General features: G+C 40.1%; 1 protein-coding gene across 1 annotated transcript; it reads left to right on the top strand.

The window, feature by feature from the left end:
- The first annotated feature begins 22,908 nt into the window (after nucleotides 1-22,908).
- LOC114241207 (uncharacterized) lies at nucleotides 22,909-24,237 on the top strand. The gene has a single exon (XM_028171991.2). It carries the CDS (start codon nucleotides 22,959-22,961, stop codon nucleotides 23,160-23,162), a length of 204 nt encoding a protein of 67 aa, XP_028027792.2. The 5' UTR covers nucleotides 22,909-22,958; the 3' UTR covers nucleotides 23,163-24,237.
- The last annotated feature ends 47,852 nt before the right edge of the window (nucleotides 24,238-72,089 follow it).

A 72,089-nucleotide genomic window follows, 5' to 3' on the forward strand; every position in this document is an offset into this window, starting at 1 on the left:
CGTGGTACATCTGCCGACCAAGTGTTTTTCCTGGAAGTTTTTATTTGTTTTGTTTCCTTTATTTATTTCTGTGTTCGTGGTACATCTGCCGACAAACTGTCTTCCTGGAAGTGTTTAATTGTTTTGTTTCTTTTTGTTATTTCCGTTTTTTTTTTCTTTGTCCTGTAGTAATCGTGCCGCATCGCCACCTGTGTTCAATAGAACCGCTCAGGTCCGAGAAGTTGGGGCCTCGCCGCAAGGCGAGTGTTTTCTAAGACCCAGGGTAGCCCCACCTGGGCACGTAGCCATCATGGACGCTGTATTTGCGGAATTTCTCCGGCTTCGCTACCCAAAGCTCACTTCCGAGTTTCAAGCCTTCACACCGCGAGCCCTCTCGTGGACTCCGCCGGGCTCGCTGCTCCTGCGTCGCCTGTACCTGCGTGCAAAGCTTCTGCATCGAGCACCGCAGCCTCCGTCGTGCCTGCCGTTCCCGCGTCGCCTATACTGGCGAGTAAAACTGCTGCGTCGTCCGCCGTGGTCACCGTTCCAGCAGCGCGATCATCCGCGGTCTCCATCGCGCCCACCAAAACACCTACTCGTAGGTCACCTGCGCCCGCCTCCTCGTCCTCCGACTCTGACTCGGAGATGGAGGTCGACCTCGCCCCCGCCTCATCGACGGATGGATTCACCCTGGTGCAAAAGGATAAGAAGCGTGCCGCGGAGTCTCGAGCTCCCGTGGCCGCTAAAATTAGCAAAGCCGCGAACGCGTCGCGCCCCCGCCCTCAGACTCCCGTTGCGCCTCCAGCCCGTGCCACTCCGTCGCTGCGTCCGGTGGCACAAAATAAAACCCAGACCCCTCCCCCGGTAATCCTTCAAGAGAAGGCAGCTTGGGAACGAGTTTCCCTGGCCCTTAAGGCCAAAAATATCAATTTCACGAATGCCCGTAACCTCGCGAACGGCATTCAAATTAAGGTTCGAACACCCGACGACCATAGGGCCCTCTCTTCTTACCTCCGTAAGGAGCGTATAAGTTTCCACACGTATACGCTCCAGGAGGAGCGCGAACTCCGTGCCGTTATACGTGGCATCCCTAAAGAGTTGGATGCCGAGCTCGTTAAGGCCGACCTTCTCGAACAAGGCCTACCGGTTAACTCCGTACACCGCATGCATACAGGCCGCGGAAGGGAGCCATATAATATGGTTCTCGTCGCCCTCTAGCCTACCCCCGAGGGTAAGCAAATATTCAACATCCGAACGGTCTGTAGCCTTTCCGGAATCGCAGTCGAAACCCCACACAAGAAAGGCACACCTAGCCAGTGCCATAACTGCCAATTATACGGGCATTCTTCCCGTAACTGTCACGCGCGCCCCCGATGCGTCAAGTGCTTAGGCGATCACGCCACGGCCCTATGAACTCGCGATCAAAAAACCGCGACGGAACCGCCTAGCTGCGTCCTGTGTCGAACACAGGGTCACCCCGCAAATTACCGCGGATGCCCCCGAGCCCCTAAAATAAATCGACGCGTCGCTCGGCAAAACCGCCTCCGAGCTTCCGGCCCAGACATCAAAGCCTCGGCACCCTCTGTGTCGCAGGCTAAGCGTTCGTTCCGGCGCCGGTGCCCAGTGTCTCGGCCTGGGCGAAACCGCTGCCGTACACGAACACGGCTACAACTCCCTCCTCCGCGATTCGTCCCGCCCCCGCGACTCGTCCCTCTCCCGCGACTTGCCCTCCGACCGCGTCCGACAATCTCGCTTTAGCGATCGACTTCTTTCAGTCGATCAACTTTGAGCGCGTTAACGCTTTTGGCGACGCCATTCGCGCTGCCTCCACTGCACAACACTTTATCGCCGTTGTGCAAGAATACGCCGACGTATACGCGTCATTAAATACGTACGTCCTCCCCTCACTCCGCCGGTAATCAATGGCGTATATAAGTAGAATAAAGCCCCTATCCGTAACGATAGGATTTTTTAACGCTTACGGTCTCGCAAATCAACGTGACAGGTTTCTGACTTTTTGCGTGACCATCAAATTGATATATTTTTAGTGCAGGAGACCCTACTTAAGCCCGCGCGCCGTGACACTAAAATCGCGAACTATAACATGGTCAGGAACGACAGGCTCTCTGCTCGTGGTGGTGGCACCGTCATTTACTATAGAAGAGCCCTGCATTGCGTCCCGCTCGATACTCCCGCGCTCGCTAATATCGAAGCATCAGTGTGCCGAATCTCACTGACGGGACACGCGCCGATCGTTATCGCGTCCGTTTATCTTCCACCGGATAAGATCGTTCTAAGCAGTGATATCGAGGCGCTGCTCGGCATGGGAAGCTCTGTCATTCTGGCGGGCGACCTAAATTCTAAACACATCAGGTGAAACTCACACACCACAACCCCGAATGGCAGGCGGCTTGATGCGTTAGTTGATGATCTCGCCTTCGATATCGTCGCTCCGCTAACCCCGACTCACTACCCGCTCAATATCGCGCATCGCCCGGATATACTCGACATAGCGTTATTAAAAAACGTAACTCTGCGCTTACACTCGATCGAAGTAGTTTCAGAGTTAGATTCAGACCACCGTCCCGTCGTTATGAAGCTCGGTCGCGCTCCCGATTCCGTTCCCGTCACGAGGACTGTGGTGGATTGGCAAACGCTGGGTGTCAGCCTGGCTGAATCTGATCCACCATCGCTCCCGTTTAGCCCGGACTCTACCCCGTCTCCTCAGGATACCGCTGAAGCCATAGACATCTTAACGTCACACATCACCTCGACATTAGATAGGTCATCGAAACAAGTTGTAGCGGAGGACTTCCTTCACCGCTTCAAATTGTCCGACGATATTAGGGAGCTCCTAAGAGCTAAGAACGCCTCAATACGCGCCTACGACAGGTATCCTACCGCGGAAAATCGTATTCGAATGCGTGCCCTACAACGCGGCGTAAAGTCTCGCATCGCCGAAGTCCGAGATGCCAGATGGTCTGATTTCTTAGAAGGACTCGCGCCCTCCCAAAGGTCTTACTACCGCTTAGCTCGTACTCTCAAATCGGATACGGTAGTAACTATGCCCGCCCTCGTAGGTCCCTCAGGCCGACTCGCGGCGTTCGATGATGACGAAAAAGCAGAGCTGCTGGCCGATACATTGCAAACCCAGTGTACGCCCAGCACTCAATCCGTGGACCCTGTTCATGTAGAATTAGTAGACAGTGAGATAGAACGCAGAGCCTCCTTGCCACCCTCGGATGCGTTACCACCCGTCACCCCGATGGAAGTTAAAGACTTGATCAAAGACCTACGTCCTCGCAAGGCTCCCGGTTCCGACGGTATATCCAACCGCGTTATTAAACTTCTACCCGTCCAACTCATCGTGATGTTGGCATCTATTTTCAATGCCGCTATGGCGAACTGTATCTTTCCCGCGGTGTGGAAAGAAGCGGACGTTATCGGCATACATAAACCCGGTAAACAAAAAAATCATCCGACGAGCTACCGCCCGATTAGCCTCCTCATGTCTCTAGGCAAACTGTATGAGCGTCTGCTCTACAAACGCCTCAGAGACTTCGTCTCATCCAAGGGCATTCTCATCGATGAACAATTCGGATTCCGTACACATCACTCATGCGTTCAACAGGTGCACCGCCTCACGGAGCACATTCTTGTGGGGCTTAATCGACCAAAACCGTTATACACGGGAGCTCTCTTCTTCGACGTCGCAAAAGCGTTCGACAAAGTCTGGCACAACGGTTTGATTTTCAAACTTTTCAACATGGGTGTGCCGGATAGTCTCGTGCTCATCATACGGGACTTCTTGTCGAACCGCTCCTTTCGATATCGAGTCGAGGGAACCCGCTCCCCCCCACGACCTCTCACAGCTGGAGTCCCGCAAGGCTCTGTCCTTTCACCCCTCCTATTTAGCTTATTCGTTAACGATATTCCCCGGTCGCCGCCGACCCATTTAGCTTTATTCGCCGACGACACGACTGTTTACTATTCCAGTAGAAACAAGTCCCTAATCGCGAAGAAGCTTCAGAGCGCAGCCCTAGCCCTAGGACGGTGGTTCCGAAAATGGCGCATAGACATCAACCCAGCGAAAAGTACTGCGGTGCTATTTCAGAGGGGAAGCTCCACACGGATTTCCTCCCGTATTAGGAGGAGGAATCTCACACCCCCGATTACTCTCTTTAGTCAATCCAGACCCTGGGCCAGGAAGGTCAAGTACCTGGGCGTTACCCTGGATGCATCGATGACATTCCGCCCGCATATAAAATCAGTCCGTGACCGTGCCGCGTTTATTCTCGGTAGACTCTACCCCATGATCTGTAAGCGGAGTAAAATGTCCCTTCGGAACAAGGTGACACTTTACAAAACTTGCATAAGGCCCGTCATGACTTACGCGAGTGTGGTGTTCGCTCACGCGGCCCGCACACACATAGACACCCTTCAATCTCTACAATCCCGCTTTTGCAGGTTAGCCGTCGGAGCTCCGTGGTTCGTGAGGAACGTTGACCTACACGACGACCTGGGCCTCGAATCTATACAGAAATACATGAAGTCAGCGTCGGAACGGTACTTCGATAAGGCTATGCGTCATGATAATCGCCTTATCGTAGCCGCCGCTGACTACTCCCCGAATCCTGATCATGCAGGAGCCAGTCACCGTCGACGCCCTAGACACGTCCTTACGGATCCCTCAGATCCAATAACCTTTGCACTAGACGCCTTCAGCTCTAGGAGCAGGCTTAGGGACCTCGGTAACCGTACTCGTCGAACTCGACAAAGAGTTCGCCGTGCAACCTAACCCATGAATCAGCTCGCTGAGTTTCTCGCCGGATCTTCTCAGCGGGTCGCGATTCCGATCCGGTAGTAGATTCATTCGCGAAGCAGCTACTCTTGAGTTGTTAGGTCTCCTTCGGAGGCGCTCGGGTAGCTGTTAGCAAATCCCACCCCTCCTGGCTGAGCCTTTGCTCGCCCACCTGTCCTGGTGAAACTGGAAAGGCCTCCGGGCCACCAGTAATCCTTCAATCATAAAAAAAAAAAAAAGCCCCTCAAGGTTACTGGCAGTTGGTAATAATAATATCCGCGATACCTGCCCAGATCAGGTCTCGATTATATATAACTATATAACATATGACGGTGGCACTTGCGACCTTGCACGCATGCGAACCCTCCTTCCCAGTCCTCGCAGGGAGCCCATGTCCAGGCAGTAGGGTTCGCGCTGAGGGCCACTCCGTGCCTCGTTAGGGATTACGACGACCCCCCAACATAGGTACTAATAGATATAGTCTACATAAAGATAGGTTACTCTATAGGATGGTTACTAAGGTTTGATGGATTCATTTCAGTACAAAATTAAGTAAGGCCATACATATTGATCTATATCTAGGTCAGGAGCACTCGAGATCTACTAAACAATTCTTTGAAGGGCTCTCCGGCAGTACAAAGGCCCGATCGTCCGTACCAAGTACAAGTTTCATCGATTTTTGCGAACGTTTCCTATTTGTGTATGTATGTGTGTAGGAGGTTTATTTGGTACTGTGAAACTTGGGTACATTTGCTGTTAGTGTTACAACATGTTATGTGAGATCCACTCATTTGATTGAGATACTTTTTTAATTAATTATTTATTTTTGCCTTTATGGGCAGACGAGCATACGGCCCACCTGGTGGTAAGTCATAAGGTCACCGTCGCTCATGGACGTCAGCAATGCCAGGGGCAGAGCCATGCCACTGCCTACCGCTAAATACTCTCCACAAGCCTCGTTTGAAGAAGGACATGTCATAGCGCTCGGGAAACACCGTGGAGGGGAGCTCATTCCAAAGCCGGATGGTACGTGGCAAAAAATATCTTTGGAAACGCACTGTCGATGAACGCAGCGGTTCCAGATAATACGGATGAACTCTGCTCCGATGGCGGGAGGTGCAATGATAAAAAGGAGATGAGGGGATCATCTCGAATAGTTCCTCAGAGCTTTCCCCATGGAACATACAAAATATTACTTGCGCGCCTTGTCCTGCTTTGATAAATATATAATGAATATACGAATGTCTTATCGTCTATAGTTCTTCTGTTTAAGTTATCCTGTCTATATCTGCCGTGAAACCACGCATTGCGGTTTGACAGGTCGGACAACCAATTAAAATGTTGCTACACCACAATTTGACCGTCTCTACAAGTATCATCCACATTGTTGACCATGGACTCCGTTAACCACTTCACACTAGGCGGCCCGTGAGCCGGTTTATTAATCTATTCAATAATAATAAAAATATCGAATTAATAGAAACGTCACGCCGTGGTATTTATACTTGAAAAAACAAAACCTAAAAATATTGAATTAAAATATTCGTATTTAGATTACAGGAAAAATAATATTAAAAATGACTTGACAAACGCGCGAATAGGGTAATGTTACTAGGATAATGTTCGACACGTGTCTGTCTCGTGTTTTGTGCATGCTCATTACATGATTCCATATTGACTGTCAGTATAATTATACGCTTCATAAGTTCCTTTATTTACTAGTATACTTTTTATTAATGCAAACGAGTGTAAAGATCACATCGTACTTTGTATCGGCCGGTAAACAGAACGAGGCGGAAGTTTTGGCTGAATAGAAAAATGTTCGACCAATTTCTTACAATGAGATTGAATTCCTAATATGTATATTATACTTACGTGGCTTATCGACCTACTAAAATACTTATGTAAGAAATGACTCTTGTGTCGAAGTAGTATTCTATTGAATAATTAAAACCTAATCACATATACATTAAAGTTGCTTAAACACTTTTTTTCCTACCTATTCTAGTTCGTTGTTCTAGATACATCGAGCTAGTAGGTGAGCTCACGGGGCTCAAACCTGGCGTCTTTGCTAACACTGGGCCTAGCAAGAGCAGTGCTTCGCAGAATCTACCACCGGATCGGAAACGAGACCCACTGAGAAGATCCGGCGAGAAACTCAGTGGGCTGTGTCTATGGGTTAATTTACTCGTCGAGCCCTTAGTCGCAAACGACGTGACCAGTTTAAAAGCTTCTATTAGATTAAATTACGTTAGTCTCTCTTTTGATCACTTTACTGGTGGTAGAACGTCTGATTTGATTCCACACGGGTAGGTACCACCAGTCTGCCTATTTAATTGCCGTGAAGCAGTAATGCGTTTCGGTTTGAAGGGTGGGGTAGCCGTTTTACTGTAAAAACTGAGACCTTAGAACTCATGTCTCGAGGTGAGTGGCGGCATTTAGGTTGTAGATGTCTATGGGATTCGATAACCGTTTAACACCAGGTGGGCCGCGAGTTCTTCCAGTTATCTAAGCAATAATAATAAAAAATGTGTACAACGGTATTACTAAACGTAATCCACGATTATAATTAAAAATTTGGACACGTATCAAGGACCAATGCAAACGGAATAATATTTATTACCTATTCCGACCACGATTATTAAAATGAAATGCTTAAAAAATCATTATCATAAAATATTAGTTCGGCTCGCTATTATAGAAAGCGTTTTAATTTTTTTAACTACATTTAGTGATCTACTCATTCGTTAATGTTGACTCAATTACATTAAAGTAATTCGCTGAAAATCACATTCTCATTATGTGTGACATTATGAAGATAAGCACAAATAAACGGTTACAAACATTATAATTTTTTTGGTCAGAAGGAAATCGCCGGACTTCCGCCCTCCATTGGGGACGGCGGGCTGAGCATGTCGGAGTCGAACTGACTAAAACCTCCTGTCGCTCAACAACCAACGTCCAAACCTCACATGAGACAGAACTCATGAAAAGGCAAAGGGGGGAAAGTGAAGTGTTTAGTGCGGAGCACATCTCTCCCTTGGAGAGACGCCGGACGCCGGACTGGCGGTCGTCGGCGCCACGACCACCAGCCCTCTCGGTCGACAGGCTATCCGGAGCCCGCCTAGATGGCGCCGGTTAGAGTGACTTATCCTACGGAATACCCTGCTGGGTCAGAACCAGCGTGGGTCGAAGATAGCCGGCCTTCCATCACCCGGATGCTCTTGCGTAAAACGCGTGCAGAGCAGCTTGCACGTCGACTTCTTAGGTCCCCCTCGCCGGTCCTCAGACCGACATGTGAGGGGGACCCGAAACACTTAGAGGGCCAGGGCTTGGGCGACATCCGCCTCCCTGGCCCCCGCTCGACGGCGGCGGGCTTTCGCGTCTCTAACGCGCCCTGCCGCCTCCTTCTGCGAGATGGGGTTACAGGCATATAATTCTTTATTAAATCAACAACAAGAAATTACTTTATTTAAGTAAAATCTAGTTGCGGTTGGTAGACCGAATTGAGATCTTAGGTAATATCTTGATTAAATGTGTCGCAAAATAGCCGTAGAATTAAAACTTCGACCTCTGATGTTTAAAGGTGGGTGGTTACATTCACGTTGTGATATCTATAGGTCCATCCATTTATTCCAAGGTGAACTGTGAGCTCGATTGCATGCGCTTAAAGCGAAAAATATCTAATGCCTACATCAAATTTTTAATTTTTTAATACCTGCGAAGACTAAAACTTATAGAATTGCGCTCCTCCCTCCGTGCGTCGTATTCCTCAGTTCTGAGGGTCGTGACCTTTACTGAGCACTTTTGTCAGGACTATGTTCTTCCATTCACTTCTGTCCTCCGCGCAGTGGATAGCGACATTGATGCTGGATTCCAAAGTCGTCTTAATCTGATCGGACCAGCGCATGGGACTACGCCCCCTAGGCCTCTTTCCTTCCACTTTGCCGGTGATGAGAAGTTTTTCGAGATTGTCACCCTTTTTCCTCACAACGTTTGGAACGCAGAATTGCGCTCAGAATATCTTAATTGTAAAAGCAGTTATAGCTGATTCAATTCAAATACAAATTACACCATTATTACGTTGTATAATTAAACATCGATATATACGTGTCGATCAGCTGTCCCGAAATATTAGCCTATTTTAGGATTGCGATGCGAATTAAATAATTAATTTACCCGGTTTCATTATTTTTTTTCGTCTTTTACATATCTATCTGTAGGCTGTAAAGTTTTGTTGTCACAGATTGTAAATGTAACAGTCTCAAAAGAGAATTTATAGGTATGTAACTTTTTGAAATAGTTCTAACTAGGTCCAAATTAAAATCCAATAGATTTTTTAAAATTTATTATAACCGCATTTATGGTCATATTTTATATTTCTATATTATAGTTAATTCGATTGTAATTTAAAATGTTAAATTGGAAAAGTCGGCCTACTGAATCAAATTAAATCAATTTAAAATTATATTTCAAGCAAACAATATTAAAACCGTGCTAATTTTATTATCAACAAAGAGTCTAAATTTAAAATGTTGTTACTATTTACGTTTGCTATATAAACTAACTTTACAGGAAAAGGACAGAATTTCCCCAAACGCATGTTTGGCTCATATTTCATTCCTATACTAGTAGATTTTAGCGATTTCCTCAATATACTATTTCCACAAAAATACAATTAATATATTCTTAAGTAATTTTATTGGTTTTTATTATACTGTTTGTATATCAATCAACTACTGAAACAAAACAGTTCTCGCAGGTACCATCATCATCATCTCGTTATTACCATCGCACCGCCCGCCACCGGAGTAGAGTTCATCCATACTACCTGGAGTCACTGCGGGCAACCACAGTGCGTTTCCAGAGATATTTTTTGCCACGTACCATCCGGCTATGGAATGAGCTCCCCTCCACGGTGTTTCCCGAGCGCTATGACATGTCCTTCTCCAAACGAGGCTTGTGCAGAGTATTAAACCGTAGGCAGCGGCTTGGCTCTGCCCCTGGCATTGCTGATGTCCATAAGCGACGGTAAACACTTACCATCAGGTGGGCCGTATGCTCGTCTGCCTGCTCGAGAAATAAAAATAAAAAAGGTACCAAAACGTGCAGTTTCGTCACGTGTCTTGATCATGCACCATCATCAATACACTTTAACATCTGACCTGAATAAATTATCTCAACAAATGGAAAACTTGGCTCTTTATTGTTTTTAATTGTTTCAATTTTTTTTTCTTCATGAAGAGTAATTCGTTGTGACTTTGATGTAGGATTGCGATTCCACAGTTTATATATCACAGAAAAGCAACTCGTATTACAGATCAATTAAAATTTATCTATTTTTGTTTTCTAATTTTATCACGACAAGTTTAATTTTAATGTGTTTATATTTTATTAATAGTATAAAATATAGTTCAAATTTAATATATGTATATATAACAATATATTTTGTTCTTCTTTTTTTTTCCTACCTACGCTGATAGCTTTGAGAGGCTATTTCAGCTTCACCCTAACGTGTGTAGGTGAGCTCACGGGGCTCAAACCTTAGTGTTGCTAACACTGACCTTAGCAAGAGTAGTGCTTCGCAGAATCTACCACCGGATCGGAAATGCGACCCACTGAGAAGATCCGGCAAGAAATTCACTGGGCTGTGTATATGGGTTAATTCGCTCGTCGAGCCCTTCGTCGCAAGCGACGGGTTCGACGAGGACGGTGACCGGTGCTTGTGATGCCTAAAAGCACCGTTAATGGATCGGGAGGATCCGTAATGACGTGCTTTGGGCGACGTCGACGGTTTACCATTCGGTCTACAGGATCGGGTATGTAGTTTCCAGCGGCCACGACAAGAGGTTTCTCATGTCGTGCCGCCTTCTCGAAATGGCGCAATGATGCCGACTGTAGATACTTACTGACAGAGTCGAGCTCCAGGTCACCGTGGAGATCCACGTTCCTCAGGAACCATGGTGCTCCGACGGCAATCCTGCAGAATCGGGATTGAATAACCTAAAGGGGCTTCAAGTTAGTGCGGGCCTCGTGAGTGAACACTACGCTTGCATACGTCATGACGGGGCGTATGCAAGTTTTGTAGTAGAGTTTGTTCTTCCTTCAGGCACAAAGCAATGAATGGCCAGTAAATTTTACGAAAAAGTTCATGTATCAACCGGAGTATGATGACGTGGGCTTCTTTTCCTGAAAATATTGTACGTGTTAGATTTCAAATATAAAAATTGGCAAGAACCAGGAACCTTTTGTGTTTAAACAATCGATTTTAAACTGAACGATCGTCAGCTCGACGAGTGCGATAAGGTTTGCCTACCGTTGCTTACCAGATACAGAAACGAAAGGATTATGAATCGCGTTGTCAGTTGTGATAAAAAAATAAAAATCTTACGTTACGGACGTTTTTTCTCGGTTAGGGTACCCCTCCGCATCGTGCCAAAAGGAACTTCGTTCCAAAAACGCGAGTTCAAACCCTAAAAGTAGGTGTAATTGTTTTTGTAATTTGTTTTTGTAACGAGAGTATCCAATGAACGGACGTCATAAGTAGGTACGTCTGTTTTGTTATGCCAGTTCAATAGTACGGAAAAAGTGTCAATGTGAATTATTATTTTAATTTATTTAAATTGTCGGAATTATTGTCTCATTTATGTCGAGATTTATAAAGCTTGAAGAGATATTTTAATAATGTTTTTGTTATGATTTTTTTTTGAAGCATTCTTTTTTTATATTCTGCTTAGATGGGTGGACGAGCTCACAGCTCACCTGGTGTTTAGTGGTTACTGGAGCCCATAGACATCTATAGCGTATTTATGCGCCACCCACCTTGAGATATAAGTTCTAAGGTCTCAGTATAGTTACAACGGTTGCCCCGCCCTTCAAACCGAAACGCATTACTGCTTCACGGCAGAAATAGGCAGGGTGATGGTATCTACCCGCGTGGACTCACAAGAGACCGTGGTCTCTTGAGAGACCATGTGGGCTGTGAGCTCGTCCACTCATCTAAGCAATAAAAAAAAAATGAGTCGCTCGATGACACTCACCTGATGAGTTACAATGCGCCCAACCACAAGAGTATATCATAACCATAAGACTCCAGTGATGAGTAGATTTTTAACTGATTTCAAAAAAGGACGACACTCTCAATTTTACTAAATTTTTCGGGTGTAATGTCCAAAATTTTTCTGAGTGAATCGATTTTGAGAATTATTTTTATTTATTTGAAATCTGTTTCCTCTCATGCCCTATTTAAATTTTATCTACTAATAAGTATATTTAGTAGTTTTTGAGTCATTCTTAATAATCCATTTTAATTAAATCCGAAAATACGGGTGATGATATTAACATTTTTTGAACCTATTTTATTTGCTTGTGTTCACCGATTTCTGCGTCTTTTGCGTAATATTTGTTTATGTTTGAATGGAGCTATACACATATTCACGAGCTGGCGAATTTTGAGTTCTTTTTTTTTGATTCCATTTAATATTGCTTTTTGAATTTTTTATTAGTATGAACAGATTCACGTGTAGATATACTCACAGACTCATCTACACGTGAATCTGTTCGTACTATTATAATTACACATAGACATCATGATATGATATGTAGATGATGATGTAGATCACGGAATAGATAAATAAGGTTGGAAAGGCCCACTATTCCGTGATGTAGATGGACTCATCTTGTCTTATAAGTTAGTCGATCCTAAGTAGATGTCTACAGTCTTGAGAAATGAGAAATTTCGACTGTGTTGTGCGATAATCGTTCTCACATTTCAAATCACCGCACACGAGCACTATGCGTAATGTTGGTTTAGGCTTCGTGTATTTCAAACGCCGTCAAAACCGCGTTTTAAAAAGAATTCAATTTTTAAAACGTCCACACTCAACAACGGTTTTATTGATTCGCTCGCGTTACTTGTTTTTTTATTTTTTATTTTTGCCATCAGTCCGCCAGTCTTCCGCACCTGGCGCGCAGTATTTCAATTCGTTTCTCGTACGAAATTCTCTTTTTATTTCGTTTATCGGAATAGCTACGTGCTGAAAGGATTGCGTTACGTAGGTACTTTGAAAGGAGTTTCATTCAGGTTAAAGGGAAAACATGTTCCGTTTATTACGAAAAACTATTTTATTAGAGACTAGCTGACCCGGCAGACTTCGTAGTGCCGCAATCGAGAAACAAAATACCTAAACTATTGTATAAAATAAACTTAAAAAAAACAAAAGGAATCCGTCCGGGACACAATAAAGGAAAAACAAAATTGTTATTTTTATTTAATTCATTTTCATATTTATCTACCTTTTAAACCTTCTCTGGACTACCACAAATAATCCAAGACCAAAATTAGCCAAATCGGTCCAGCCGTTCTCGAGTTTTAGCGAGACTAACGAGCAGCAATTCATTTTTATATCTATAGATAGAGATTTAGAATTAAGGTCTGGCTTCTTTTTTGTACTTCCATTAGTAAGGTTGTGGTAAATGGTATTACTGGTTCATAAAACAGCTTTTTATTTATTTATTTTTTATTGGGTACCAACATGTTATACGTCGCACAGAACATTACAGGTAACATATACATTGATCTCACACTAAATGCTAACACAATTACAGGTACCGACTACATGCATTGGTATAAAAAAGCGGTTCATTGTATAATACTAAAGAAAAAAAACTATATATAACATTGCATGAAAACTAGTTAATTGTAGGTGGCTACATAAGGTAATGGGTCATCTGACGGAGTACGGTGGTGGCCAATATCTGTAGACGGCGATAATACTAAAAACGACCAGCAAAAAGGTGTCAGCTTGAAGTGGCGAAGCTGAAAAAAGAGCTTCTCGGTTTTGTTTAAGACTATTTTTTATAAGGAGTTTGTAAGTGCGCTAGTAAAAACAAACCTACCTTTTATCGTAACACTGAAAACAGTATTAATAGGTTAGCTGAAATATACATTGAGGGTTTAAATGAAACTAGAGGCCCCGCAGTAGTCGAAATTCGACTATAATTAATTGGAATTGTAGGATAGGTTTGTACTCTATTATGATTGTATTTTATACTTCTATAATCACAAATTTCGCCAAGGCTACACTATAAAAAAATATTAATAAAGACAAACAATATTTAATCTATTCTCAATTTCATCACAAACGTCAACAACAAAAGTTTGACAATAAATCATCAATAAATAGTATACATGCGTGTGTGCGTCAAGTACATGGTATGTAGTGTATGTAATGTTTTCTTTATTGATTTAATGTATCTTTTATGCATTATTTAAAAAAAATATTAGCTTTGTGCACTTCTTCTCTATATTCTTTATAAGTGTGGAAGATTTCATACTCCTCCGTCCGCGCAATTTTCGTAAAAAGGGATACAAAGTTTTTGCTTCACGTATTAATATATAGATAAGTAAATTACTCGCTATCAATGTAAACATAACACAATTGTGTTTGTTTGTGTGTTGATATAGTTAGCCACCTCGTACTCAATTTAATTAAATATGTACACTTGTGTGCTGTTTAACTAATCGAGAAATGTGTCTACAAAAGTTATTAGAATAAATAAAATTTGGTTTGTCCATTATTTTTTTACGTAAGATCTCTTAATACTGTGTGGTTTGCTTTGAAGGTTTTGATGATCCTTACTATAATAAACATAAGACATATATGTCGCAGAATGAGCCGGTGGTAGGACCTCTATTGAGTCCGCGCGGGTAGGTACCACCACCCTGCCTATTTCTGCCGTGAAGCAGTAATGCGTTTCGGTTTGAAGGGTGGGGAAGCCGTTGTAACTATACTTGAGACCTTAGAACTTATATCTCAAGGTGGGTGGCGCATTTACGTCGTAAATGTCTATGGGCTCCAGTAACCACTTAACACCAAGTGGGCTGTGAGCTCGTCCACTTATCAACCAAAAAAAAAAAATCTCGCTAGCAAAAATTTCAAGTTAAGTTTGAATATACACAGGTTACGAATAATAACAATCAGAACGTCGGCCTACCGAGCAATTTCACCGGCCCATTGAAAGTTCTTTTCTCTTTGTCGTTACCTCCCAAAACAATTAATTTCTTCTGGATTATTGCTGCGTATGTGTATTGTCGCGCATTCGCAAAAGTAGTCAAAAAGGTAATGAAATCAACATCTGTTAGGAAATAACAAAATTTCCCACGAAAGTACTGAAAGTACGAAAATTTATTATCATAATTACGCTGTCAGAATATTTAGCAAAAGGTCAGACTTAATGTGGCTCACTGAACAAAAATTTATGACTGTTCATTATAAAGTTGTTTGTAGAGAAATTCATGAAAATTCAAGCCCTCATTGTCCCGCAGTGCTTGTCATGATAAGTTTGCAATATTCAGCGCTGGGTAGGGACGTACTGTGAAGTTTTGAGCTCTTTTGAAGTCGAAACTCCTAACTAAACTTATTTACTTCAGTGGCTGATCTCATGACCAGAGCTTATCAAAACCCATGGACAGCATAATGTCAATATCACCGTCCGTCCACCTTGAGACATCTAAATTCCAATTGTATGTATAATTGGGGGTTGGTGCTTCCCGCTTCCGTAGGTTTAACCCGCGTTTCCCTACAAGTGACCCCTGGGTGGTGCTAAACGGGAGCCAAGAACAAAACCGGTGGTAGGACGTAGTCCGACTGGCTGGCGACCACCCTCCAACTAGAGTCCGCCGCCAAATAGCCTAGCTGTGTTCCGGCGTGTAGGTTGGAGAGCCAGTTCTATTCCTTCCCTTTCCCCTTCCTTGTTGGGGGTGAGTCTTGGTGATGCCTGGAACATGCGGAATAGAAGTGTGTGCGAGCTCGCGGGATGTGACTGGTTGACGGGGGTATAGGGAGACCCAGTGAAACGGTATTCGTCGCCGCCCGCCGGTCAGTAGGGGACCTGAACCCAGGTGTCTCTACTAAACTCCGCCCTGGGAAGCTGTCCCGCCAACCGGTGCAAAATCCTGTCGTGCGGTCGCCGTGCCGGAGTCGGAGACCGGAGTGGATCCCGGCGATCGTACGCAGGGTGGACTGGGGGCCCTTCCATGCCCTGCGTCAGTCTCTCACGCAACCCGTGGTTGAACATACACTGTGTTCCGCGCTTTATTCAGGTATTGCTTTGATTTCACCTCGAACGTCCTACCTCTCTTAATCCCACTCTCCCAACAATATTAAAACTAATGACAATACGAAAGATAAATAGGGTTTTATCGGCGACTCCCCATTCCACATTTAACGTGGATTTCAGCAATGTTAGGGGCCTATATAGTAACCTTGACGCCGTACACCACCACCTTGAGACGGCGCAGCCTGCCCTATTTTTTCTAACGGAGACGCAGATATCTGCTCCGGATGATACCACGTATCTTGAATACCCCGGCTACGTATTGGAGCACAACTTCCTGCGTAAAGCCGGGGCGTGTGTATTCGTCCGGGCTGATGTCTGTTGTCGCCGTCTTCGTGGCCTCGAACAACGGGACCTGTCCCTCTTGTGGCTGCGCGTAGATCACGGGGGTTGTACCCGAATCTATGCGTGCCTGTACAGGTCCCACAGCAGTGATGCAGGTTCAGCTCTGATAGAGCATGTGCAAGAGGGGACTAACCGCGTGCTTGAGCAGTACCCTTCTGCGGAGGTGGTGGTTCTTGGAGACTTTAACGCTCACCACCAAGAGTGGTTGGGGTCCAGAACCACTGACCTCCCGGGTCGGGCTGCCTACGATTTCGCCTTGTCCTACGGCCTCACTCAGCTGGTGACACAGCCCACCCGTGTCCCAGATATTGAGGGGCACGAGCCCTCTCTGTTGGACCTTCTGCTGACCACCGATCCGGCCGGATACAGTGTGGTGGTCGACGCTCCACTTGGATCGTCTGATCACTGCCTTATCCGAGCTGAGATACCGATCTCTCGTCCTGGTCGTCGAACGACGACCGGGTATCAAAGAGTTTGGCGGTATATGTCAGCAGATTGGGATGGATTGCGTGAATTTTACGCATCCTACCCATGGGGGCGGTTCTGCTTTTCCTCTGGTGATCCTGACGTCTGTGCGGACCGACTTAAAAACGTGGTGCTTCGGGGGATGGAATTGTTCATTCCTTCTTCCAAGGTGCCCGTTGGGAGTCGCAATGGACCCTGGTACAACAATGCCAGTCGGGACGCTGCACGCCTCAAGCGGTCCGCATACGTGGCATGGAATGACGCCAGGAGACGTCGGGATCCTAATACCTTTTTTTTTTTTTTTTTTTTTTTTTTATTGCTTAGATGGTTGGACGAGCTCACAGCCCACCTGATGTTAAGTGGTTACTGGAGCCCATAGACATCCACAACGTAAATGCGCCACCCACCTTGAGATACAAGTTCTAAGGTCTCAAGTATAGTAACGACGGCTGCCCCACCCTTCAAACCGAAACGCATTACTGCTTCACGGCAGAAATAGGCAGGGTGGTGGTACCCACCCGCGCGGACTCACAAGAGGTCCTACCACCAGTAAAGAGGTCCTACCACCAGTAAAGAGGTCCTACCACCAGTAAAGAGGTCCTACCACCAGTAAAGAGGTCCTACCACCAGTAAAGAGGTCCTACCACCAGTAAAGAGGTCCTACCACCAGTAACCTCAGAGGAAAGGCGGAAATTTAACGCCGCTTCTAGGTCCTATAAGAGGGCTCTTGCCAAGGCGAAGTCAGAGCACGTTGCCAGAATTGGCGAGCGACTGAAGAGCTATCCCGCCGGGAGCCGTGCTTTCTGGTCGCTCGCTAAGGCTGCAGAAGGTAACTTCTGAAGGTCTAGTCTCCCACCACTATGCAAGTCCGATGACAGTCTGGCCCATAGTGCGAAAGAGAAGGCTGACCTTCTGGTCAAACTCATCGCCTCGAACTCGACCGTGGACGACGGGGGTGCCACAACACCGAACATCCCCCGGTGTAATAGCTCCCTGCCTGAGATCTGCTTCACGCAATGTGCAGTCAGGCGGGAGCTCCGACTCCTGGACGTCCATAAGTCGAGTGGGCCAGACGGCATCCCTACACTGGTTCTGAAAACGTGCGCCAATGAGCTGACGCCTGCGCTAACGCGTTTGTATCGCCTCTCTTATTGCACTAACAGGGTTCCGTCTTTATGGAAGACTGCCCACGTGCACCCTATCCCCAAGAAGGGTGACCGGTCGGACCCATCGAGTTATAGGCCTATCGCGATAACTTCCCTGCTTTCCAAGGTGATGGAGCGAATAATAAATATACAACTCCTGAAGTATCTTGAAGATCGCCAGCTGATCAGTGACCGACAGTACGGTTTCCGTCACGGTCGCTCAGCTGGCGATCTTCTTGTATACCTTACTCACAGGTGGGCTGAAGCCTTGGAGAGCAAGGGCGAGGCTCTTGCTGTGAGCCTTCATATCGCGAAGGCCTTCGACAGGGTCTGGCATAGGGCACTTCTATCGAAGTTACCATCTTACGGAATCCCCGAGGGTCTCTGCAAGTGGATCGCTAGCTTCTTGGATGGGCGGAGCATCACGATCGTTGTAGACGGTGACTGTTCTGATACCATGACCATGAACGCTGGCGTTCCACAAGGTTCGGTGCTCTCCCCCACGCGTTTCGTCCTGTATATCAATGACATGCTGTCTATTGATGGCATGCATTGCTATGCGGATGACAGCACGGGGGATGCGCGATATATCGGCCATCAGAGCCTCTCTCGGAGCATGGTGCAAGAGAGACGATCAAAACTTGTGTCTGAAGTGGAGGACTCTCTGGGGCTAGTCTCCGAATGGGGTGAATTGAACTTGGTTCAATTCAACCCGATAAAGACACAAGTTTGCGCGTTCACTGCGAAGAAGTACCCCTTTGTCATGGCGCCGCAATTCCAAGGAGTATCCCTGCAACCTTCCGAGAGTATCGGGATACTTGGGGTCGACATTTCGAGCGATGTCCAATTTCGTAGTCATTTGAAAGGCAAAGCCAAGTTGGCGTCCAAAATGCTGGGAGTCCTCAACAGAGCCAAGCGGTACTTCACGCCTGGACAAAGACTTTTTCTCTATAAAGCACAAGTCCGGACTCGCGTGGAGTACTGCTCCCATCTCTGGGCCGGGGCTCCCAAATACCAGCTTCTTCCATTTGACTCCATACAGAAGAGAGCCGTTCGGATTGTCGATAATCCCATTCTCACAGATCGTTTGGAGCCTCTGGGTCTGCGGAGGGACTTCGGTTCCCTCTGTATTTTGTACCGCATGTTCCATGGGGAATGCTCTGAGGAATTGTTCGAGATGATACCAACGTCTCGTTTTTACCATCGCACCGCCCGCCACCGGAGTAGAGTTCATCCATACTACCTGGAGCCACTGCGGACATCCACAGTGCGTTTCCAGAGATCTTTTTTGCCACGACCATCCGGTTATGGAATGAGCTCCCCTCCACGGTGTTTCCCGAGCGCTATGACATGTCCTTCTTCAAACGAGGCTTGTGGAGAGCATTAAGCGGTAGGCAGCGGCTTGGCTCTGCCCTTGGCATTGGTGAAGTCCATGGGCGACGGTAACCACTCACCATCAGGTGGGCCGTATGCTCGTCTGCCTACAAAGGCAATAAAAATAAATAAAAAAAGGCTATCCCAAATATTTTATTTTTCCAAGGATAAATTCTGACAGGTTAAAACCTGTATTGAAATTAGAGACAAGTAGAGTTATACATTCCCAAAATTAAATTAGAACACCTTGTTGTTAAAGAAAGGTAAAACACAACAACTACATTCCATTTTGAGAATTGTTATCTAAATTCATCATTTTCATTTTACTTCTCTTCATTAGAGATCAGTGTGGTAAGGTCTACTATTCCATTCTTCTCTTCTTTTAATAGTATTCACGTTCAGTCCAACTGCATTCACATTCATATTGCCGGTAAGAGCAACGCCATCTATCGCCGAATAGTCGAACGAATATCGAAGGATCTAGTAGCATCTAGAACGCTCGAGAAGTACAACGCCATCTATTGTCACACAGCGGAAACACACAATACTCGACTTTTGTGGAATATTCTCGACGATTCTAGGGATTTCGTCTCGACTATAAAAGCGTTGCAGAGATGGTACACAGTCAGTCAGTAATCGGAACTACTAGAAGCGAAACAGCGAACGGATCACCTGAAGCGAAGCGGAAGAGGCGAATTGAGAATTTTAAAGTCTTTGTGAAGTGTTTTAAGTGCTCTAAGTGCTAATACAGTTTTAATGTAGACTTCGGTGGAATTTTATTTATCCCGAACCCCAGCCCGTAACAATATGATTGTATATACAATCTATCCTTCGTTTTTTATCTTAGTCGTGTTTCCATCCACATGTAAATTCACGAATTCGTTGTTCTAATCATTAGGTATTCTTTGATACTTCTTCTAAAGTTTCACATTCAACTCATTCGCTTAATTCCACTTAACTCCACACGGATAGCGTTGACATCTCCGCGGAATAGATACGTTTTTCGTCACGCGTCTACGCGCACCTCAAGCACCGGTCATCGTTCGCAAGCGACGGGTTCGACGAGTAAATTAACTCCCAGACACAGCCCACTGAGTTTCTCGCCGGATCTTCTCAGTGGGTCGCGTTTCCAAAGCACGGCTCTTGCTAGGGTTCGTGTTAGCAACGTCATCAGGTTTGAGCCCCGTGGGCTCACCTACTAGTTAAGCCGACGCTGATATAGCCTCTCAACGCTCTCAGCTTAGGTAGGAAAAAAAAAGTCTACGCGCACTATTCTTCGTATAAGTTTTAAATTTGACCACATCCATAAATAAAATGTTAATCTCAAACAAAGTCGGGACAAGAGCAGTTTAATCGTGCCAACAAATATACGTAACTGATATCTGTGTTATTACGTTGTTTGCGTTTTCAATAATAGATATGTAAGTTTGTTTTGACACTATTGACTATTTTAGTTTTGTTTGCATATTCATAAAATCGTTTATGAAATTGGATAATACGTCACGTGTTTATTAATACATTATTATCTCATAGTGCATTTGGTACTTTTAACTTTTAGTTACATAGTTCTACCTACGATTTATGTATGAAACTAATATTTGAATTCGTTCATAAATTGGACTACTACGATAATGACCAGTTTTGTGTATGTATGTGTTTACAATTATTTTTATACAATTACTAGCTGACCCGGCAGACTTCGAAGTGCCTCGATTGATAAATAAAAGACCTAAACTTTTGTATAAAATAAACTTAAAACAAACAAAAGGAATCCGTCCGACGGGGGACACATCAAAGGAAAAACAAAATTATTATTTAATTCCGAGCATTTTCATATTTATCCACCTTTTAAACCTTCTCTGGACTCTGGACTTCCACAAATAATTCATGACCAAAATTAGCCAAATCGGTCCTGCCGTTCTCGAGTTTTAGCGAGACTAACGAACAGCAATTCATTTTTATATATATACTTAGTCTGGCCATAAATACTGTTACAATTAAAAATAAACAAAATATTACATTTGAATTTGGAATCTGTAACTTTTATATGATTGCTCATTAAGTTTTCTCATTTTGGCGCCAATACATTGTACAATATTTTGCGATATTAAAATGGAGTGGGGTGATAAAGAGAACCGAATCGCTGTGATTGCATTACACAAAGTAGGTATGGAGCCAAATGCAATTTTTAAATCTCTCCATACGCTTGATATTAGTAAAATGTTTGTGTACCGGGCTATTAATAGTTGCAATGAGACCTCCTCTGTTTGTGACAGAAAAAGATCTGGCCGTCCACGTAGTGTTCGTACGAAAAAGGTAGTCAAAGCAGTAAGGGAAAGAATTCGAAGAAATCCTGTCCGAAAGCAAAAGATTTTATCTCGGGAGATGAAGATTGCAGCCTATAAGAGACGTACTAGTAATTTCTTAACTGATAATTTAAAAAGAGAATAGGGTGATAAAATCGAAACAACTACGGAAGCGGTACGCAAAGGGAGGTCACAGAAATTTTTTGTTTACGGATGAGAATTTTTTTACAATTGAGCAACATTTTAACACACAAAATGACCTATTTATGTCCAAAGCTCTAAGGAAGCTTCCCAATTAGTCGACAGAGTGCAACGTGGGCACTATCCGACTTCAGTGATGGTTTGGTGGGGTATTAGCTATGAAGGAGTGACTGAGCCATACTTTTGTGAAAAGTATAGTTAAAAGATAGAATAAGTTTGTTTACATTGTTTATGTTTGCTATCAAAAAAATATGCGAATCTCGCTTACTAACAAATACAAAGGATGACGATATATACAACGTGTTATAAAAAATATGGGTGTGCGCATTGATAACAAAGTTCAACAAAACAAAATCACAACATCGCGTCATCAATGTTACACGCTAGCGACAATGAGGAAACGACAGCTAACAGTGATGTCACTAAAAATTTTTTTTTTATTAACACGTAGTCGCGATAGTGAACTTAACGGGTGAGTGTGTGAGTAGTGAGTTAACTTTTACGCGATCGAGAAGTTAAAAAACTCGTACTAAGCACGCAGATCAAAATTTACTAAGCAAATGCTTACTTAGCAAATGTTGTTTTAATCATTTAAATAGACAGATAAGCTACTCATGACATTATGTAGAGAACAATCTTGTGTAACACAAAGGTCAAACCAGAAAAAAAGGGGATTTTATATACACAGGTGACAGGATTTATTTTAAGCTCACTGGGATAAGTACAGCTACTGTTCGGAGTGTGCGACGGTTGTCCTTTATTTTTTTATATAATTTTTTGTTATTATCTTTTGTTGCACAATGGAGTGACATATTCACTATAACACTAATGAATAATCTCCTTAAATCAAGAATAAAAAAAAATACATTTGAGAATTCGATCTCATATAGCTCTTAGGCTAACCGCTGATTACGTCGTTATGTCTTTAGACTTATGTTCCCACTTAAATTCAGATAAGGCGTCACACTATGTTAAAAAACACGAAATTTATGCAAAGTTCAGCAAAATGTACGCAAATCGATAATCATTATTCATCAAACAACGTCAAAAGTTAATTGAATTGCATTCACTCACTGAACACGCCAAAATCACTACACGTTAAACGAATTGATCCGTCACCGACATACGACCGCACTCACGTGCCGGCTCCTATATAAATCGATTGCACTCGATTCTAATAACATACGAAACTGTGCTTCGTACCGGTCGCATCTCTAGAACGAAATGGACAAAAGACAGTTGATTGGCAGCGCTACGCGATATATCGCCGGCCGTCACGCCGTCCAAACGGTATACTGGCGCAGATCGGCGGAAAACGGCAAGGGCCTGCTGAAGACCACCAAAACGACCTTCTTCGGCAAAAACGAGGGTCCAAACAAAGTTGACTCGGCCGAGATGTTCGCAAGGGTCCGTGAAAGATACGCCTAAGTATTCTGAACCTAATAATCATCAAGAAGGCTGTGATAGTTCAATTTTCTCGCGTGAAAGATCTCTCTGGTCAGTGTTGTGTGGTGTTGTTTTGTAAATCATAATCTAAAATAACTAAATTGTATTGTATTTTGGTCATGGCGTAGCTATGTGGAGTATATTTCTCGATCAACATTTTTTTTTTTCGTATATAAAGTGCAGTGTGCATGGTGATTACTTACATTGTCTTTTAGTTGAATTTAAAAACACGATTCATGTATTTGAAGTAGAAATGTTGAATCATATGTAGCCTAATACGTGAGATTAGGTGATACGAATTCTCTGGGTTCACATTTTGAGGGCTATACTAATATGTCCAAGTGAATGCTTTCTTATTGTCCAGCCGTTTTTTTTTTTTTTGCAAGGTTTTATGACCCGGTAACGAGACCTTTAACCCAAAAAGTTCCGGCTAGTTAAATAATGTATTCGTGATCCAAAGGACGTTTTAGCTTTGAAGTGACGTTGAATTTAAGTTTTTGTTTTGTTTTGTTGATCTACTAACGAATACTTTTCAATAAAAGAAATTATTGTGTCAATCAAATAAATTTTATAGCTTTGCTTAAATCATTCGCATTTTCTCAGCTGCTGGACAATATTTGTTTTGTATGCTTAATCTTATCAATTTGAAATCAATTATCTTATTATTTTTTGTTACTTTTATCACCCTATTTGAAACTAAAGTAATTATTAATCTCTAGAAATTATCACGGTTTAGAACTACTTATAAAACTTTTGTATTTGTTGTTATTATTAATGGTAATAAATTGTATTCACTACTAGCAAACGTCACGATTAATTAATTTTATCTCATAATAAAATCAACCTGCGACATTTATTATTTTGTGAATTTTTTTTTGTTAGGACATATTGTGGGCACTATATATTATGTAAGTAGTACCAATCGGAAATTACCAAATTGAGAATCGAATAGTAATCAATAATAATGTATTATGAATAAATGTAGATAAATGTAGAATGTAGCTATACGTAGATTATATATGTTTAATAGTTGAAATAAATACTTCGTGAAATTAAATGTATTGTATTATTCTAATTTGCCAATTTTTGATTATTATAATTAATTAAATTTTATTTTATCGCTCGTGTAGGCTGACGAGCATACGGCCCACCTGATGGTGAGTGGTTACCGTCGCTTATGGAGGTCAGAAATGCCAGGGGCAAAGCCAAGCCGCTGCCTGCTGCTTCTAACATTCAAATAATCATAACAGCATTCAACTAATATTGTATAGCAAGTCTATCTCATGGAAAATGTTCCACGACTTGACGTAGCTGCGTTTGAAATTTTTGTAGGCGACGTGTTTTTAGACAGAGGAACACTATCGTATTTGAATATTTTTTTCGGTGGACGAGCTGGGCTGGTGTTAACTGGAGCCCATAGACATCTACAACGTAAATATGCCACCTACCTTGAGATATAAGTTCTAAGGTCTCAGTAGGCTGTCCCTCAACGGCTGCCCCATCCTTCAAGTCGAAACGAATTACTGCTTCACGGCAGAAATAGGCGAGGTGGTGGTACCTACCCGTGCGGACTCACTAGAAGTCATACCACCAGTAATTAGGGAGCAACGAGTCTAAAATTGGGTGGCGGCATTAATGTTTTAATGTTCATATGATCCTGTATCCACTTAAGTGATCCGTGAGCTAGTAGTATACTGGTGGTAGGACCTTTTGTGAGTCCGCGCGGGTGGGTACCACCACCCTGCCTATTTCTGCCGTGAAATAGTAATGCGTTTTGGTTTGAAGGGTAGGGCAGCCGTTGTATCTTACTTGAGACCTTAGAACTTATATCTCAAGGTGGGTGGCGCATTTACGTTGTGGATGTCATGGGCTCCAGTAACCACTTAACACCAGGTGGTCTGTGAGCTCGTCCACCCATCTAAGCAATAAAAAAAAAAGTTCACTGATCTAAGCAACGAACAAATATATATTAATACTAAAATTGCACAATCATATTTCCATGTATTAAACGCGAATTATTGTCTAAGAAAAGCTTCAGGGTAAGAAGAAGCTTGGTGGATGTCATATGTCCTAGCTCAAAAATTTACGCCTGATAATGCAAGGATATGGTCAAGGATATATTGCCTACCTACCTTCGATAGGAGAAGGTGCTATAAGAAGATGTACTGTCCTATAAATAATCGGCTCATTTGTCTCTTGGTCCGAAACTGCACCGCGCCGTGCTTGGTTTGCAGTCAAAGTCGACATCTCTACCTATTAAAGGTATTCGTAGGTCGGGATCTACCACAGGTTGTCTCGATCTTATCTCGTACATGTGATTCTTATACTCTTCCTCCTCCTGCAGTCGATCGTTCATTGCTGAGCATCGTGATGGGCTCACCTGTGACCTTTTTTGTGATTTGTAGCCACTTATGTCGGTCAGTGACACAGTGAGGTGCGTGGTTCCATCCACTTTACCCGTCATTATGAGTCTCTCCAGATTGTCAGAGGGTTTTCTTACTATATGACCAAAATATTGGAACACTCTATTTAGGCATTTGGTGGATAGTCTTTGGTCAACTTTTAGCTCGTTGAGGATGGAATCGTTTGTCCGGAAAGCCGTCCAAGAGATAGGCAACATGCGCTGCCAGCACCACATCTCAAACGCGTCTATGCGTCGCCTGTCAGACTCTTTCAATGTTCAGGTCTCAGCCTCATACAAAAAGATTAAGAAAACGAGCGCCTCAACAATTTGCACTTTCGTCTTCTTGAGTATGTTCCGATCTCTACGTATTTTATTTAGCTGGCTCATAGCGGATTTGGCCATTCCGATGTGTCGAGATACACGAAAGTGTTGACGATGTCGTATTGGCCAAGAATATTATTCGCGTTATGAATACCGGATTTATCCACGATCATGATCTACGTTTTGGACTGGTTGATCTCTAGCCCCATTTCCTCGCTAACTATAACCAGGCGTCGCAGCAACTCTGCCGTGACGTCTTATACTCTTAATTCGAACAAAAATCGTACCTTGTAGCCTTCGGGTGTTGAGCATTATTCGACTCTGAATTTGCAACAGATATAGTTGATAGCCTGGGAAAGAATATAGGCTATTTTTTATTCCACTGCTAAGTACGGGTCTTCAAGCAGGCAATATAAGCGTTTTGGGTTGAAACGCATGACTGCGTTCCGGCGAAAACAGGAAGAAAGCTGAATACCGTAAGCATCGGATTTCGTTACGCCCTATAATCAGTAGCTTTAAATAGCATATTTACTAGGATGGGAAGGATCCGTGGTAGGAAAAGTACAATAAAACAATACCTACGAATAAGGAAATGTGTATTTTATATTTTTTACGGGCTTCGGCGAGCAGACGGAACTCCTATACACCCCCGATTACTCTCTTTAGACAACCCATACCCTGGGCCAGGAAGGTCAAGTACCTGGGCGTGACCCTGGATGCATCGATGACATTCCGCCCGCATATAAAATCAGTCCGTGACCGTGCCGCGTTTATTCTCGGTAGACTCTACCCCATGATCTGTAAGCGGAGTAAAATGTCCCTTCGGAACAAGGTGACACTTTACAAAACTTGCATAAGGCCCGTCATGACTAACGCGAGTGTGGTGTTCGCTCACGCGGCCCGCACACACATAGACACCCTCCAATCTCTACAATCTCGCTTTTGCAGGTTAGCCGTCGGAGCTCCGTGGTTCGTGAGGAACGTTGACCTACACGACGACCTGGGCCTCGAATCTATCCAGAAATACATGAAGTCAGCGTCGGAACGGTACTTCGATAAGGCTATGCGTCATGATAATCGCCTTATCGTTGCCGCCGCTGACTACTCCCCGAATCCTGTTCACCCAGGAGCCAGTCACCGTCGACGCCCTAGACACGTCCTTACGGATTCATCAGATCCAATAACCTTTGCATTAGACGCCTTCAGCTTTAACACTAGGAGCAGGCTTAGGGACCCCGGTAACCGTACTCGTCGAACTCTACAAAGAGTTCGCCGTGCAACCTAACCCATGAATCAGCTCGCTGAGTTTCTCGCCGGATTTTCTCAGCGGATCGCGATTCCGATCCGGTAGTAGATTCATTCGCGAAGCAGCTACTCTTGAGCTGTTAGGTCTCCTTCGGAGGCGCTCGGGTAGCTGTTAGCAAATCCCACCCCTCCTGGCTGAGCCTTTGCTCGCCCACCTGTCCTGGTGAAACTGGAAAGGCCTCCGGGCCACCAGTAATCCTTCAATAATAAAAAAAAAAGACGGAACTCCGATAGAGATAAGTTGCTTCCATGGATAAGAAAACGGGAAAGGATTATCTCATTAGTATATCCCATTAGTATAGAATATCAGAAGTATGATCCGGGCTGCTGAAGGAGCTGATATGACTGGTATCGGCAGTGTGGTGCTGTGGTCCTTGTCGCACAAATAGAAACTGAATTGAGACTGACTGAAATTGACTGGTGGGACATGAAAAAGAGTGCTTTTCTCTCTCTCCATCAGCTGGTAACCATCAAGCAAGGGGTCCGAATAAGGGTCTCGCCCGAATCGTAATATCTTGGCCCTAATCGTGTTTGGGTCCTTTTAGTATGGTTTAGAAACCGGCGAGAAAACCCTAAAAAAGACGACATATAAGTTGCTCTACAAACGTCTTGCGAATGAGCAACCCGGTCACAGATGACTGTACTCCCCGACCCGCGCTAGTTATAGTTGTAACAAAAACAAAAACAAGAAAAAAACGTTCCATTTCGAGGCAAAGACGTCCTATTCTAATGAGATTATAATGACAACTGTTCTATATTTAGCACCGAACTGCTTTATCGTTTGGCACCGGACACAAGTAGGACAGTGGTCTGTATGTACCCTTATAATTTTGCTGCATAAATTAGTTGGTCGATGCATCCTAAGAAATCCACATAACCAGTAAGAACTAGTTAGACTTGAATTTCCAATTGAAATCAACATTGCAAATAAATTGTGAACAAGTCTAGATTGCGAACTGTATGTTGATGACGTCAACGATCAATTGTTGTATTCGACACTAATTTAAATGTCACATAGGTTAATATGTAAATATTGACAATTGACAAGTATGTACTGTAAATTTTCAATCGGAGTTTCAATTAAAATTAAAATAAAAAACTGCGTGACTTGTTCTTTTTTAATGGAGTCTACAACACATTTTTTTATATACTATAAATACACATTATTATAAATATACTTGGGATTTAAAACTATGATGTGATATTGAAGCAAGGAAAAATTGATAGGCATAATTTTTGGACTATAACATAAATAGCTCGGAGACCCAGTGTGAAAAAGTCTGCTAAATCTTCTTATTCTTTTTAGATTAGTGAAGTCGTTGATAAAATATAGCATTATAACGTACTAGGATTTTCCCCCTATCTATTCCTTGGTAGCCTAAGGGGCTATTCTAGCTATCCCCGGATGTGTAGGTGAGCTCACGGGCTCAACCTGAGAGAATTTGCTAACACTAGCCCTAGCAGTGTTTCGCGGAATATACCAACGGATCGGAATCGCGATCCACTGAGTAAATCCGGCCAGAACTTCAGTGGGCTGTGTGCATGGGTTAGACAGGTAATAAGTTAGTATTATAAAAATCTCTACGAGTGCTTAGTTTGTTTTTTTGTGGTTCTCCTCACTCTACACTTTAATTCGTTAATAGAAAGAGAACCTTAAACACCGTTCCATTTACGTTATGATCACATCTAATTGAAATAAATTATAATATATACATTAAATTTCAAATGGATATAGTACGCAATACATGTAACATAAAAGCTGTACTGTCAAAACATTCTTATCATTGTGATAATACATCGGTAATTAAACGTGGAGTCCTTAACACTGACATGGAAATTAATCTTTGTTTCTAACCTAAATACAATTTGGGTCGCGTCTTATTATAACTACTCTTTTCGGCACAGTAACACAGTTTTTAGAATTGTCTAATGAAAATAATATTATGAATGTCTTTTATCTCTTACTTGCTAAGCATTTAATGAACAACCAAATGACTACAAGAAGACTAAGAAGAAGAGTGCCTCAAGATCTACTAGATCTACTGTAGATGGATATGGACATGTCAATGGACATTGTACATGTCAATGGACATTGTACATGCACCGCTTAAGAAATTATTTTTTATTAAGACAGCATACTGTATAGAATTAATTAAAAGGAAAAAAGAAAGATGAATGTGTTTTTTTTTATTGCCCTTGTAGGCAGACGAGCATACGGCCCACCTGATGGTGAGTGGTTACCGTCGCCCATGACTTCAGCAATGCCAGGGGCAGAGCAAAGCCGCTGCCTACTGTAAAGTGATACTCTCAAAATTACCGTGTCGATGTGTTTCAGATAAAAATTGTGCTTTATTTATGCCAGACGAGCTTACAGCTTACCTAGTGTTTGGTTATCGGGGCCCATGGGCATCACACCGTGAATGCCGCTAATCTTGAGTCGTGGGTTCGAAGTCCCACTTGCCCTGTATAGCGACTTTTCAATTTTAATCCGTAATTAATGATTGCATAACTGCAGATTAAAAAGAACATTGGCAACTAAGATCGAATTCTCTACATGTGTATTCAGTACGATCAAATATCATTTAATTTAACGGCCGTCTGGTGTAGTGGTAAGTGACATAGTCACTACACAAGAGGGTCGCGGGTTCGAATCCCGCCAAGGGAAGATATTTGTATGATAAAAATAAAATGTCTTTCCAGGGTTATGGATGTATATTAGATATATGTATGGATATAATAACAATCCTCCATTTATTTCCGTTATCTGGTACCTGTAACACAAGTTCTCTACGAACTTAGCACGGGACCAGTTAACGTGGCGTGATTGTTAGTAAATATTTATTTATTTAATTGCAATGTGCTTGGTGCGAGTATTTTAACTTCACGATCACGTAAAACTTAACTCAAGTTTGTATGGAGTTGGAACAGCGCCCCTAGCGAGAAATGAAGGGAAGCTGTTCCGGGGATCACATCGGCAAGTTAAAAAACTCGCATTAAGCACACTGTTCACTTAAATAATATTGTGTTCTTGGAAAATTCTATACATCATGACAGCATTGAAATTCTAGACGCGCTCCTCATGTTTTTTTGCCAGCGAACGAAATTGTATTATCTCTACATCAAAAATTCAAAACCGCACGCTCGTACTTAATTTTACTTTTCAATCCAGAGTAACTCTTTCGAAATTGTATAGAACGTGACGATCGCAAACATTAAATACACAAAAACATAGTCGATTATTAGTTTCAGAACACACTTTTACTGGTGGTAGGACCTCTTGTGAGTCCGCACGGGTAGGTACCACCACCCTGCCTATTTTCCGCCGTGAAGCAGTAATGCGTTTCGGTTCGAAGGGTGGGGTAGCCGTTGTAACTATACTGAGACCTTAGAACTTATATCTCGAGGTGGGTGGCGCATTTACGTTGTAGATGTCTATGGACTCCAGTAACCACTTAACACCAGGTGGGCTGTGAGCTCGTCCATCCAAGCAATAAAAAAAAAAAACACAAATTCACCATTGAAACATCGTTTACAAATAAATACAAGTTTTGACGTTCCGTGGATGGCTCTTATTTTCTTTTTTATTTCTAAATCGCCGTACAAATTTAATGGCCCAAAATGACTTCCATACGTGTGACGTCACGACCAATTATATGCTAATGTCTAGTGTGGCGTGCAGCCAATACACAACACAAGATATTTGACAGATGCCTAAATCTCGCTTACAACATTTAATCAAGTAGTAGAGATGTGAAGTCGTCGTGGCCTAAAAGATAAGACGTTTGGTGCATTTGTGTTGAGCGATGCACTGGTGTTCGAATTTCAGGCGGGTACGAATTTTTCTAATGAAATACGTACTCATCAAATGTTCACAGTTGACTTCCACGGTGAGGGAATAACATCGTGTAATAAAAATCAAACCCGCAAAATTATAATTTGCGTAATTACTGGTGGTAGGACTTCTTGTGAGTCCGCGTGGGTAACCACCACCCTATTTCTGCTGTGAAGCAGTAATGCGTTTCGGTTTGAAGGGTGGGGCAGCCTTTGTAACTATACTGAGACCTTAGAACTTATACCTCAGGAGGGTGGTGCATTTACGTTCTGGATGTCCATGGGCTCCAGTAACCTCTTAACACCAGGTAGATGAGTTCGTCCACCCATCTAAGCAATAAAAAAAAAAGATAAGCTTGCATATATACAAATTACGAACAACTACATTCGGAACGTCGGTCTACCGAGTAATATCATCCGCTCGGTGGAAGATCTTCTCTTTGTTGTAGGTATACCAAACTAGATAATAGCTAAAAACTAACCAAACTAGCTAATAGCTAAAAATAACTATAATAATACGTTGTATTTTTTATATGTAAATAAATAAACATTAGTGTCTGTTTCTATCTTTGTTACGTGAGCCTAATTCTGTGTTCTCAGCGACAGTAACAACTAAGCGATTTACCAAGAATTCTAATGTTATGATATTTGACATAAACAGTGATCGAATGATGGTTTCAATCTAATTATGATCCAGATCGTTTTATTCCTGGTCTCTTGCTACCTATTCGAATCAGTTAAGCCCATTACACTACAGATGCTCGAATAAATTCAAATTGTTTATTGATGTGACCCGAACAAGGGCATGCGGCCGACGCCCAAAAGTTTTCCACATTTTAATATGCATGAGAACAACTAAACAAAATCAGCTCTGTTAGTGAACATTTAGATACTGTTTATGTATTTTATTTTGTTTTTCTTAGTGACGGCTTACGGCGTAAACTTGAACCATCAAGCTAGATTTGATTTAGGTGATTATGAAAGCATTCTTCGAAAGTGTCAAATATTTTTTTATGCATATATTAGTCAGCGAGGTCATAGCTCACCCGGGGCTTAATGGCTATGGGAGTCCGTGGAAGTTACAGCGTGAATTGATTATTAATAATTGAGACATAAGGTCGAAATCTCAATTGTACAGAACCATGGCTCTCCCATCCTCCAAATTGGAATGTAAGATTAATAATTTACTGAGCGTATCTTTTAAATTCTAAATGGACAGACGGCATTATCTAGTATTATTTAGATACCAGGCTCCATAAACATCACAACGAGAATGCTAAGAATAAAATTTGAGAATTTGTTAAGATGTTATTCTTTCATAGTGGAATCTGTGCCCATTAATTACTCGAATTCTAATCGTAATTCTTTTATTATTATTGAAACTTAAAACCCAATAATGGAAGGCAACAACGATAAAGTCAAATAAAGATACGTCAAACACATAACATCTACTTGCGATTGGAGTGTCCAATCAATTGGTAACACAGAATTATTTTGCAATTGCATTCGAGCTCAAAACACGCCCCACTAAAAGCAGGTAAGAATATAGCGTTGAGATTGGGAGTAGTAGAAAAAACAAATTTAGCTTAAAAAAAACACGGTACTATTACTATAGCATAAAAAGTATATTTTATCTTCGTGGTTGGATCAGGATATAAAGTCAAAGTAACAAAATCATTGCAATGGTTTTTATGAGATATAAGTTCTAAGGTCTCAGTATAGTTACAACGGCTGCCCCACCCTTCTTACCGAAACGCATTACTGCTTCACGGCAGAAATAGGCGGGGCGGTGGTACCTACCCGTGCGGACTCACAAGAGGACCCACCACCAGTATTAAAAATGTAATCGGTTCTTGATACACGTGCAAAATTTCAAAGTTATTCGAACGTTTTCTTATTGTTGATAATAGCGTTGATTATTTTTCGTTACATAAACAGACACTGGGTCGTAAAATCGTGTTAAAACAATTGCTAAACTCACTTTTATTTCTCGGTAAAACAAAACGCATCCCCATAAACTTTATTAACTCGACATTCAATTTAAAAATGTAATTAATCACAATAAGTTCAGCGGGCAGGGTTTGTAGTCAGGAAAGTAATGCGTTACCTAATTGAAAAGGATGTGGTAACAACGTTTCCGCGAGCCGTTACGAGGCGAAAATGTGAAAAAGGGAACCGATTTGGAGCGTTCCTTACGAGTTTTAAGTGTATTTATGTCGGTTATTGTTAAAAGTTTCACGCGGCCAAGTTTCAGTTGAAAAATGGTCAGAGGATATGTTGTTATGTTGAAGAACGCTTACTTTTATAGCTGTGTCATCATTTACGTACACTGTATCTCATAGACCGCTATTTTTACATGACTCCTACTAGGCTTGACAAGTTGCATAATTAGGAATAAAGCTTGAATATTACCAAGTTTTTTTTAAATATATTTCGTTCAACACCCCTGTTGTGGCCAAGCACTATCGTATTGAAATGTAATATGTTGTTAACTAGCTTTTAGCCAGAAGCTTTGCTTGCATTACACTTTATATTGTGTCAATGGAGACCGTGTCAGCAGTGAGATGAAAGGTACCTTATATTATTTCCTATGGCTTAAATTACTTCTATACCGAATTTTATTAGAATCGATTTAGTAACTTGGGCGTGAAAATTTAATAGGCCTATAGAGCTACTATCATGGGAACAGCATTATTTGCCATACAGTACCTAAGGATATTGAAACATGTTATTTCAATGAAACCAAGCCTTAAGTTCGTTTTTTTTTTATTGCTTCGATCAGCTTCGGATCGCTTCGGAAGAGCTTACGGCCCACCTGGTCTTAGGTGGTTACCGGAGCCCATAGACATCTACAACGTAAACGCTGCCACCCACATTGAGATATAAGTTCTAAGGTCTCAGTATAGTTACAACGGCTGCCCCACCCTTCAAACCGAAACACATTACTGCTTCACGGCAGATATAGGCAGGGTGGTGGTACCTACCCGTACGGACTCACAAGAAGTCCTACCAGTAATTACGAAAATTATAATTTTGCGGGTTTGATTTTTATTTTACAATGTTGCACCATCAAGCGCGTTACTTTGTTAGGTACGTATTTCATTAGAAAATTTTGCTTAGCTTTTGTCGCAGGTTAATTATAGTATTCATTTGGTTGTTTATATGGACAAGTATTAATAAGCAAATGATCTTCAGCTCATATTTAAATCTTATCTGATGAATGTTCGAGCAATTTCATAAAATATCCTCGGGTTACGCTATTAAAATATACGATTCAACCCGACTAAATACTTTTGGGAAATTTACCCAGGTCACCATATCCCTTGAGTTAAAAGCCATGGAAATGGGATTAAAATGTTTGTTTCAATTAGAATCGCCTTCTAAAAGGGTTTAATATAAGGCATTATTAAGCACATGGCTTTCTATCGGAATTCAACTAGTTGTTTGAATTTCGATCGATTGTTCTGCGATGTTTAAAACAGGAGAGTTAGTTCTTTTCATAAATCCAGAATATAATATGTTTAAGTGTATACTATTTTAGTCTGACATATATGAGATTGAACACGTTCAGAATACACATTTTATCACGCTTGTTAACATTAAAGAGAAACGTCTTCAAGAAAACATTCTAAGTGCAGACCGACGCAGCCAATTTCGCAAAAGTCCCGTAACATTTTGTTTCGTCCGTATCCATTGTTGTATGCATGAAGAAAATGTTAAGTCCAAAAATTATAAGAAAAAAAATTTTTTAAGCATTGACTGCACATGTAAAAAAATTTACTCGAACATAGCCCTATGGAACTATCAACACTAAGTGAAATACAATACTTTAAATGCAAATTAATAATTTCGATCAGAAAAAAATACGCTTGCCGAATTGTTCAGTGTGTTAGAATAATACTAATAGGTTTCTTTGAAGACTAATTTGATGAGCTGAATAACTAATGATCATCGTAGCTGGTACCGGTTATCGTCCTCGCCGAACCCGTCGCTTGCAACGAAGGGCTCGACGAGCAAATTAATCCATAGACACAGCCCACTGAGCTTCTCGCCAGATCTTCTCAGTGGGTCGCGATTTCGTTCCGGTGGTATATTCTTCAAAGCACTGCTTTTGCTAAGTCCAGTGTTAGCAACACTCTCGGTTTGAGCACCTACACGTTAGGGGGAAGCTGAAATAGCCTCTCAAGGATGTCAGCATAGGTAAAAAAAAGAAAAGTAGTTGTTTAGGGCTGTAACGAGAAAGATAAATATATTTTAAATATATTTTTGATGGGTAATATGCGATATTTGGTTTTTGCGAATTGCTTTGTAGAACAAAAATCTCGACAAAAACCCCTTAAATAATAGTATGAAAGGGTATTGTATGTTGCTTTAATTTATTTAAGAGAAATTAATAGAATATTTTAGAAAAAAAAAGAAGTTGATTGTGTACTTACTACGAAAGTCTTAAAAGCTGACGATATATTCAGTTCGAAGGAAGCTATATTGATTTTAAAAACGAAGTCCAAGCAAACTAAGAACTCATTGTACGTCAAAATATACAATAAATTCGTGAAACAATGGACACAGATTACATCTAAATATTATGCTAAGCATGCATGTCTCAGAACACGTCGCATTGTTGCAACACAGAGCTTTAACTGAAAATCCACTCAGAGCTTATTGAATGCATATGCTTCATGCAACTGAATTAAATGGAAATGCATATGTTTGAGTGCCATGATCTTAGGGTATGTAGCAAATAATTGAATTTTCTAAAAGCATTGCGACTGAGTCTTAGTGTTTTGAAAGAACAGTTATTATAAAATCTAGATCTCATTCACGGCGTGATGTCAATGGACTCCTACTGAAACCTAACATACATGTATTTCACGTTATTTAGGTTTCTGATTTCCGTTTGTAGGTATACATCTCTGTTCCATTTCCTTCTATTTTCTAATCATTCTTAAAATTAATTATCTATTCGTCATTACCCAATTCATATTTCTTTTTGAATACCACTTTAACAGTCAAGAATACGATTCATTTTGTTACATAGAATTAGAAAAGGACAGAAACCGGTGACTATTGACATATTGCATAAAGTCTAAGAGGATTAGGCTTTAAAAATCGAAAAATTTGAAACCTATCTCTCATCCGGTTTCACTCTCTGATCAATAATAAGCTACCGGTCGATTTGATACCAGACTAGTTAGTGGTCACCGGTAGTCGAAATTCGACTATAATTAATTGAAATTATTTATTTATATAATTTTGTACACTATTATGATTCTATTGTCAAAGATTATATATTAGATTATTATACTTATATAATCACAGATTTCATCACACTACACTTTAGACAAATGTTAATAAAGACAAAACAATATTTAATCTATTCTCAATTTGACCACATACTATAACGAACAGACTGCAATAAGAAAAGTTTCAAAATAAACAAATTATAGTATGCATGCGTGTGTGTGTCAAATACATGGCGATGTGTGTAATGTTTTTTTAATTGATTTATTGTGTTTTTTATGCATAATTTAAAAAAATATATATTAACATTTTGCACTCCTTCTCTATATTCTCTATAAGTGTGGGGAGTTTCATACTCCTCCATCCGCGCAATTTTCGTAAAAAGTTACAAAGTTTTTGCTTCACCTCGCCTCTAATACGCTTCAAGCGCTTGAAGCGCAACGCTTGAAGCGTATTAGAGGCGTATTAAGACGATTGTATCCCTTTTTACGAAAATTGCGCGGACGGAGGAGTATGAAATTTTTCACACCTATAGAGCTTATATAAAGGAAGTGCACAATAAGTAATATTTTTTTTAAATAATGCATAAAAGATACATTAAATCAATAAAAAAAACATTACACACACTACATGTATTTGACACACACACGCATGCATACTTTTTATTTATTGTCAAACTTTTGTTCTTGACGTCTGTGGTCAAATTGAGAATAGATTGTTTATTGTTTGTCTTTATAAATATTTTTCTATAGTGTAGTATTGGCGTTGAAAATACAACCAAAATAGTGTACAAACTTATAATTCCAATTAATTATAGTCGAATTTCGACTACTGCGGGACCTCTAGTTATTATAGATAGGTATGTGATTACGTAATATCATGAACCAGTGAACTCACTGTCGTATTCACTATAGTAGATATACTCGTTCTTATCCGGTTATATCATTTAATATGCTTCACAATATTCTATATGTTAATCCAGTAAAATGCGTTAAAGTAATTTTTTGCGGAATCGTGTAACAAACATGCAAATATACAGACGTTCACATTTATGTTATTAGTAGAGAGTTTAGTTTTTATGACTCGATGAGTTTTTTAATTTTTTTTTATTGCTTAGATGGGTGGACGAGCTCACAGCCCACCTGGTGTTAAGTGGTTACTGGAGCCCATGGATATCTACAACGTAAACGTGCCACCCACCTTGAGATATAAGTTCTAAGATCTCAGTATAGTTACAGCAGCTGCCCCACCCTTCAAACCGAAACGCATTACTGCTTCACGGCAGAAATAGGCAGGGCGGTGGTACCCACCCGAGTGAACTCACAAGTGGTCCTACCACCAATAATAATTCTTTCTTATAATTTAAATTTGAATATATACAATTTTAAATGCCTTAAATATCGAATTCGGGTCATAAGTTAAATTCTTGAACGAGATACAAATGTTGTAAACGCATACAGAGTCTAAAGTAGGGTAGAATGAAATAAAAGTGACTGGCAGACTGTGCTGTGCCCTATTATTGAATCGATCATAGTTGACCTGGGAACTGCATGGTGTGTCTTGATTAATTGTAAAGCTCTAAATGTCAAGACTTTCTTCTTCAAGATTTTCTTCTCCGGATTTCTGCGTGGAGCCTACAATGGCCACAATGGCCTTAATGACCACAATGGATATAAGTCACAATGTATAGTTAGGCAGCGGCTTGGCTCTGCCCCTGGCATTGCTGACGTCCATGAGCGACGGTAACCACTCACCATCAGGTGGACCGTATGCTCGACTGCCTACACGGCAATAAAAAAAAAAAATGTGGACTGTCATTGACATTATTTCTATTGGTTAAACATCGCTTTGTGCTAAACAAAAGTTTGTATCAAAATGTCCGTCGATTCACTATTCAAATTCGCATAATGAACTGACTATCATTAATGTCCACTGCCGCAGCTATGACACGGCTGATGTGTCAGGTCCGTAGATAATAAAACAAAAGATGTGACATATTTGAAATGCAATTATGATATTAATAACTCTAGATTTTAGCACGGTTTCCTGCGATCTGATGTAGGGTTACCGATGTCAATATGTTATGCGGGGATTGTGGTAGCTGAAGCTCTTGATGCGCTGCTGATGAATCAGAAGGTTGCGTGTTCACATCTCGTCGCAGGTCACCAGTTTGGGGAAGCTTAAACGACGGAGGGAAGATCTTCCACCGAGCGGATGATATTGCTCGGTAGACCGACGGTCCGAATGTTGTTGTTCGGAACTTGTTTATGTGCGCTTTATCTTGAAAATGTCGTAAGCGAGATTCGGGCATCTGTCAATTATCTTGCGTTGTATGATGGCTACCCGCCACAGTGATCATTGAATAGGTCCCATAAATGTGTTAATATGGGAAAACAAGCCATTTAAACTAGCAGCAACATTTGAATCGTAATCTTATACAATACTTATTTTTTTTACTGACATTATTATCGAAACTATCATCTCAATCTGAAGGGGGGGGGGGTGGAATTATTTTTGTGTCAAAAGGCTAAGGCAGTAGCAGCTATCCAATTGCAGTTATTAGAAGAATAACCGTGAATTTTAGTGCGTTCTCGAACGCCCACCATTAGCGCTTATACAAAGTGCCAGGAATGCTAAGTGACAAAGTGACAATAATAACATTAAAAAATTTATTATGAGTTATTTGCCATATCTACTTGATCTTTAATCACTGTATGCTTTTCTGTAACCGTTTGTTACGAACAAACGTTGTGGAAGCTGCGCGTTCGAGATAAAATTCATAATTGAGGATGGATAGTTAGTTGAATGACCTAATTATTTTATTGTGTATTGATAACATGTCCATAAAACTGAATTGCGTTATCTTTTACGAGCAACATTTTTATGCTTCTGTCCAATAGTCCATAGATAAACGTGTTTTTCTACAAGAATTATAATTATCGCAGTAATATTTTAAATGCGAATGTGTGTTGTTGGCATACATTTCGCGCTACAACGGAGTATTAAAAAAATATGGGTCAAAAAGACTACCTATGTATCTTAGAACAGTTTCATTCCGAGGGTATCGTAAATGTACTTCACCAGAAGGACCATCAGGGTTCTCTGAGCATTAAACCAGCATACTGCAATGGCGTACCAGCATTTACTCGTAGTATAGCCTATTGTCCACATAAGACCGGAGAGGTAATTTTTACAATAATTTTCTATTAAGGAAACCCTTTATAGAGCAATTTTCATTTTACATTCGCGACCATCAATTCAAACATCCATAAGACATGGGCACTATGGACACATCAAAGGGAAAACTTTGATCATTATAATTTCGGTTGCCCATAAAAAAACTTTATAGAGCTTTCGCACAATCGCCAAGTCGGTCTATTCCGGATAATAATAATTATTCAAAGGTGATTTGAAGGAAATTTTATAGGTTAGAAAAAGTCGGACTGCGTTTGTCTTGTGGTTGAATGCTCGACTGAGTTCGCAGCCAATAAAGATGGTAGAAATGGCTTAAGTTTTCCAATATTGAAACGGCGATTTTTTTTGTGTTTAAATTGATTGATAAAGTTATCAGCTTAGTTTTTAGTGTCGCAGTAAGATTTAGAATGAAATTCAATTATTCTAACATTCAACAAGCGAAGCGGATGCTCCGCTTGGACATGTTCAATAACAGATCAAAGTACCATAATACTGTTACGCGCTGAGGGTTCGGGATAAATAAAATTTCACCGAAGTACAACTTAAAAACTGTATTCAACAATTAAAACACTTAAACACTTTAAAACACCCAACAAACACTTTAAAACTCTCAATTCGCTTGTTCCGCTTCGCTTCAGATGATCCGTTCGCTGTTTCGCTTCGAGTAGTTCCAATTACTGATTGCCTGCATGCCATCTCTACAACGCTTTTATAGCCGGTACCTCATCCCTAGAATTATCGAGAATATTTTACACATCTCTAGTAGTAGTTTCCATTATCCAAAAGATGGCGTTGCACTTCTCGAGCGTTCTGGGCGCTACTAGATCCTTCGATATTCGTTCGACTATTCGGCGATAGATGGCGTTACTCTTACAGGTGTAACAATACAAAGGAGAGTTAAGCAACACCTAAAATGTACAATTAGAACGCAACGGACTCGACTAGCTGACGAAATTATTCGCCATAGGAACTAAACATAAAGAAAATAGGTCTAATGAATCCACTTATCGGTGCCAACATGCAGGAGATATTCACGTGGAAATCTTATTTAAATTATTTTTTTTGTTATTTGAATTCTAAACATACGCAGGGGTCTAAAACACTTTCCTGGACAAGTCCGTACATTATATTGGTTAGGGGTTGATTGGTTTGTTCCAACTCAATGTGATTATCACCAAATTCTCCGACTATACCTTATAAGCGAAGTAAAGCGTAAAGAAAACAAGGTACAATAATGTCTACGTATATAAGATTATCTTTTGGAATTCAAATTGTTTTCTTTTTAATCAAATATCTCTTTACACACTGTAAAGTTAAAAAAGCTTTAATTTTTAATTTTGTTTTCGATATTTTCGTTCTAAATTTTCTGGCGCTTTTGATATTTTAATTTTCGTGAATCAACAGACGACTAGGGTTGTAAACGTTAGCGTAATAAACTCTAGATTTACTTACCCGTAAAAGCGGTTTTATTCAAGTCTACGATTTGGCGAAAATGTTAGCAAATATATATATACTACCTTTTATTATCTAAAATAATTTAGTTTATGTGTAGCTACATTGATCATTAGCCGAGTCTCCCTTTGCAGCATTTTTCTCTTTTGAAATCTTTTTATTTCTTTTGTTTCCAAGGGACGTATGCTTTTTTTTATTAATATTAAATTTTTGGTATAAAGATATTAATTGAAAATGGTGATTTTATTCATTTTAAAGTCTGAAGTGAACATAAAAAACAAAATTAGCTAACGAGCTAAAATTAGCAAAAGAGCTACCGAAGAATCTCATTGATTTTCCATCTAAGATTGTTCCGAATTTTTTATTCATCACATTTGCCAACTTGACTTCGATATATTGCTACCAGTCTACAATCACTTCCTCCCTTGTATTCTCAACTATATATATTCTCCATCACTTGGCCACAATTTTCAACGAACCTCACCACTACAGTACAAGGTCGCGATCAGGTTATTATTGGAGGCAAAATATGTTAAGCTCTGATGAGTAGGTGGTCTTGTCTAGTCTATTTCTACCGTGGTGCAGTGGTGCGTTTCGTTGATGAAGGAATATTACATGGTCGATGACGTTATACGCGCTGTAGTGTCTTCTCTTTATCAGTTATTACGAGGTGGTACGACTTCTCTGATATTATCATTGCTATTGTCAGAGTATACCTACCGAACGGCTTATTGACGCAGTCTTGTCTTTTTGTGTCACAAAGCAATCTTTCGTTACGTATTCTAAAAAATTGAGACCAGAAAGGACTCCAACTAGTATAAACTTGTCTTCACCGACGAGTATAGTAGAATATTCAGTATAAAACTGTTCTCATCGGCAAAAAGGATCTATTTTGATGTAGCACTTAATTAATACGACCGGTTAACGTTGTGTATGTGATCCCGCATATAAATGAAATTGGACTGTTAAGTCTTTAATGGATAGAGGTCCATTTAAGACAAAGCCTTAGAATACATTATCTTATTTGACAGTGATTAAACTGTCATTTAAATTTCTTGTATATCTGTCATTATTTGATTAGGTATTAAATGTGAATTAAACCCGCAAAATTATTTTTTGCGTAATTACTGGTGGTAGGATGTCTTGCGAGCCCGCACGGGTAGGTACCACCGTCCTGCCTATTTCTGCCGTGAAGCAGTAATGCGTTTCGGTTTGAAGGGTGGGCCAGCCGTTGTAACTATACTTGAGACCTTAGAACTTATATCTCAAGATGGGTGGCGCATTTACGTTGTAGATGCCTATCGGCTCCATTAACCATTTAACACATTTCGTCCGCCCATCTAAGCAATAAAAAAAAATGAAAAATTAATAATAAAAATAAAAAAAAAAAATGAAAAATCAATACCTAATCCTAAGCAATTTGAATTTCCATCTATACTAATATTATAAAGAGGAAAGATTTGTTTGTTTGTTTGTTTCGAATAGGCTCCGAAACTACTGGACCGATTTGAAAAATTCTTTTTCCATTAGAAGCCGACATTGTCCCTGATGAACATAGGCTACTTTTTTTTAATTTTTATTTTATTTTATTTTTTTGGTTTCATGTGTGTTTTAATGTTTCCGAAGCGAAGCGAGGGCGGGTCGCTAGTTATTAATATAAAGCATTACAGACACGCGGGGACATAAAAATGTATAAGTGATGAATTAAGTGATGAATGATTTTCCTCATACTTTTGTATATCAATAAATCTGAAACAATACACTCAACGCATAATGACATAAAAGGGAAAACAAAAAAAACAAAAACAAAAGAGATGACACTCATGAAAAATGTTACTAAAAAACTTCCTGATACAAGGTTCCGTAGCATAATTGTAGTCCTGGATGTATCGATATTAATAAAATGAGATAGAGCGAGTTTTATGTTCACCAGTTGCTGCTAAAATGAAGGAATAACAATAAGTTAGCAAAGTTTTACAGGTACTAAGTCTTTTGAGCCCGGAAGGATAGGTACCACTACGTTGCCAATTGCTGCCGTGAAGCAGTAATGTGTTTAGGTTTTGAGGGTGAGGCAGCTGTTGCACTGTAATAACTTGAGACTTAGAACTCATGTCGTGGGGCATTAACATGGTTCATGTTCTTCTTAATAAGATTAATAAGACGCCCAGTGCATTCGTATCTAGCGATGCATCGGTGTTCGAATCCTGCCGGCAGGTACCAATTTTTCCAATGAAATACGTAGGTACTTACCAAATTTTCACGATTGACTTCCACGGTACAAGAATAACATCGTGTAATGAAAATCGAACCCGCAAAATTATAATTTGCGTAATTACTGGTGGTATGATGTCTTGCGAGTCCGCACGGGTTGGTAACACCACCCTGCCTATTTCTGTCGTGAAACAGTAATACGTTTCGGTTTGAAGGGTGGGGCAGCCGTTGCACTAAACTGAGACCTTAGAACTCATGTCTCAATGTGGGTGGCGCCATTTACTTTGTAGATGTCTATGGGCTGCGTTAACCACTTAACATCAAGTGGACCGTGAGTTCGTCCACCACCTTTTTTTTATTGCCCTAGTAGGCAGATGAGCGTACGGCCCACCTGATGGTGAGTGGTTACCGTCGCCCATGGACTCCGGCAATGCCAAGAAAAACCATCACCTAAGCAATAAATAAATAATGTCTGTAGGCTCCGGTGACCACTTACTACCAGATGGTCGTACTGGCTGTCTTACTATGATGGCTTACTACCGAGCTCGTCCACCTATCTTTAGTGGTGAAAAATGGCAGTCCCACACAATTAACAGGAACTCGTGATTTTTTTTCCCAACCTATTTGCTGGTAGCCTAAGAGGCTAATCCAGCTAATCCCGGACATAAACTCATGAGTATTTCACGCTAGAAACATGGTGGTTCACACCGACTCATTACATGCTCAATTAATTGTATCCATTCACATATAATATTATTTGCTACAATTGTAGTTTTTTTTTTATTAACAAGTTACAATCCCACATTTTCCATCTACGTGTCAAAAATAGGTGACCAATGGGAGTTGCTCTAGTATGCATGTATTTTACGTCGGCGTTCATATTATTTATTAAACCTACGTAAAAGAACGCGAGGAGTATATTCTGATTTTGGATTGTGTTCTATATGTACATGACTTTACTTTCGTTCGTTTGAAATGTAAGATTAAAGAGAGATAATGTGCCCAGTACGCTTCGTAACTTTCATAGGAGATACCATGGAATACTTAGTAACGACTAGCTAACCCGGCAGCCGGGTAGCGTGCTTCGTAGTGCCTCAATCGATAAATAAAAGACACATCAAGGGGACACATCAAAGGAAAAACAAAATTGTTTGTTTTTATGTAATTCCGAGCTTTTTTATGTTTTCTCACCTTTTAAACTTTCCCTGGACTTCCACGAATAATTCAAGACCAAAATTACCCAAATCGGTCCAGCCGTTCTCGAGTTTTAGCGAGACTAACGAACAGCAATTCATTTTTATATAATATATAAATTTGTGCATATTTATTATTGGTGGTAGGACGTCTTGTGAGTCCGCCCGGGTAGATACCACCATTCTGCCTATTTCTACCGTGAAGCAGTAATACGTTTCGGTTTGAAGGGTAGGGCAGCCGCGGTACCTTTAAAAACTGAGACCTTAGAACTCTGGTCTCGAGGTGGGTAGCAGCGTTTTCGTTGTAGATGTGTATGGGCTCCGATAACTACTTAGTACTAGAAGGGCCGCGAGCTCGGCTACCCATCTAGGTAATAGAAAAGGCGGCGGGGCGCGTGAGAGACGCACAAGCCCGCCGCCGTCGAGCGGGGGCCAGGGAGGCGGATCTCGCCCTAGCCCTGGCCGTCTAAGTGTTTCGGGTCCCCCTCATATGTCGGTCTGGGGCCCGGCGAAGGGGGCCTAAGAAGACGACGTGCAAGCTGCTCTGCACGCGTTTTACGCAAGAGCATCCGGGTGATGGAAGGCCGGCTATCCTCGACCCACGCTGGTTCTGACCCAGCGGAGTATTTCGTAGGATAACCTATTCAAACCGGCGCCATCTAGGCGGGCTTCGGACAGCCTGCCGACCGAGAGGGCTGGTGGTCGTGGCGCCGACGATCGCTGGCCCGGCGTCCCGAGGGGGAGGGTGATGGGAGAGATGTGCTCCGCACTAAACGCTTCACTCTCCTCCCCTTGCCTTTTCATGAGTTCTGTCTCATGCGAGGGTTGGACGTTGGTTGTTGAGCGACAGGAGGTTTTAGTCGGTTCGACTCCGACATGCCCCACCCTCCATCCCCAGTGGAGGGTGGGAGTCCGGATTTCCTCCTGACAAAAAAAAAAAAACAAAAAAGGCAATAGAAAATATTTATATTTTCAGATGCATTAATGAACTTCCACAGCTCCCACTTTTATTTCGGCTCAACTATCATTTCACGTCAGATAGGTTGTGAGGTCATCTTCCAAAACGAACGAATAAATAGGAAATAGTTACTGCTTGTAGCTGTTCTATGAAATCCGGTAAAGACTGGATCATGCTTCAGAATATTTAAAAAAATCATACACATACATAAATAAATAATAAACAAATAAATATTTCCTAACAATCACGCCACGTTAACTGGTCCCGTGCTAAGCTCGTAAAGAACTTGTGTTACAGGTACCAGATAACGGAAACAAATGTAAAATTTTTATTATACACATACATATATTTAATAAATATCCATAACCCTGGAAAAGCGCTACCTATTTCTGCCGTGAAGCAGTAATGCGTTTCGGTTTGAAGGGTGGGGCAGCCGTTGTAACTATACTGAGACCTTACAACTTATATCTCAAGGTGGGTGGCGCATTTACGTTGTAGAATGTTTATGGGCTCCAGTAACCACTTAACACCAGGTGGGCTGTGAGCTCGTCCAACCATCTAAGCAATAAAAAAAAAAAGAATTTTATATTTATCATACAAATATCTTCCCTTGGCGGGATTCGAACCCGCGACCTCTTTGTGTAGTGACCATGTCACTAACCACTACACCAGACGGCCGTTAAATGTTTAAATACATATGCACATGTATGTGTTCTATAATCAACATTAGGACCGTCGATTTGCCGAAGAAAATCAACTGTTCGCTGGAAGTTCGTCTCCCTAAACACGAAACACACTTTCTGTAAGCCTTTCTGTAAGGCTTCAGTGTGATCGGCTCTATATGCTAAAATATAAATCGAGTAGCCGAACAAAAGTTTTATATATCCTACTGAACGCCGAAACGTAAAAGGAAAGATTTTACGAGTCAAGTGTTATAAAAAGCGAAGTAACTCAAAGAATTTGTCACACCCAACAGTTGTATACGCTCCTCATTTATGATTTATGGATCGCTGTGTTAATTTCTATTTTTATTGTTTATATGGATGAACTAGCTCACGGCCCGGTGTTGTTTCTGGATTCCATAGATATTAACGTGAGTGTCACTACCCACCTTGAGATTCTATCTAATTGTAGAAGTAAAAACCCAAACTAATCTTTTTCCGGCTTTAATTGTTGTCACACCGTGCTATTGGTTGTTCGTGACAGTTAGAGTCATCAAAATGAGTAACATACGAATTACAAATGATATTACATTCAAAAAATTATTACCTGTCTGTGGGATTCGAACATCGGGACTATTGCTTCGCTCGATACGATCCGGCGTCTTATTCTGCAGGCCACGACGACTTCGCACCAATTTCTACAAATCTTTTGATAAGTGTTACTTTCATCTATGCTATTCGTAGATTTTATCTTTGTTCAAGGCAGGCGATCTGATGATGAACATAACCTTGCGCTGGTCATAGACATCAGCAGTTCCAGGATCAACCAAGCTACGTCATTGCTAAGGGCTCCTCAAGCTGCGCACAGACACAATCTATATCCTGATGGTACTTGACATATACACTGTTTAGTTAACTTTTACGCGATCGAGAAGTTAAAAAAATATATGTGTGGTGTCGTGGGACACCGGATAGGAACGAAAGAAGTTCCTTATTATAAAAATATTAATTTTAAGCTCTATCCGAGGTATAAAGAAAATAAAACTGGAGGTTTCGCAACAACTCACGGTCATTTGGTAACGTGCGAACTTATTGTGGTATACTTCATTCACGGTTGTTTGCATAAGAGTTAGTGTATTGCGCAAACAAACGCTCTGAGATCGTGGTCGATGAATGATAAAAAGATAGTTGATAAAAAGATAAAGTTTGATAAATGGTTTACCCACTCTATGTCTGTACCTAGTCAGGTCATAAATTCTGTCACATGTTTAATGTAAAATAATTGAAACAAGTTTATTCATTATGTAACCATTCATATACCAAAATGAACTTAACAAAACATAGATTTTATTCAAAATGACCTCCGTGATTTTGAATACAGGCCTTCAATCTGCGCGGCCAGTCGTCTATCGCAGCACGAACGAGGTCCATGTCAATATCGGCGGCTGCCTTAATCAAGGATGTCTTGAGTGACTCCAAATTGGGATGAGGCTTTGAGCACGCCTTTTCCTCCAAGTGTTGCCATATCTTGTAATCTAACGGATTCAAATCTGGACTGGAGGAGGGCCAGTCTTCGTGCCGGATGAAGTCGATTTCACGCGCCGCCAGCCAGTCTTGTGTGCTCTTCGCTCTATGAGCTGGCGCCGAATCTTGTTGGAATACCCAGTGCCTATTATTGAACATGGTATGAGAAACAGGTTCCACAAGGTTCGTCAGGACTGTATTTTGATACACAACTGCATTCGTTTTTACACCTTTCTAACAAAAATGTACCTCTGTTAAGCCCCAATAAGAAACTCCCAACCATACCATGAGCGAGGATGGAAAATGACCTCATTGGACGTGCGGAATACGGTTGCTCGCTTCTTCACTACTGTGTGCGTACACCTTATCATTTTGTTTGTTGTAGCTCTCTTCTACGGTAAAAATTTTTTCATCCGAAAAAAGAATTTCCCGATATTTTTTTCCCGCGTACCGCTTCAACAAAGCGCGGCATCTCTTCAGTCTCAGGTCCATTAGACGAGCATTCAAACGATGTCCTGTTTTTCTTCGATATGCCCGAAGCCCTAAGTCTTCATTTAACACCCTTTTCACCGTGGTTCTGCTTAACCCCATCTGAAGGGCCAACGGTTTCTGCTTACGTTTGGGATTTCTTTGAATTCGTGCCTTCACAGCTTTTATCACTGCTGGAGTCCTAACAGACCGAGGGCGACCACTTCTTGACCTGTCATCTACACTAGAGTCTTCATTGTATCGTTTGATGGTACGATAAACAAATCTTTTGGTTATATTAAAATTTTTCAGTATGTTAAAAATTTGAATTGGCGCGTAACCGCAACGATGCAACGCAATAACTGCAACACGGTCTTCTTTAAGCGTCCACTCCATATTTAAAAATGAGTGAAATTCTAAAAGTATACATTTTTTATTTTCAGGAACAATTCGAAATTCGAATTCAATAAACCTTTTTGTGGCCAGCATTCTAAAAGAAAAGTTTTTACTGTGTGACAGTACTTATGACCTGACTAGTTATATTTCGTAAAAAGGTAATGACCGGTTTGACTGTTTATTTAAAATGCTGGAAAACACAATTCCGTTTGAAAAGTAGACAGGCGACTATTTGTTTACTGTTGACTGTAAAGATTTATTTTCTAGTTTTCACTATCATAATATAGTACAAGACATATGGTGTTAAGGATCTCTAAATCCCCCTCTAAACAAGTTTTTATTTTCGCCCACCACCGAGCTTCACTTCATCGAGCGATCGCGAACGCATATGTATCTTTAACGATTACAATATCTACTGCACTCATATTGCACTTCGTTATTATTTGTTCTTCAGTTTTTATCTTTTAATAAACCTGTAAACACGAGCCAAATCGTTTCATTGAAAAGAACAACAAGACATCCAGCACGGAACATATGGTAAAAACCCAAATGACGCTTCCGACCTATCTTCAATATCTTGCACATTTACAAGTACCGAGAGAGAACCATCGGATTGTTGGTCCAACCAACAAAATTATCAGCTCGGTGGAAAATGTTATCTTTGGTGTTTTTTTTTATTATTATTCCATAGATGGGTGGACGAGCACACAGCTCACCTGGTGTTAAGTGATTACCGGAGCCCATAGACATCTACAACGTAACAACAACCCACCTTGAGATATGAGTTTTAAGGTTTCAGTAAAGTTACAACGGCTGCTCCACCCTTCAAGCCGAAACGCATTACTGCTTTACGACAGAAATAGATGTTCCCTATAAAATTTCAATATTTTTTCCATATATTATGTATCTTTGCCAAATGCCCTTTTTCTGGCCGTCTTCGAATATATGTACAATATGATTTAGAAAATAAATAAAAAGCAATGACATGACATTCTTTGTCTCTCTCCTTCGTTTGCTGTTGGAAAAATTGCATAGAATCTCATAGCACCAAACGTAGTATTCATAGTACCATACCGTGAGTACATGAATGAAAAAGAATAATAAAAATGTGGCTTCAAAAGAAAACAGCTGCAAACAAATTGCTTCTTCTTTGGTTATATCGCAATAGTAATAACGTTGTAATTGCCACCATGTATTAGGCCAGTAGGATAGGCAACTCGCAATTGAGGCCATGCCTTTGTGCGTGACTGGAAATCGAAGCGTACTCGCCAAACATCTCGCGAATCTTAGGTACTTGTTTGAAAGAGCTATATAAATCTTACTAGGAAACTTCACAGCGCCATTGATTACCTGAAGAGCCAACTACCAGTCGAACCTAATAATGTCTAAAATACCATGACATTCGGTGATTTTTCCTTCTTTTTTTCTTTCCTATTCTAGTAGCCTCAAGGTGTTATTCTAGATTCACTGAACTAGTAGGTAATCTCACAGGGCTCAAACCTAACGTCGTTGCTAACACTAACCCTAGCAAGAGCAGTGCTACAGACACATAGTCTTTTGACTGTATACCGATTTGGTGTTACGTGAAACAAGGCACACGTCAGTAAATTAGTTTTAAAGTGTTTTTTAACGAAAACCTTCAATTGAGGTCACGCACGTGCGTGTCATGACATTGTAGCGAACTATACCCTATTTAAATAAATATTACCAACACGCGATCAGATATTACTTAACAAGTTGTACAGTCGTATTCTGACAAACCAATGTCCGTGTGTTGCTTGGTTAATGCTCCGAGGAATAATTGTTCGAGGTATTTACTGTGATCTCCGTTTTATGGTAGCGGTACTAAATACCGGAAAAATATCTCATACTCTCTAGAACCTGTTATTATCAATAGATCTTTTTTGCCATTTAGTACCCGGCTCTGGAAATACTAAGGTCTCAGTTTTTACAGTACAACGGCTGCCCTAACTTTCAATCCAAAACGCATTACTAGTACAGGGTAGGAATAGGTACAGTGGTACCTACCCGTGCGGACTCACAAGACGTCCTACCAACAGTAATCGTGCAAATTATGATTTTGCGGGTTTGATTTGATGAAGATGGGTGATGGCATTCTTCCATCCCTTGGAGCGGTGGTCTGCTCCCACCGTCTGTGGACCGTCCAGTCTCACATACCCTGCGCGACCCTTAGCGGCGGTGACCTCGTAAGAGGTTCGACCCCCAGTCCGAAAAAAAATGGGCGATAGCATTCACCTTTTATGTCTATCACCCAGTAGCGACTTACCATGAAGGTTCGAAGGCTATGACCATCTTCATTCGTCTAGTGAAATAAAAAAAAAATTTTAGGCAATGCATTGGAAAACTTCTCCCAATTATCTCTAAGCGCGCTGACTATATATCCAAAAAGCAATATCTAAGTTTACAGCTGTAGTATTAATCATTTATTAGTTTATGATATTATTGTAATGTTACCATAAGTCAGCACAAAGTTCGGATAAACAATAGATAATAATGACATATGTATATTGATAACGTCTAAAGTAAATCAGGGTAGGGAGAGGCAGGGCCAAAGTTTGTTAAATGGTTCGTTTGACTTTAGTTTGTCTCAGTTAATAGTGATATTAACAATAGCTGCAAATGTTTGGTTTGTTATAAACGGAAACATCCTAAGTGCTTACTATCTTAAATTGTCGCGCTTACTCAACGTCAAACACTCGCACGGGTAGGTACCAACACCCTGCCTATTTCTGCCGTGAACCAGTGATGCGTTTTGATTTGAAGGGTGGGGCAGCCATTGTACTGAACTGAGACTTTATAACTCATGTTTCAAGGTAGGTGGCGGCATTTTCGTTGTAGATGTCAATTGGCTCCGGTAACCACTTAACACCAGGTGAGTGTGCTAGCCAGTGAGCTAGCCGAACCTATAAGGTATAAAAAAATCGGTTGTCTGTAAAGTCGGTTTACTGACGATAGTTGAACGTGACAATGTCATAAGAAAATACTGATGGAGTGATTTCATTTTTCAAAAGAAAATTTTAATTTTACTTGTTTGATAGATATGTAGTATGGATATAGAGAAGGAGGTAAATGGAAATCATTATTGAATTGATCAAGTTACATTTATTTGTACGCATAAATACAATTATGTCAATTTTTTTTTACAATGTACATGTTTTTTTCATTTCACATTAAATGTATTATTGTATAGCAGCTGTCCACGCGGATGCATCGCTCACTCAAGTAGGAGAGAGACAGATGTCGAACGCTGCCGAACGCAGAGGCCGATTGTGCCTCTTTGTCGCTCGTTGCGCGCTTTCGCTTGCACTTCAAGCCTTAAATGGAACGCCTCAGAGCGAGGTCATGTTTTTTCGTGCGTGCAGCCAGCTCCATCAAATTATAGACGTTGTCACGTCAAAAAAACCTTGACATTCAAGTTTGTATGCACATCTGCAGCTACAACAGAAATAATTTCTCTAAGTACTGTAAGTGTTGCTGGCTGATGAGTTTATTTAATAACATAAATATGTACAAACGAGAGTCTCTCTCGGTGTTTAGGCTCATGATGCTTTTAGGCCACCACATGCACTGGGTAACGTTCTTGTCGAACTCGTCGATTACGACGAAGTGCTTCACGAGCGAACTAACCCATAGACACAGCCCATTGAATTTCCCGCCGGATCGTCTCGGTGGTAGATTCTACGAAGCACTGCAAGCGCGTAACAATAATATATTTAAGCATGTAGAAGAGAGCTCATCAGTCTAGGGTACCCATAACACCTATCCTAAATTGGGCCCGAATGACCGTGCGTGATTTTTTTTATTATTATGATTCCCAGTTATTTATTATTTACTATTACCTATACGTTATTGGTAATAGGCTTGCAATACATTTTTTCCTCATCCATTGTTATTATTAGTAAAGGTACTAACTAATAAGGTAAATGGTTATCTAATTTCTTCACAGCAACACTAATTGCTTAGTGTTTCTTGTACAGTATCTAATACTGCGAAACGTTAAATTAGAAGGGGGCTCATTGAGACGAACTAATGAGTTTTCTAATTGTGACTCGGCTTACGTCTTCGGATTTTAACCGGGACACGAGTATTAACGTACAAATTACATTCACGCATTCAAAGGTTGGAACATCAAAGCGTTTTTGGAGTTATTGGAAGATGTACTTTATCACCTTGTATTAGGGAAGTTTATTTTTAATCTCGACTGATTTGATTACACAAATCGATTTTATGCTATGCTTTTTCATCGAGTGCCCTAACGTGCGATCTTTGAGGAAAAATATCCTTAAAAACTTACAATAAAATTTGAATTCGTGTAGCTTTTATTTTCGATCGCTGTTAGTGACTAGCTCTAAAAGAGAGAGAGTACTTGCCACATTAAAACATTATTAACGTTGTAAATCAGTCAACAGGCATGTACCAAATATAATTGTACAATAGACGGTCTCATAGTTGAAAGCGATCTCTTCCATAGACGCGATTTCAATTAGGAAAATTCTGAAAAAAAAAACTAGGTGTGGCGTAGAGAGTTGAACCGAATCACTGTCTCAGTTGGGCGTGAGTTCAATTGTTATCATAGGTAATGAAAATAGAAACTAAAACGACAGGGCCGAAGTTTTGAAGTCGTCATGGCCTAAAGGACAAGACGTCCGGTGCATTCGTATTTAACGATGCAACCGTATTCGGATCCCGTAGGCGGGTACCAATTTTTCTAATGAAATACGAACTTGACAAATGTTTACGATTGACTTCCACGGTGAAGGAATAACATCGTGTAAAAAAATCAAACCCGCAAAATTATAATTTGCGTTTTTTTTTTTTTTTTTTTTTTTTTTTTTTTTTTATGATTGAAAGTTTACTGGTGGCCCGAAGGCCTTTCCAGTTTCACCAGGACAGGTGGGCGAGCAAAGGCTCAGCCAAGAGGGGTGGGATTTGCTAACAACTGCCCGAGCGCCTCCGAAGGAGACCTAACAACTCAAGAGCAATTGTTTCGCGAATGAATCTACTACCGGATCGGAATCGCGACCCGCTGAGAAGATCCGGCGAGAAACTCAGCGGGCTGATGCATGGGTTAGGTTGCACGTCGACCTCTTTGTCGAGTTCGACGAGTACGGTTACCGGGGTCCCTAAGCCTGCCCCTAGTATTAGAGCTGAAGGCATTTAATGCAAAGGTTATTGGATCTGATGGATCCGTAAGGACGTGTCTAGGGCGTCGACGGTGACTGGCTCCTGCATGATCAGGATTCGGGGAGTAGTCAGCGGCGGCAACGATAAGGCGATTATCATGACGCATAGCCTTATCGAAGTATCGTTCCGACGCTGACTTCATGTATTTCCGAATTGATTCGAGGCCCAGGTCGTCGTGTAGGTCAACGTTCCTCACGAACCACGGAGCGCCGACAGCTAACCTGCAAAAGCGGGATTGTAGGGATTGGAGGGTGTCTATGTGTGTGCGGGCCGCGTGAGCGAACACCACACTCGCGTAAGTCATGACGGGCCTTATGCAAGTTTTGTAAAGTGTCACCTTGTTCCGAAGGGACATTTTACTCCGCTTACAGATCATGGGGTAGAGTCTACCGAGAATAAACGCGGCACGGTCACGGACTGATTTTATATGCGGGCGGAATGTCATCGATGCATCCAGGGTAACGCCCAGGTACTTGACCTTCCTGGCCCAGGGTATGGGTTGTCTAAAGAGAGTAATCGGGGGTGATAATTTGCGTATTTATTGGTGGTAGGGCCTCTTGTGAGTCTGCACGGGTAGGTACCACCACCCCGCCTATTTCAGCCGTGAAGCAGTAATGCGTTTCGGTTTGAAGGGTGGGGTAGCCGTTATAACTATATTGAGACCTTAGAACTTAAATCTCAAGGAGGGTGGCGCATTTACGTTGTAGATGTCTATGGGCTCCAGTAACCACATAACACAAGGTGGGCTGTGAGCTCGTCCACTAATCTAAGCAATAAAAAAAATTGTAAATTTATAAGTGATATCTTAAATACGAATTTTTTCATTAATTAATTTTAATACGACAATAAATTAATGGCGGAAATCTTCTACAGCAAAAAATTCTCGAATAAAATATTTCTTGCTTGACTTTGCTTTTTGTGACGTAATGACAAGGGGAAAAGTTCATCTTTGAGATGAATTATGGGAGTTGCCGGCTGATTCTGTGTTTTGCCGGGAGACGGCCTGACATTGTCGACAAACTGGAATTTAATCTGCATAGAATTAAGACGCCGCTTCGTTCTTTTTGAATAAATTCCGAGTGTTTTATTTATTTTTATTTAGCACGCTCTTATCAGCTTGACCTACATATTATTATAGTATATAATGCTTCTACGCAACGGATTTTCTTAGCGTTATACGTATTTGCAAGTATCAACACTTTTTATTTACTAGAAAAAAATGTGCACATATATAAAACCAATGACAATCCAATACAATTTTATTACTTTGAACTAATATTCTCATCACATTTTTATCCGGGCGATCCAGTCGATATGTATCACATACGTAAAAAAATGATTCGTGAACTTTTTTTTTATGGTCTGGAGGAAATCGCCGGACTTCCGCCCTTCTCTGGGGATACTGGGCGGGGTATGTCAGAGTCGAACTGACTAAGACCTCCTGTCGCTCAACAACCAACGTCCAAACCTCGCATGAGACAGAACTCATGAAAAAGCAAAGGGGGGAAAGTGAAGCGTTTAGTGCGGAGCACATCTCTCCCATCACCCTCCCCCTCGGGACGCCAGTCTGGCGGTCGTCGGCGCCACGACCACCAGCCCTCTTGGTCGGCAGACTGTCCGAAGCCCGCCTAGATGGCGCCGGTTAGAGTGGGTTACCCTACGGAATACCCCACTGGGCCAGAACCAGCGTGGGTCGAGGATAGCCGGCCTTCCATCACCCGGAAGCTCTTGCATAAAACGCGTGCAGAGCAGCTTGCACGTCGTCTTCTTAGGACTGCAATGTGGGTGCGTGAATCGCGCTAGCGACATTTTCATCATATTTTTGTATACAAGTACCAAACAATAACATTCGGATCGTTCGTCTATCGAGCAATTTAACTCGCTAGGTGCAAGATCTTCTCTTTACCATTTCCTCCAAGGTTGCTTAAACCGCGAACGAAACCACGGCTGCATAGATCATCTGAACTTAAAACCCAAAACCAAAAAAACTATAGATTCAATAAAATAACAACTGATTTATAATCTTGTATATTGATCTGGAAATGAATGAGAGTCGATAAGTGAACAGGCAATACAGTTAATTAGTAGTTAATTACTTATGACGACGGTTGTAGCTGAAAGTAAGTATTGTACTTTTTGACGAAGCATGTTGCTGATAACTAACTCTATTTCTGTAATCTGACGAAGCGTGTTGTGGATAATAACATGTACTTTTAGGTTATCTTTTTTTTGGTTGCTTAGATGGGTAGACGAGCTCACAGCCCGCCTGGTGTTAAGTGGTTACTGAAGCCCATAGACATCTACAACGTTAATGCGCCACCCACCTTGAGATATAAGTTGTAAGGGTCTCAGTATAGTTACAACGGCTGCCCAACCATTAAAACGGAACCCATTACAGCTTCACGGCAGAAATTGGCAGGGTGGTGGTACCTATCCGTGCGGACTCACTATAATTTTGCGGGTTTGATTTTTATTACACGATGTTATTCCTTCACCGTGGAAGTCAATCGTGAACATTTGTTGAGTACGTATTTCATTAGAAAAATTGGTACCCGCCTGAGATTCGAACACCGGTGCATCGCGCAACACGAATACACCGGACGTCTTATCGCTTAAGCCACGACGACTTATTTAGGAATATTATGTTCTTTTTTTTATAATAAATTATTAGTGTGAAGTACTTTGTTGTACCAATTAATTGTAATGTGAAACATTTCACGTTTTGTAGTCGTCATTGCTTAATATACTTTAGTGCAAACGTTATGCTATTTATTATGGTTTACCATAGCTTATTTAGGCATCCACAATCTATAGAAGAAAATACAAACTTCAAGAATATAAACATAAACTCATTTTGTTTTCCTATTCGTTTAAATAATTAAGTGTGTGATCCTACAATCTGCTTTCCAAAGAGGTGCTTCAGGACAGCTGGACAGGCCGTGTGGAGAAGGTCACGTCCGTAGGGCTGTGTCGGGTAAGTCCTTTCCATCAGTCTGCATATTGAGAATTTAATAAAATTTAATGGGACGAACGGATTCGACATATGGATTGATTGTAAATTCTCATCGCCTAGCAATAAAGTGATTTAATTATTTTTATCTACATTAAAAATGGCTAAACAACAATCCAAGGAAAACAACTGCCAAGCTAATAATAAGATATGACATGATGAATTGAAATGGCTTTTGGTATCCGATTTTGGGATCGCCAGGATCTATAAACATAAGAATAATGTTATAAGTGGATACTATTATATTTGCGTATAAAGAAGTAAATAAAATATGACTGGGTACAGTATTTTCGGGTGAATACTTAATGTCTGCATTCCTACCATTTAATTGTCGACAATTACTCTGCTCATAAAACAACCAAAAATGTGGTAACATCAGATAGAACATAGACATTAAAACAAAAGAACAACAAAACGTTATTTTAATGCTGTAACGACATCACGTTAGCCGCATTTAGTTCGAAGGACGAAACGTAGCGTGAAAGGAACTATGCAAGAAATCATAATGCCCTTCGGTACCCTGTTCGTCCCTATAGATAAGGTAAGGATCTGCGACCCTTTGTCAGTGTCCATCGTTTGTCATTCGGAGAACAGGTGTTGTATTCGTTATAAGTGAACGGAAATGAAACGGATTGAAAGTTTGAATTATGTATATTAACCAATTCCTAGTTTAAGTACTGCTGCTACACGGACATGGCTTCAGTCCGCGCGTATTACTATACCACTATTTGGTAGTTTTCCAATTACAGAGCATAATGCGACTCAGTGACGCACAATGCCGAATTATGCTGAAGCTTAATTGGAACGTGAATTAGTTTTCAAATGCATCAGCAGAGTGCGCTAAGTTAGCACAGTTTTAATTACCATTGATTATTTCTAAGAAACTACGACGAAACAAATGCCTTACAATTTTTTTCAACATTACATAATATTACTAACGATAATATAAACAAAATTTCGATCAATGCCAACTTAAAGAAAAAACACTTGTCAATTTTCTGTCACTGAGTCGGTATCGATTGCGAGTATCACGCGAGAGCAGTACTTTTGAGAGTGCTCGATTGTGCGAAGCGTTGCTGCAGTTGGAACATTCAACGTTGAGCATTATGCCGCATAATGCGCTCTTGTGCTGTAATTGGAAAACTACCTTTGTATACGTCCTAGTTTGAAGGATAGGGTAGCACCTGTGTCAATGCATTTGAGGTGCAATCTATTTAAACCTCCGTGGTTTGAATAGTCACTTATGACCTATCGGATCAAGAGCTCATGATTTGAATTAAATTCAAACCGGCATGCAATATGTCAAGTATAGTATTTTGTTCGGTTTTCGCGAGTCATCATTACATTCACGATTTAATCTGGCGTTTTTATAGACATTAGATTTATGATGTTACGAATTTACAATTTTAGTGGTCACGGATGAATAGTTGATTTTTATAGACATTTCAATGTTGTTTTAACTACCGTCTATTTCTATTTATGTATTCGTTATTAGAAATAATCTAATGGCAATAAAAATGCGAAATTAAGCAGTGATATTAGTTTTTTATTAGTTAGTTGATTCGTTATTAATCAGTTTGCCAGGATGGCTGGAAAGAGCTAGATGAGAAAAGCCGTGGATCATACTTAGTTGCTTGCAATCGGAGAGCTTATGTACAGCAGTGGACTGCTATGGGTTGATTATATGACGTGATGTGGTCTACCAGTCTACCAGAAATGTTACCTGGTCAATATAATATCTTCCCTTTGTCGTTACCTACCAAAACTGTTTTATTTTTAAATCAAACTTCTATATCTTGCTACGTCTTTAAATCTCTGAAACCTAATTTAACTAATAAACTCGAGATAGACTTGAAAAATTAATTAGAGTTTAATTAGTCCAATATAACTATCGTTAAATTTTTTTAACGTAAATTTCAAAGTTTCATAAGCCATTTTTGCGACATAAACTCATTTCATCAAAATTAAGCGGATTAATGAGGGCTTTAACGTATATTCGTGGCACATACCAATTTAAATAATCACTAAAATTAGTTTTACAGCCAAACTGAGGATTATGTGAGCACTTTAGGCAAGTCTGTCACGAAATTTGTTACTGAATTATACTCTAAAAATTATTAAATATATTTCGTAAGCTTGAAGTTACGTATGTAATTACTATTTTCAAATGGTTTTTCTTTCTGTTAGGTTTGAAAACTCACATTAACAGTTGGTAACATTGGCAGAATAGGAAATAGAAATCATTTTGCGCTCTTTCCTGAGATGAAATAAGCAGATAGAATTAATCGCCCTAACATCGATATTTGCTCATTGATAAGTCTGAACGAAATTAAGCAGACGACATTTTACTTGAAATAATTTAATTTTTTTATTTATTGCTTAGACGGTTGGATGAGCTCACAGCCCACCTGGTGTTAAGTGGTTACTGGAGCCCATAGAAATCTACGACGTAAATGCGCCACCCACCTTGAAATATAAGTTCTAAGGTCTCAAGTATAGTTACAGCGGCTGCCCCACCCTTCAAACCACCCAAAAGCATTACTGCTTCACGGCAGAAATAGGCATGGTGGTGGTACTTACCCGGGCAGACTCACAAGAGGTCCTACCACCAGTAACTAGACATGTGTAAGTAATGCGAGTGATATTACTCGGGTAATATTACTCTACGATGTAATGCAACATCACACATTACGCGAAGGAAACAAACATCACACCATCACCCAACATGTTTCTTTCTTTGTCGTGTAATGTTGCTTAATACACGAACGGAACCGAGCGAGCGAGACAGACCGATCGACGCAAAATAAATGAGCAAGCGACACGGAATTATTCCTAGTGATTTGGAACCGTATGTCCCGGCCGCTAGGTACATTTTTATACCTATGGTACGTCTGAATTTTAATATAGGTATTTGTGTTTATATTTTTCATGCGGCCAGCCGGTAGTTTCCCGCAAGTACTTACTAATTTTTTATTCGCAACTTTTGTAAAATCGCTAGTCGCTCGTAATTGTTTAGTAATATTTCATATTAATTTTTGTGTTTGATTTGAATTACTTAAGCACTTGTTTGAAGATAGTTTTATTATTTGTTTTAATGCGTGTTTAATAAGTGAAAGAAATAACGGCGTCTAAATGAAAGTACAGTCCTCCTTGGATGCACTTTGAGGATATCGCGCCGAAACAATGCATCTACTGCTCTCGTATATTAACATTATTGTCGAGCTCAATTTGCAGTCTAAGTCGCCATATGAAATCCGTTCATCCCACAATAAATTATATTAAGTAAAAAATAAAATTATTATATTATTAAGTAAGTCAATCTCTGTCAAGTAATATAACAGTGTATTACAATACAAAGTTCATACTTTGTATTGTAATACACTACTGTAATGACACACGTGTGTTGATACACATCACTTAGGTAATGATTCGGGTGTATAGATACAATGTATTCGTCGTCACAGTATCTATTGAACGCACCGAGTAATGTTAAGAGTGATGTGTAATGTTTTCGAGTAATATCACCTGTCTGTAAAAGTGATGTCATATCACATTACATTGAGGAGTGATGTTTTGCGCAAGTCTACCAGTAACTCACAAACTCAAAAGGACATTAAACAATTGTTTTTGATACTGATTTGGAATATTAAAAAAAAGTATTGATTATATAGACATAACCACGTCAGTGATGCGAGCACGTTGAGATGCTAAATGATTCATTTCGAATTCCAAAGTCAACTTCCCAAAATGCTACTGCCAAACTAAATAGAATACGTTATTTATACGTATAGAAGATATTACGTATAGAACGTTTGACGTTTCAGAAATAAATTATATAGGAATACTAATAGATAGTATTAAGTAAATGCAATGTAGACGGATACTGCTCCTAAGCATTTTTTCCACGTTTTTTTAATTTCAGTTTCCCCTAAATTTTGAAATGCGTTACCAAACATTAAGTTTGTTACGTGAATGTTGTTAGACCTTGTGCGTTTTCATGGTTAAAACGTTTTTAAGGTAACCTAAATCGTCGTCCTAATTAAATAAATGATAATAAAAATCCTTTTCGGAGGCACAAGTCAGCCAAAACTATTAATACGCATAGCTATAAGACAATTTACAGGATAATTTACAAAAATATCTTTCGATAATTTAGTATGTTTAAATAATAATTAACGCAATGAATCAATAATCACAATTTCCCGGCACTACGTCAATTTCTTATGAAAATTCCATAAGACTCGTCGCTATTGTTGGCTTCTATTGATTCGCCCGGCCGCGATTATTCTTTGTCAAATACCTATTGTATATTTAGAATCGGCCCCAGGTACCTTTCCATCTTTCTTCTCGGCAAGTTTACGTCCTGAATTATTCTGTAGATCACTGAGTCATTCTGTTATTGCTTTCGAGCTATTTCTGTACTCGATTACGATCAATAAGTACTAGATGGACATTAATTACCGATTAATTTCTGATATTTTGATGATAATTTGGGATAAATCAAATTATAGTTTAATTAAAATGGATTACTTTATACCTCGAGCTTGGATCGTTCTAGATTCTTCTTAGACTAGAAAGGAAGGCCCGCAAGTTGTCGTGCCTTTGATTATTTATCGGTTCCCTAGCGGTATAGCCTAATTTAAATACAAATATATAAAAAATTTGGAATTATATATTATACTAGTTGACCCGGCAGACTTCGTAGTACCCCAATCGATAAATAAAAGACACATCAAGGGGACACATCAAAGGAAAAACAAAATTGTTTGTTTTTATATAATTCCGAGCTTTTTTATATTTCTTCACCTTTCAAACCCTCTCTGGAATTTCACGAATAATTCAAGATCAAAATTAGCCAAATCGGTCCAGCCGTTCTCGAGTTTTAGCGAGACTAACGAACAGCAATTCATTTTTATATATATAGATATTACCGATTAACACAAAAATATTTCATAGTTCGTACAAAACGCTTTGTATTTTCAGTCCATTCACAGAAGTAGCGCTTCGAAGGCTGAAATGAATGTGGCCTCCTTTGATTCCGTTTCGATTTACATACAATTGCTTCCAATGTTCTGATCTACGCGCTGCGGTGAGAAGGGATGAATGAGTTAGAATTTAATTGTGCTAATGCTATACTATTTTAAGTTGGATCTTTCAATAAATCCATCTAAATCCTAGAAATAGAATTTCCAAATGTTGTAAACGCTTTACAGGTACAATTTGTTATTAAAAAAATATTTTTTAAACTTTGTTGTAATTGTAATATACTTTAAAATCTCAATGTTCCCAAAATGAGACACACTAAAAGGACTCACTACCACATAACTTTGCTTACGATTTGGAAGCATTTAAGTTAATAGACAAAGTATCACGTTTTCACCACTTTGTTAATGTTATGAGCCTCTACTAACATATTTATTATTAATCGTTTGATACTTAATAAGGCGGAACTAAAACAGGACACGTAGAGAAAGATAGTGTGGTGTAGTTTATGGTTCTCATATTGAAATTTCATCCAACGAGTAACTAGCAATTTAATCTAAGCCGCTACGTACCAGGCCGTGTTGTAAGCGATATGATTGTTGGCTTGTCCGCAACTTTCTTCTCGACTATGTCACATGTGCGCCTAGAAAACCCTGCTATGCATAAACATATGTAATGAAATATCACAGAAGATTACAAGGGTCGAAGTGTTGGGCAATTGTTTGCCTATACCCTAAAAAGAAAAAGAAAACGTTAGAAAAATATCTAGGTTGGATCAAGAAGCCAGTCACATACCCAACGATCATTCTCTTGACGATTGACAGGAACAATTTAGAAGTCATCTGTTACAAAAATTACGAACAGATATTGGAGAATTATGATTATATACACACAGAATAAGAGCTATGACTACCAATGGATATCTTTCGGCTCTTCATGATGAATTAAGTGAATAAATGATGGACCGCAATTGGGATAGTTGTGAAATTTTCCGCACGTCCATAAAATAAAGGAGTCTCATTTTGCCTACGGTTAGCAACGCATAGAGAGCACTTGGCGTGTGTGTACAAACAAATAAACAGTGTTCACATGTGTTTGCGAGATTGCAATCAGCCGCTAACAATCCACCTCGAAACAAAAGCTGTCTACAGCAACGTTTGCTTAGGTTTCGGGCATTTTGGGGCCATTAAATATATTTCAGTACGGTTTCGTGAATCGCAAATTTTTTTTTCGAACCAAATAAAGTTTTAGTTATATGCCGAAATTATAAATCTATCAGAACTGTAAACTTATTATAATAATTTAAAATAAGATTATTTAATTTACAAGAAATAAATAAGACTTACAGTTTTCAAAGCAAATTTGGCGGCAATGAATTAAAGTATATCCATTATTCGAGGTGCTCCACTTGTGCATTGATTTTAGTTTTTAGTAAATACAAAGTTAAGTGAAATACTAAAATGGAACTAAAATTATTGATCCCTAATAAAATTAAACCTAAAGGATCAGCAAGGATCTCTCATCAATGAACACTGATTCGTTTAGGATTTATTACACTTTAGCATTATATCTTTTGTAATTATGGTTAAGGCTAGACGTCTTAAAAATAGGCAAATAATAGTATATCTACTATAAGATGGAACGTATCCGTTTTATGTTTATTATACTATGTATCTATACTTTTCGAACAGACACTGATGCTTCGATACCATGACCGTTAACGCTGGTGTTCCACAAGGCTCGGTGCTCTCCCCCACGCTTTTCATTTTGTATATCAATGACATACTATTTATCGATGGCATGCATTGCAATGCGGATGGCAGCACTGGGGATGCTCATCAGGCCATCAGAGTCTCTCTCAGAGCGTGGTGCAAGAGAGACGATCTAAGCTTGTGTCTGAAGTAAAGAAATCTCTGAGGCGAGTCTCCAAGTGGGGTGAATCGAACTTAGTTCAATTCAAGCCGTTGAAGACACAAGTTTGCGCGATCACTGCAAAGAAGGATACTTTTGTCATGGTGCCGCAATTCCAAGGAGTGTCCCTGCCACCTTCTACGAGTATCGGGATACTTGGGGTCGAAATTTCGAGCGATGTCCAATTTCGGAGTCATTAGGACAAGTTAGCGTCCAAAATGCTGGGAGTCCTCAACAGAGCGAATTTTGCGCCTGGACAAAGACTTTTGCTTTTTAAAGCACAAGTCCGGCCTCGCGTCTGGGCCGGGGCTCCACAATACCAGCTTCTTCCATTTGAGTCCATACAGAAGAGAGTCGTTCGGATTGTCGATAATCCCATTCTCACGGATCGTTTGGAACCTTTGGGTCTGCGGAGGGACTTCGGTTCCCTCTGTATTTTGTACCGTATGAGTGCTCTGAGAAATTGTTTGAGATGATTCCATCATCTCGTGTTTACTATCACACCGCTCGCTACCGGAGTAGAGTTCATCTATACTACCTGGAGCCACTGCGTTCATCCACAGTGCGTTTCCTGAGATCTTATTTGCCTCGTACCATCTGGCTTTGGGATGAGCTCCCCTCCACGGTGTTTCCCGAGCGCTACAACATGTTCTTCTTTAAGCGAGGCTTGTGTAGTGTACTTAGAGGCTTATGTAGAGTATTTAGAGGCTTGGCTCTGTTCCTGGCATTGCTGAAGTTCATGGGCGACGGTAACATCTCACCATCAAGTGGGCCATACGCTTGTCTGCCTACAAGGATAAAAAAAAAGATATTTGAAACTCGGCATTTTTGTGACATTTAGTATATGAATTTTCATATCATTTGATTCTGTGTCGTTAAATAGTTTTCATTATGATTACCATTTTTTATTCGTTTTTAACCCTGTTGATTTCATGGCTCTAATGTCAAAAGCCGTCTTGCGACCAAATACACGACATGATAGTTTGAACCAACAGGAAGTCTCCTTTATTCCTATTTCGTTCCATTATAAGACATAAAATCCTAGTTAATTGGAAGATCTCAAACGTTTCGGTACAATTTTGCCATTTACTGGATTGTTTACTAAACAACAATTACCCAGTTGTTACTTTAAGTCTTAATTTGTTTGTTCCGAGTGACATAATTGTCTTCTTAATTAACAAATGTTCTAAATTGAAATTTTGACGGTAGTGGGTTTTTTATATTGGCTATGTTTTCATGACAAACAATAGTGTCTTGAGAAGTGGGACAGCTGTACACTAACTACAATAGAGTCTTTGATCTTATGTTTTAAGGCGCGGTTGTTGTCGAGCAAAAAGAAACGTTGAGAATTTTCAATTTTTTTACTCTCTCCTATTTATTTAGGGCAATCCTAAGCATGAAGTTTGTATGACGGTTTTTTGAATTTTGAAACACAATAATAATTGAGGCAACACAGTCAATGTAAGTCAATCAAAAATTCTGGTCGTACGTGCAGGTGTTGTAACTACATTAAAACAAAATAAAAATAACCTTCTCTCTGAAGATATCTAACTAGCGGCCCGCTCCGGCTCCGCTTGGGTCTTTAACAAAAATCTCAACGATATTTGACGTTGTTTTATTTTTTTAAATAAAAGAACACTTATTGCGGCATAACTATGATAGTTAGACATATGCTGTCGCGACACTTTTTGTAAATAATAAAGTGTTCTACAAAGTCGTAGTACATTATTTTATTCTATCATCGATAGTTTTCGCAGGGCACGCAATGTAAAGAACATTTTAGATAATTTTTTTTACACCTTTGGTAACCTTATTGGAATTTTAGTAAGGATCCCTAATTTTTTGTAAAAAAACATCATCACACGGGAATAGTGTAGCTTCCAAACAGTGAAAGAATTTTTCAAATCGGTTCAGTAGTTTCGTAGCCTATTCAATACAAACAAACAAACAAATCATACTCTTTATAATTAGTATAGATTTATCGAAGCGACCAGTACAAATTACAGTCAACGCTCTACACACTATTCTCGCTTTCGATGTAATAAGAGTTCAGCGGGTTTTCTGTTTCAAATACAGCTTCCACAGCTTCAATACGTAAGACGATGATTTATCGATTCAATTACGCGTCACACAATATTATTTTGTAATTAGCAAGTATTTCATCAATGTTGGCAACTCCAACATTTTAGCACGGAAAATAAAATTACATGACTGGCAACATTGTTGATGTCGTATCTTCCTTTTTTACTTTTTACCGCGAGCGGACGTGTTTATCATATTAATAAAATATCAAGTATATGAACATTCGAATAAACCGTATTGCAGCACAAAGCGCAAGTTTTCTTTATATCAGCAACCAGCCCATACAGCCAAACAATCAATATCAATTGTCATTAATCTTTAGTAATGCTAAAGGATTGAAAGGTTTAATACTCAAGTGCTATGGACCTAATATGTTAAGGTTAAGTATTTTATTCATTACTATTTAAAAATAAAACCTATAGACTAGTGAACGACCTCACGTCTAACCTCAGTTAATATCGGAGACCATAGACATAGACACGCTACGTGAATACCGCCAACTATTATACATTGAGGCATGAGGTCTAAGTCTCAAATACATAGTAAAACGGATGCCCTATCTTTGAAACCAGAATGTGTTAGTGCTCTGTGGTGCGAGATACAAGATGCTCCTCCTAATTGTTGTTCCCTACCCGCAGTCGAATTAGTTCGAAACATTTTTTACGATCTCAGGGCTCAGATCTCCGCTTGTTTTGTTGTTCTATATGCATATGGAACATAATGTTCTCTACGCCTCTCTTTCAAATTTCATAATTTTGATAACCAAAACCCAAGTAAGTGTCATTAGTGAAAAGATTTAATTTTTCCATATACATAATAATATATATTTGCTTTTTTTTGTATACATATTAAAAACCCAGTTTTATCTCCTGCGACGTTATCCAATATATTGTAAATTATTCGATTACATTACTCAGACGACTAAAAGTAAGTAATTCACTTAATTTTATCAATTTCAAATACAAAGAAAACTAAATGTAAAATATGTAATAAATAATATTTGCCGGTGTTCGAATCCCACAGGCAGATACGAGATCTAAGGAAATACGTTTTTTTAATTTATTTTTTTCCTACCTAAGCTGATTGCCTTGGGAGGCTATTTCAGCATTACTTTAATCTACTAGAGGTGAGCTCACGGGGCTCAAACCGGAGTGATGCTAGTACTGACCCTAGCAAGAGCAGTGCTTCGCAGAATCTACCACCGGATCGGAAACGCGACCCACTGAGAAGATCCAGCGAGAAACTCAGTGGGCTATGTCTATGAGTTAATTCGCTCGTCGAGCCATTCGTTGCAAGCGACGGGTTCGACGAGGACGGTGACCGGTGCTTGTCGTACCTAAAAGCACCGTTAATGGATCGGGAGGATCCGTAATAACGTGTTTTGGGCGACGTCAACTGTTTACCATTCGGTCTACAGGATCGGGTATGAGAAATACGTTCTTAACGGCGTTTTTGAATGACTTTTACTCTGAAGGCAATGCATTTATATGGGCATTATAAAATGAAGCCCCCAAAATACAATTTGCATAATTACAATAAAGTTGAAATTTCAACCTCACATTTCATAGTAGTTGAGACCGTTCTACAAAAAAATAAATTCTCACACTTAGTCGCATGGATTCGGTCAAATGACAAAAATGGTAAAAGGTTCACGTTTACCAATGAAAATCTCTTGTTAATCATACATCTTTTTACTAAAAATCAGTTTCTGATTTCGCTTTGACCGGTCCTATTAATTATTTAAATTTGAAGGTCCTTCGAAATGTTCAAATCATCAGAGATCTTTCTTGATCGTAAAATGCGAGCGTACAACATAAACATATGTGTAGTTCACTCACAATCCAGAAGAATCCGACTTCGTTACAAAACGGGCGGAAAATAATTTTACAGCAACAAACATAAAATGCGAGACCCAAATGTTTCACTAAGCGTTCGCAAAAAACTTTCACTCTCACATGAAACAATTACAAGGGTTCTAGCTACGGGCACAACGTAACAACGTACAGATTACATTTTCCTTGTCTTACTGTTATTAGTTAATTTAAGATTATTGTGGTTACGTAGTCGCGTAAACTTGTAATTGTTCCGTCATTGTGATGTGGAAGAAGGTGTTCCATAGTTTTAGTCGGAATTTTAAGATTTGTTAAATAAATGACTTCTTTGTATGGGCAGCGTTTCTTTTGCCTCTTCGGGTGAAAGAAAAAACAAACTGAAAAAAAAAGCTGGGAATACGATAGATTGTTCGTTATGTGTTCAATCGGGAATAAGCACTATTGGCGCGTAGAAATCATTAATCCTTCGAAATATTAATAAGTCAAAGTCGTCGTGGCCTAAAGGATAAGACGTCCGGTGCATTTGTATCTAGCGATGCACCAGTGTTCGAATCCCGCTGGCTAGTACCAATTTTTCTAATGAAATATGTACTTATCAAATGCTCTCGACTGATTTCCACGGTGAAGGAATAACATGATTATAATTTGCGTAATTACTGGTGGTAGGACCTCTTGTGATTTCGCGTGGGTAGGTACCACCCTGCCTATTTCAGTCGAGAAGCAGTAATGTGTTTCGATTTGAAGGATGGGGTAGCCGTTATACTAAGCTGAGACCTTAGAACTCATATCTCAAGTTAGCTGGCGGCATTTATGTTGTAGAGGTCTATGGGCTCCGGTAGCCACTTAACATCTGGTGGGCCGTGAGCTTATCCATCAAGCTATGCAATAAATAAATAAAAGTTATTTCAATCGATATTGTGTCTTAAAAATACATTACAATTCCCGATGTGGCTCGCTAGTTGCTCAACGTCAGTGCTATTGTAATGAGGATGGTGTTTAGTAGACATGATTAATGATTTCACAGTAATTATGCCATGGACCAGTGCGGCTTCGTTTGTTTGTTTTGCAGTTTTTGTATAGACGAGGGCATAATCCATTTGCTGACGTAGCGTTAACTCCTTAATTCTATTCCGGTTACTGCTGTCTTAAATAAAATTCTACATCAAAGCTGAAATATTTTTTTTTTTAACTATAGTAGGCAGCGGCTTGGCTCTGCCCCTGGCTTGGCTGAAGTCCATGGGCGACGGTAACCATTGACCATCAGGTGAACTGTATGCCTGTCTGCCTACAAGGGCAATAAAAAAAAGATGTGTGGTGTCGTGGGACACCGGATAGGAACGAAGTTCCTTATTATAAACATATTAATTTTTAGTTCTATTCGAGGTATAAAGAAAATAAAACTGGAGGTTTCGCAACAACCCACGCTCATTCGGTAACGTGCGAACTTATTGTGGTACACTTCATTCACGGTTGTTTGCATAAGAGTTAGTGTATTGTGTAAACGAACGCTCTGAGATCGTGGTCAATTAAAAAAAAAAACGAATTTTTTGTACGTTATTACAAAGTTAAGTCGTACGCTGTGTGCATTACTAATAAAAATCTTACGTTTAGGACGTTTTTTCCCGGTTAGGGTACCCCTCCGCATCGTCCCATAAGGAACTTCGTTCTAAAAATTGGATTAACACGCTTAATAGACACAAGTGAAACCAAATTTTGTAATGAACTTGTACCACAACCGCGAACAAGGTTATAGTAATTCGAAACGTCGATATTTGTACAATATCAGCGGTAATATTAAACTTTTTAAAAATTAACGACAGCCATACAAATTTATTTTTAAATGTCTTCGATGAATTGAAGTCGTCGTTGCCTAAACATGTGAATGCACTACAAAAGCGCGGCAGTAACAACATCACTCTAAGCTCATTATTAAATTGAGCACGTAGGGTGAAGTCAATTCTGAAGTCGTCGTGGCGTAAAGGATAAGACGTCCGGTGCATTCGTGTTGAAGCGATGCAACGGTGTTCGAATCCCGCAAGCGGGTACCAATTTTTCTAATGAAATACGTACTCAACAAATGTTCACGATTGACTTCCACGATGAAGGAATAACATCGTGTAATAAAAATCAAACCCGCAAAATTACAATTTGCGTAATTACTGGTGGTAGGACCACTTGTGCGTCCGTGCGGATAGGTATCGCCGCCCTGCCTATTTCTGCCGTGAGGCAGTAATGCGTTTCGGTTTGAAGGGTGGGGCAGCCGTTGTAACTATACTGAGACCTTAGAACTTGTATCTCAAGGTGTGCGGCGCTTCTACGTTGTAGATGTCTATGGGCTCCAGTAACCACTTAACACCAGGTGGGCTGTGAGCTCGTCCACACATCTAAGCAATAAAAAATAAAAATAATAATTATTCACATAAAATTTGGTCACCCCGCACAGGAATTGCTATCGCTCCTATAGTTATAATCGTATCTCAAGTTTTAGCTTACATAATGGGCAATTGTGTTCATTTATGTACGTAACAAGAGCCTTTGCCTTACCCGGGCCTACCAAACTTTGTCTCCCATCTAAATTAGTTTTAATAGGATATTACGATGTGGGAAAGAACAAATATATTGTAGGCTTTTGTCTAATGAGTAAGATTTCTGATGTATTCGTATAGTGATGTTACAAAATAATAATCTATAGGTATATTAGTACGTGAAGCAAAAACTTTGTACTCCTTTTTACGAAAATTGCGCGGACGGAGGAGTATGAAATTTCGGAAATAGCGGTTAATGTAGTGGTCGCGATGGATGTCATAACTACTATGTTCATACTACCTGGACCTAGAGGTCATTTTTGTCACGCACCATCCGGTTTTGGAATGAGCTCCCCTCCACGGTGTTTCCCGAGCGCTATGACATAATATCCTTCTTCAAATGAGGCTTGTGGAAAGCATTAAGCGGTAGGCAGCAGCTTGGCTCTGCCCCTGGTAAACCTGACGTCCATGAGCGACGGTAACCACTTTCCATCAGGTTGGCCGTATGCTCGTATGCATGTTCGGTAAATAAAAAAAAAATTGGCATGACCAGCTAAATGGATTAGTAAACGCAACTTCCCACTGGACCAGTCCATACTAGTCTCGAAATAAAAGAGGCATTAGCTTGGCCCCGCTTTTAGAATTGGTCATATCTATCTGAGCGACGCCGACTATTAATACGCTTTTATTAGCTTCAGACGTATGTATGTTTGTAACGGAATCTTTGAACATTATTTTGATCCCCTTCAAAATGTCGGATTAACACGAAATTTGGTATACATATTAAGGACCGATGACAATTCAATATAAGAGAAAAAAATTATTGAAATCATTGAAAATCAACTAAAAAATGAAAAATAAATAATAGTTTAAAAAAACTAACAAAATACGCTTTTATAGAAAATTCAACTAAAAAATAGTGTAAGAAAAAATGATTTTATTGTAAAAAATCGTGGGGTGCATGTTATCAGTAGTTATAAATATTTTATGAACAGATATGAGTAGAAGGGTTATTTTGATAATATCCTGAAATGCACCCCACGCTTTTTTTACAATAAAATCATTTTTTCTTACACTATTTTTAATTCAAATTTATTAAAATTTATTTTAAATTTTTTTGTTGGGTTATCTATAAAAGCGTATTTTGTTAGTTTTTTTAAACTATTATTTATTTACCAATAGATGGGTCGTATATTCGTCTGATTAGAACTGCAACAAAAAATGCTTCTCGCTCAATACAAACTGATACTCCAGATCTAAGTTCTCTGTTCTTAAAGTTATCTTTAAAATTGCAAACTAACTTAACTTGAAAGCAAACAAAATGAGAGCTTCAAGTTTTCGTCATGACTATTCATTAGTAACGGGAACATTAAAAGACAAATATTTCCTTTGTCTAAAAGTTTATGCGCTTTGAGCGAAACTTCTCTAGTTTGCGATGTACTAGCGAGTTGCAACAGAATATTGTTATTGCTGTAGCTGAGCAACCGTCATTACCGGAATTTGAATCACAAAGAAAATGTTAAAACAATAGTACATATACTATTATAAATTATCCCAGCGACGATTAATAATTAATTTAACGATTTTACAAAATGACAATAATGGTAAAATCGGTTTTTTTTTCAAGATTAGAGTTTTTATAAATAATTGATTTTTGATTCTTCCTCAAACAACGAGAAAACAACTACAATTTGGACTAAAAATATAGAAACAAAAGTCAAAACTAATGTGTTTTATTCATTTAAAAAACTGGACTGTTTTCATTAGCGTTTGGATTAGAAATTCTCAGAAACTGGAAGAGACAAACAAACATAATTATAGATTGCGAGAGAGTGAGAAGAAATTTGAGTACCGGTCACCGTCCGCGCCGAAGCCGCGAAGCTTACGACGAAGGGCTCGACGAGTAAATTAACCCATAGACATAGCCCACTGAGTTTCTCGCCGGATCTTCTCAGTGGATCGCGTTTCCGATCCGGTGGTAGAGTCTGCGGCAACACCGGAGTGTTGCCAGTGTTAGCAACACTCCGGTTTGAGCATCGTGAGCTCACCCACACGTTAGGATGAAGCTAAATAGCCTCTCAAAGCTATCAAGCATAGGAAAGAGTAAAAAGTAATTTGATTTTTTGTTTGTTATCTTTTGCAATGATGTAGTTTTGCTGTATGTTGATGTATGTTTATCGCTAGACTCATTGAAAAAAAA

Source organism: Bombyx mandarina, chromosome 23 (genome assembly GCF_030267445.1).
Source record: "Bombyx mandarina strain Sakado chromosome 23, ASM3026744v2".
NCBI classification, from domain to species: domain Eukaryota; kingdom Metazoa; phylum Arthropoda; class Insecta; order Lepidoptera; family Bombycidae; genus Bombyx; species Bombyx mandarina.

Bases quoted from the DNA above. Each gene is read 5' to 3' on its own strand.
- LOC114241207 (XM_028171991.2), top strand. From the start codon at position 22,959: ATGGACAAAAGACAGTTGATTGGCAGCGCTACGCGATATATCGCCGGC.